The following is a 72089-nucleotide window of genomic DNA, read 5'->3' as shown; positions in this document are numbered from 1 at the left end:
CTTTCATTGCATCTGCTTTTACAGATGCTGTCTCTTTTGTAACCCCTGATATGTCATTATCAATTTGGCCAGTGCCTCTTTCTCTATCCCAATAAACAATGATGCAGTTTGCTTTCACATGGCGGGGACTGTAGAATGCTCTCAACATCTTGCCTCATTCTCAGTATCAACTCCATGGCTTCATTCTTCAGTCATGTACTTAGAAACCTCGATCATCTCACCAACCCCATAGGACACAGTCCTGGTCTCTACAAGGATGTCATTGTGCTAAGATGGCCTGATAAGCAGGAAAGAGCAAGCACCCTGACTGACTTGGTAAGACACTTGTGTGCTGAAGATGGAAGATAAACCCAAGAAAAATCAGGGAATGACCACATCAGTATAGTTTTTGGTGTCTCCGGTCATCTGAGTTATGTTGGATATTTGCTCCAGAATGAAGGAGAAGTCTCTTTATCTTGTGCCCCCCATAATCCTGACAGACAAAAGGTACTTTATAGGACATCTTTGGAGAAGCAAAAGCTTGCCAGGTTTGAGTGAGGCCCAGAGAAGCAGAACACTTCTCAAGCTCTGCTAGGCTGCAGTGCAGGTAATCTGCCCCTAGCCTTTCTAACCCAGAACATTCAGTGGTGTTCAAAGTGTGTGTGACAAATCAGGCTGTGTGGAGCTTAAGGCAAGCCTCAACATTAAAAGTAGTATGAAGGCTACTATATACATGGCCTAATATACATGTTTCCATTACTGTAATTTCCTTTTGATAGTACTGCATGATTTTTGTTGTTGTTAATATATATATATATTTAATTTTAATTGTGTAGGAGGTGCCTGTTGGCTCAGTTGGTAGAACATGGGACTATGGATCTTGGGGTCATGAGTTCAAGCCCCCTAATGACGGTAGAGTTTACTAAAAAAAAAAAAGATTTTTTTAATTGTGTAAAATATAGATAACATAAAATTTACCATTTTAAGTATACAGTTCAGTTCCATTTAGTACATTCATATTGTGCAATCATCACAACCATCTCAGAACTTTTTTCATCTTGCAAAACTGAAACTCTATATCCATTAAAGGATAATTCAGCATTTCTTCCTCCACCCAGCCCATGAAAACCAGCATTCTATTTTCTGACTGCTCTTAAAGTACCCTGTGATTTTAATTTTGTTATTTTTATAGTATCTCTGCTCTCTAGGAAGCCAAATCTCTCCTCAGTGCTTTTTAAAAAGATTTCCTGGACACTTTTGTACGTTTGATATTCCTGTTGCATTTTTTAAAAAGATTTTTTATTTATTTATTCATGAAAGACACAGAGAGAGAAAGGCAGAGACGTAGGCAGAGGGAGAAGCAGGCTCCAGGCAGGGAGCCCGATGTGGGACTCGATCCTCAGACCGCAGATCACGCCCTGAGCCAGGGGCAAGTACTCAACTGCTGAGCCACCCAGGCATCCCTCCTGTTGCATTTTTGAGTCAGCTTACCAACTTTCATAAATAAACTCAGATAAGATTTTTGATATTGCACAGAATCACCATTGTTAAGGTGTGACAATTTAAGCTTCAAAAAATATAATTTATTAAAACAAGTTAAGTCTATTATAAAAAAGTCATGAGACTTTAATGACTTCAAATGGAGAATTTTTAAATTTTCAATAAATAGTACCATACTCAAGTTAATTTTATTCAGGTAAGAACAAATTTTAATTGTTTAAAAACTCAGGATGTTTTCATTATACCCACGCAGAAGGTTAATACTCCTTGTGTGAAATATTTTTTAAAGATTTCATTTATTTATCTTAAGAGAGGGAGAGAGGCAAAGGGAGAAGATCTCAAGCAGACTCCCTGCTGAGCATGGAGCTCGACTAGGGCTGGATCTCACAATCCTGAAATCAGGACCTGAGTGGAAATCAAGTCAGATGCTCAACCCACTGAACCACCCAGGCATCCCTCCTGTGTGAAATATTAATGAATATGCTCATGGGACTTTCTGCTCCTTCAATATATGGCATTAGTAGGGGAAGGGGAAGGAGTGGACTTTAAAGGCTGAAGTTACAACATCAACAGTTCAAAATAGGTTTGTATCAGACAACCAAGCATGTCTAGCAATGTTTTAGCCATCTTATGCCCTAGAATTATTTAACTATCCCCAAATTCCATCCATTGTTTGTCGCCTAGCCACAGGGTGAGATTTGTTGACCCTCACAAATGCCATAATTTAATATGGTGTGTGGAATCTGTGGAACACAGTAACCCTAGAGGTATTGTCTCATACTTGTACTCTCTTTGATGGTAAATACACATCTTCAAGTACACTTTAAAAATTACATCTAAGACCATGCAGCTTATATGATGTGGGTCCCAGAAGAGGATGCATTAAAATCCCACCAACTTTTGTATAGGTATCTCTCATTCAGCATTCCTAACCATAGGCAAACAGCTCATTTCATGTAGCACAAAGACTGGAGAGGGTGACCTAGGAGCCAAAAAATTTACTTCCATTACTGACAGTAAATGAGAATAAACCGAACACATGGATGGAGTTCCTCCTTAGACTGAGTGGCAGAGTTTGGTGTTGGAAGATTCCTGGACTAATAATCAGACCAAAGTCCAATGTATTACAGTTCTGTTTTTAGAAGCATCTTGAGTTCACTCATTTTAATGATGGTTCTTGCATGTGGCATAGAAAGTTGAAAGAAGGCTTTTCTGGATGGCACTCTAATAGTACCAAATCTGAATCAACTACATTGCAAGTTGCAGTATTCAAAAAGTATATATAACTAACTACATGCCTAGCAGTGAAAACATTTTTTTTTACAACAGACCTCAGAAAAAACCATTCCCCTCCCGTCCTTACTTTATTAACGGATCTTATACTTAAAGCTTCGTTCTAAAAAAAAAAAAAAAAAAGTTTCTTTATAAGACAATTTTTATCTGAGTTTGATAATTATACATTCATAACAAAGAAATAGACTTACATCCTGGATATAAAGCCCGAGTTGCTTACTCTGTGTTACTTATCATTACTAAAGATGGGTCAAGCAGTTATGATATGCTCTCTGGGTGAATGCAGAGTGAACCATATATGCAGTGCCCTTGTCTAGTAAAGAAAGACAACTGATCCTGAATCTAATCAACCACTGGATCCAACAATATGTTAAACACCATCAAGAATGCAATTAGCCTAAAGTTATCTTTATGCCAAAGAATATTATCCCTTTTTAGATTTATATACATGATTGAACTAGTTCCAGAAAGCTAAGTATTTGTACACTCACCATAGTGAGCAAGAATTTGCCTTACTGCACTTCGACCAGAATTGCTTATAATAATCCATTTTAAATCATGTGCACTATTTGAATTAGGCAGAATAGTATTTGTTATTGCATTAATTTGAATACGATTGAGGTTAAGAGTATTTTTTGCTTATTTTTGTTTCTTCTTTTAGAATTGTGTATTCATACTTTTTGCCCATTGTTCTGTTTGATCCTTGATGGTTGTCTTGCTTCTACACCTGGGGTAGAATCTTTATTTGGTAAAGATATTACCCTTTATCATATTTGTTGCAATTTTTTTCCAGCTTCTAGTTAGTTTTCTAATTATGTTTATAGTCTCGTGTAATTTTAATGTTTCCCAACCTGCTGCCACTTTCCTTTGAGTTTCTAACACTGCTCTTAAACTTAGAAAATTATTCCCCATTTAGAGAGATATTCTCCTGACAAATGGAAGCTGATAGACATGCAATTCTCTTTTCTATTTATGGCTTGATGTTTATATATTCAACTCTTCATTCTACCTAGACATTTTTTGGCATAAGGTATAAAAATAAGATCTAAATTATTTTTCCCCAAATAACAACTCTGTGGCTTGAACACTATATTGAATAATTCTTATATTACACAATTATTAGTATGTAAAGTTATAATGTTATCAAGACCTGAAGTTCCTTCTTTATTGCCGATCTAGAAAGAGCAATTTTGCCAAAACTTGAATTACTTTGGTCTTGATATATGTTTGCTCAATTTTGCTGTTTTCTTTGAGGTAAAAATAGATGTTAGTTTTTCTTCCCTTATGTTCCTGATTAACAAATAAGAGATGGACTCATTTGCGTTTTATTTAGTGAATATGTTGCCTATCTCATATTTTGCAAGCTAATATCACTTAATTTTCACTAATAGTATATTTTGATTTCTGTTACATGCACTATTCTAAAACTAGGAAAGCCAATTTCTTAAATTACTATAAGTGAAGTCTGGACTGATTTTACTTTTACTTTTATTTTTTTTTATTTTATTTATTTTACTTTTAAAATGTACTCCTAAAGTTCAAAAATATTTTAAAAAATCAATTCACAAACAGAAAAAGTAAAGAACACTCACATGTCTGTAGAACTAATGAACGATGGAGATATAAAGACAAGGTAAATTTTGTCATGGGTGGAAGGGGAGAAGAGGACAACTCACTGGAGGGAGAGCATCAGAGTTGGGTTCATCAGACATTTCACAGAGAAGCCATGGCATCTAATGAGAGCCCAGCAAGGCTGGATTCTCATATGCTGCTGGAATATGTCTTTTAATATATTTAAAACCCAAACAAAAGCATTGTCTGCTCCTAGATACATCACTGGGTTTAAATATATTAACTGATGCCAAAGAAGGAATACAGGTTGCCCCCATTTATCCAAACATAGAGTATTCCTGATACCTTTCATAAATGCAAATGGCTAAAGAGAAGCAATTGCCATTCATTTATACTGAAAATTTTTTGAGTTTTCCGTGCCCCCCAAAATAACCTCTCTTAGGCTTCTCTGATGCCTTAGGACACATCTTGTTAACAGAAGCACAAAATAAATTGAGATAAAGCACAAATACTAAAAAGATATAGTTCCAAGCTGTGATGGCTTGATGCTGATACCAAGTGTAGTTCCCAGGGAAAGAGCTTGGGAGAGCCACTCTCCCCGCTGGGTTCCTACTGCCTCTCGCTACAAAAACCTTGAATGCACTGTATTCACTTTTTGCTTTATTCACTAAAGCAAAAATCCTCTCAGGATTTTGCATTCAGTTAAGGAAAACAGGTACTAATGTAGGTCTCTCACAAAAGCAAAGTGCCATAACACAAACTTGCAAACAGTGGGGCCACCTGAGTCCAAAGCAGACATTCCTGCACATTAGGATTGAGCAATGAGCAGGTAGCCAGGAGGCAACAGGTGCTAGGATTGAGTAGGAAACGAATCTATGAAGGTGTCAGAGTTTGTGCTATCAATTGAATTATTAGTACATTATTAAAATATTTCACTTTTTGTACATCTGCCATTTTGAATTCATTCTTCTGTGAGTTAGTAAACAAGTAAGCCAAGTTGTTTTCTCTCCATGGGGAAGAAAAAGAACCATAAATGCATGATACATATATGTATGTATATTAATAATATATGTATAATAAATTTGTTTATTTAGTGGGCTCCACACCCAATGTGGGGCTTGAATTCACAACCTTCCCAAGATCAAGAGTCACATGCTCCACTGACTGAGCCAGTCAGACACCCCAAACGTGTGCCCTTGAAAGCAGAGAGTATAACATGTGCTTCATGATATTCGTATGATTCATCACTTAAGGGTAGAGCTAGTCTGTGAAGAAAATAGAAAGATCTGGAACAACCTATGCTTTCCCTGGACATGTAAAACATCTCCACAGGTTTTTGTTATTAGCAGCATGATGGATCATTCTGTGACAATGCCTAGGGTCTGTCTAAATATTGGACAAAGATGGGATTAGCCATGCAGATGTACAATATCAGTACAAAATCTTCAAACGTCTACTGTGGGTCTCTCCCCAGCCACTGCACTTAACTCTCGGGATTATTGCCTGTGTGGGTCGCTCATTGCATGTGAGCTTGCAGGGATGGAACACTAGCCCCTGAATATTCCTGCTTCTGGTCCAGCCTCCCACAAGCTCTCCTATGTACTCACCGAAGAGCATTTCAGAGGGGCCCACAGTTTATGGAGGAGCTGTCTGGAAGGTCTCATACACGTTTATTTATACTTGGGGGAAAAAGAAAACAGGTAGGAGAACCACAGCTACTTTTGTGCAAAATGAATTTTCTGCATATGAAGGACAAAAATGTCCTTTTTATTTTTTTAAAGATTTTCTTTTTATTTCTTCATGAGAGACACACAGAGAGAGGCAGGTACATAGGCAGAGGGAGAAGCAGGCTCCATGCAGGGAGCCCGATGTGGGACTCGATCCCAGATCCCAGGATCACGCCCTGAGCCAAAGGCAGATGCTCAACCACTGAGCCACCTGGGTGCCCCCAAAATGTCCTTTTTAAACAATAGATTCTTCTAGACTCAAATACTTAAGGTTTTGAATTACATTTTAAAAATGAGCAAGAACAGATGGTGAAAGATAATCGTGCAGCTGTGGAAAGGACTGAAAACAGAGTTTCCCAGCTTCTGTGAGTTAGTTTCTAACTGTGTGTTCTTGGGCAAGTCACTTGACTTATAAACAGAAGATAAAAAGAAAGTTAATGTTAAAGCAGACACATGCAAAAAAAAGCAGCATGTACATACTAACATATTCGATAACACCTTATCCTCTATATGATGAAATAATTTTCTTAATAATCAGTAATAATTTTCTCCATTTGTTTTTTGTTTTACAGCTACTTAAAAAAGAACTGATACAAATTTTAATATTTCAGGTATGAACTAAAATTTGCACTTACTGACAAAAAAAATTCTATCTCAGGACTGGCACACTATTTCACCATTTTCAATTTTAGATACAAGTAAAAATTCTAATTCACAAAGAATGACAGACCTGAGGTAACTCAGGCTCTGCTTTCTCATCTTGATACCTGTGTGCCATCACCACTTATGTCAAATCTGCTATCTAAATGCAGGGATATGTCATATCACCAGTGCTAGAGGCTGACACTATGCCAAAGAGAGCTTGAACAATTCTGAACAATCTGAATTTAATCTCAAAATGAAAGTCATAGCTGAGTGTGTTGGGGGTCAATGGTAAAATTGAGAGTTCTCCAAATTAGCCTCCACATAGAGCATGATGCTTACCAAAGTATAAATGCTAAACAAAAGTGCTAATTCAAAGTTTACATGTGTATTCTTAAAATTCAACAGTATTCACTACTACTCTAGAATGTAGATCAACAAAATATATTTTTCAGGGAGGAGAGGTTTTTTAAAAATTATTTTTAAGATCAGAATTGTCAGAGTAGTGATAATAAAAAGCAGATCAACTTTCAGCCAGTTTATTTTTTAAAAGATTTTATTTATTTATTTATTTATTTATTTATTTATTTATTTATTTATTCATTCATTCATTCATTCATTCATTCATTCATTCATTCGATAGAGAGAGAGAGCACAAGCAGGTGGAGCAGCAGGCAGAGGGAGAGGGAGAAGCAGGCTCTTTGCTCTATCCCAGGACCTCTGGGATCATGACCTGAGCTGAAGGCAGACACTTAGCCAACTGAGCCACCCAGGTGCCCCATATTATTTTTAAACTCTTTAATTATCCTCTATTGCTTGTACCAGGGACAGTCTTTCCTTGCCCTTGATAATCCACCCTCCCCACTCTCTTGCATTTTATCACTTTAATAGTGAGATAAGCACTTACTATCTCACCCTCACCTCCCCAGAACCTGACATGACCCAGGCCTGGCATCCACAGAGGGCCTCTTATATTTAGAATTTAGATGTATCATCAAAATGAGGTATTCTTATAGTCACAAAGATAAACCAACAAGAATGAAGGAAGAATGAAGAAATGATTTTTTTTGTATGCCCTTCTGGTCCCAAGATTATGGCTATGGATAGCAAGGTCACCAAGAACAATTAGAGATTGCCAAGCACTTGTTTTAATGTGTTTTCAAGTCTGAGAAGTTTGACATTTAGAAATAAATAGTAAGGGATCCCTGGGTGGCTCAGCGGTTTAGTGCCTGCCTTTGGCCTAGGGCATGATCCTGGAGTCCTGGATTGAATCCCTTGTCGGGCTCCCTGTGGGGAGCCTGCTTCTCCCTCTGCCTGTGTCTCTGCCTCTCTCTCTCTCTCTCTCTGTGTGTGTGTCTCTCATGAATAAATAGATAAAATCTTAAATAAATAAATAAAATAAAAAAGGAAGAAGATATTCATCTTACAAATTTTAACTTGCGCCGTTAACTGGACTTCTATATGTAAATTATATTATTAAAAATTCTGAAGTTATTTTGTAAAAAGAACAAGTATAATGAATTGTATATTTGGGGTGTTTTAAGTTCGTTATTTTTTTACACATAAACGTTAACATGTGCCATAATTTTTACAACTGTTTTGCCATTTCTACAAATGAGCCTGTTTGCATTGCTGGAGTTTCCCATAGGAAACCAATCCTATGGGTGTTCCAGTATGGGACTTACAGTGCTCAAAGTGGGACAGTCCCTGCCAGGCAAACCAGAACTGCTGGCTACCCTACCTAAGCCCTTCAGAGGAGAGCACACTCTGATCTTCTAGGATGGCTGGTTTCTCACTGGCTGAGTCTGGAAATCTTTTCTGAAGAGGAACAGAAGCTACCCCTTCCCCCTTTCTGCTGAAACAGGCACTCATACTAGGAGCATTCAGCCTCAAGCATGACGCCTCCATACACCACTGCTCATTCCTCCTCAAACTGACTTGTCTCTATTTCAAACTGAGCATTTATCTGATGACAACAACAAATGCGATTACATAATATCTCTTATATAAATCATAGTAGAGTGTTTTACAAACTAAGAACAAGATGAACGTAGAAATTTTACATTTTTTAAGGACCCAGCAAAGATTTAGCATTCTCAAAATCACCTGGAGGCCACTTCCATACCTCTGTGATAGAAATTTAGAAAACCCTAGATTTGGGGTTCCGAGGCTGAAATTTGAAGTATCTAAGACAGTTGAAGGATATAGACTTTTGAATATGTAATAAATAAAAGGTTTGGAGAGCATATGGTCCTGAGAAAACTGTGCCTGGTGTAAGTTAAATAACTAAAAAATCAATACGCTGTTACTGACAACCAAGATGTTGTATTGTGGAGGTTTTGTGCTGAAACAGATAGTAGTAAAAGAGAATGATGGTGTTTTTTCATGCATCATGTGTTGTCTTCCAACCAATGGCATGATTTGGGGAATCCATAACTAATGATTTATGCCACAACTCAAGCCTTGAAGTAAAGTCATTGATCACGTTTGATCAACATCTTTGCCTGTTGTTATTTAAAAGACAGTAAAAGACTTCTAGACCTGAAAGATAATCACCCAAGTTAAGAGAATAAATGGGTTATAGAAACTTCATCAACCAACCACTTAAAACTTGGCCTTTTGCAGCACCACTAAGATTTAAACTGCAAGGTCAGTCAAAACAAAGCCAATTGTAGTTTATGAATGACTGGAAATAGATCAGCTTTGCCAAGCGGAGAGCCAAAAAACTACCACAAGCAAGGGTGTGGTTTGCACATGCTCATCTGTGATTGCAGAAAGGCAAAGTGGTACAAAGCTTTAGAGGGCAATTTAGCCCTAAATATAAAATTTTACATTACTTTTTTTAAAAAGATTTATTTGAGAGAGAAAGCAGGAACAAGAGAGAGAGAGCAAAAGAGAGAGAGTGGGGGGAAGGATAGGGGAAGAGGGAGAAAGAATCCCAAGCAGACTCTGCAATAAGCATGGAGCCCTGCCTGGGGTTTGACCTCATGACCTTGAGATCAGGACCCCTGCCAAAACTAAGAGTCATATGCTTAAATGCGCCACCCACGTGCCCACCTAAATACAAAATTTTAAATACAACGTGTCTGACTGAGCAAGGCCATGTCTAAGAATTTTGTTCACAGAAATACTGATCTGATTTACAAAAATATACATAAGGAAAGCTTATGGCATTTGTGATTGTGAAATAGTTGACCTCCTAGACGTTTAACAATAGTGTGAAAAAAACTTTATTGTAGATCCAGGGCTGCCCAAGTGGTTCAGTTGGTTAAACATCTCACTCTTGAAGTCAGCTCAAGTCATGATCTCAGGATCATGAGATCCAGCTCCACATTGGGCTCTGTGGTCTGCTTGAGAATCTTTCCCCCTTTCCTCCCCTCCCCCTTTGCTCCTCCACTCCCCACTTGCATGTGTGCTCACTCTCTCAAATCAATCAATCAATCAATCAATCAATCTTTATTGTAGATCTATACTGAAGAATACTATGTAGCCATCCAAAAAAAGAATATGGATCTATACGCATTGACTTGGAAACAACTCAGGGATATACTGGGGAGAAGATAGCAAGTTGCAGAGCACCATTTTTATTTTGTAAAAGAAATAAAAAAAAAACCAATATGAATACACATTCATATGTATGCTCATAAAATGATTCAAGAAACACTATACTCATAGCAAACTTAAGACTGATTAGTGGTTGAGAGTGGGAATGTTTCATTTAAATTTTTTAGGATGTACTTATATTACTTTTGTATTTTTAAGGCAGAATTTCCTTTTTCTTTTTTTTAAAACCTGGAAACATGCTGTCAATTAGGTCCTGACTCTGAAAGTCATTGTACCTCTCCCTTGCAATAACCACATCAGAGACAAAAGATAGAGGTGATTGTATATAAAAAAAAAAAAACACCAAGGATCCTGCAAGTAAAATCAGGCCCCTTCACATCATCCCAGGTACAGGGATGGAAAAATAAAAGCTGTTCTATCCTGTATTTTTGACAAGTTTTCAATTAGGTAACATATTAAGCCATTTAACAAATGAAGATAACAAGATTTAAGCAAAGTTATATATATTATACCTAATTCATATTGCTCTATTTTAAATTTGATGGATAAAGAATCCCTTTCTTTCTTCCTTATTTCTCATCTCCCTGGTCTTCCCAAGCCTACATCTGTCTCTCTCTACAAACCATTCATTTAAAGTAAAAAATTTTTATGCACTTTAAAAAAAAGTAATTCCAGGGATCCCTGGGTGGCGCAGCGGTTTGGCGCCTGCCTTTCGCCCAGGGCACGATCCTGGAGACCCCGGGTCGAATCCCACATCCGGCTCCCGGTGCATGGAGCCTGCTTCTCCCTCTGCCTGTGTCTCTGCCTCTCTCTCTCTGTGTGGCTATCATAAATAAATAAAAATTAAAAAAAAAAAGTTTAAAAAAAAAAGTAATTCCAGTGTTATGTTAGTTTCAGGTGTATGATATGCGATTTGACACTCCTATATATTACCTAGTGCTCATCATGATAATTGTACTCTTAATCCCCATCACCTGTATCACCCGTCCCCCCACATACCTCCCCTCTGGTAACCATTAGTTTGTTCTCAAGAGTTAAGAGTCTGTTTTTTTGGTTTCTCTTTTATTCCTTTTGTCTACTGTTTTGTTTCTTAAATTCCACATATGAGCAAAATCGTGTGGTATCTGTTCCTTCTCTGACCAGCTCACCTTGCTCCACATTATACTCTGCAGCTCCATCTATGTTGTTGAAAATGGCAAGATTTCATTCTTTTTATGGCTGAATACTACTCCATTCTATATGTATACTGTATCTTCTTTATCCATTCATCTATTGATGGACACTTTGGGCTGTTTCCAGGTTGGTTATTGTAAATAATGCTGCGATAAATATAGGGGTGCATATATCCCTCTGAATTAGTGTTTTTGTATTCTTTGTGTAAATACCCAGTAGTGTGATTGCTAGATCATAGGGTAGTGCTATTTTTAGTTTTTTGAGGAAACTCCATACTGTTTTCCTCAGTGGGTACACTCATTTGGGCTCCTACCAACAGTGCACAAGAATTCCTTTTTCTCCACCTCCTCACCAACACTTGTTTCTTGAGTTTTTTATTTTGGTCATTCTCTCAAGTGTGAGGCGATATCTCATTGTGGTTTTGATTTGCATTTCCCTGATAATCAGAGATGTTGAGCATCTTTTTGTGTGTCTGTTGGCTATCTGGATGTTTACTTTGGAGAAATGTCTGTTCCTGTCTTCTGCCTATTTTTAAATTGAATTATTTGGTTTTGTTGGTGTTGAGTTGTGTAAGTTTTTTATGTATTTTGGATACTAATCCTTTATGGGAGATGTCATTTGCAAATGTCTTCTCCCATTCCGTAAGTTGTTTTTAGTTCGATTAGTTGTTGTTGTTGTTGTTGTTGTTTTGCTGTGCAGAAGCTTTTTATTTTGATGTAGCCCAAAGAGTTTAGTTTTGCTTTTGTTTTCCTTGCCTCAGGAGACATATCTAGAAAGTATAACCAATGTCAGAGAAATTACTGTAAGTCCTCTTATCTAGGATTTTTGTGGTTTCAGGTCTTGCATTTAGGTCTTTAACCCATTTCGAATTTGTTTTTGTGTTTGATGTAAGAAAGAGGTCCAGTTTTCCCAACACCATTTGTTGAAGAATGGTCTTTTTCCCATTGCATATTCTTGCCTCCTTTATTGATAATTAATTGACCATACAATTGTGGGCTCACTTTTGGGTTTTCAATTCTGTTTTATTGATCTGTGTATCTATTTTTGAGCCAGTACCATACTGTTTTGATTACTATAGCTTTGTAATATAACTTGGAGTCCAGAATTGTGATGCCTCCAGTTTTGTTTTGTTTTGTTTTTTTTTCAAGATTGTTTTGACTATTCAGGATCTTCTGTGGTCCTATGCAAATTTTAGGATTGTTTGTTCTAACTCTGTGAAAAATGCTGTTGGTATTTTCATAGGGAGTGCATTAAATGTGTAGATTGCTTTGGGTAGTATAGTCATTTTGATAATATTTGTTCTTCTAATCCGTGATTATGAGATGATTTTCCATTTCTTTGTGTCATCTTCCATTTCTTTCCTCAATATTTTATAGTTTTCAGAGTATAGGTCTTTCACCTCTGTGGTTAGGTTTATTCCTAGATATTTTATTTTTTTGGTGCAATTGTAAATGAGATTGTTTCTTAATTTCTCTTTCTGCTGTTTCATTGTTAGTGTATAGAAATACTATGGATTTCTGTACATTGATTTTGTATCTGTCACTTTACTGAAATCATTTACCAGTTCTAGTCATTTTTCTTTGGCAGAGTCTTTAAGGTTTTCTATATATAATATCATATCATTTGCAAAGAGTGAAAGCTTTACTTATTCCTTACCAATCTAGATGCCTTTATTTCTTTTTGTTGCCTGATTGCTGTGGCTTAGGCTTCCAGTACTATTTTGAATAGAAGTGGTGAGAGTGGACATCCTTGTCCTGTTCCTGATCTTGGAGGAAAGCCTTTATCTTTCCCATTGAGTATGATGTTAGCTGTGGATTTTTCATATTAAATCTTATGTTGAGTTATGTTCCTTCTAAACCTACTTTGTTGAGAGTTTTTTTTTAATCATAAATGGATATTGTACTTTGTCAAATGGTTTTTTTGAGTCTATTAAAATGACCATATGGTTTTTATCCTTTCTTTTATCGATGTGATGTACCACACTGATTGATTTGCAAATATTGAACCACCTTGCATCCCAGGAATAAATCCTACTTGATTGTAGTGCATGACTTTTTTTTTAACATATTGTTGGATTCAGCTTGACAATATTTTGTTGAGGATTTTTGCAATATTTCATCAGAGATATTGGCCTATAGTTCTCTCTCTCTCTTTTTAAGTAATCTCTACACGCAATGTGGGGCTTGAACTTACAACCCTAAGATGGAGTCACATGTTCTACTGACTGAACCAGCCAGTCACCCCTGTAGTTCTCTGTTTCTGTGGTGTCTTTATCTGGTTTTGATATTAAGGTAATACTGGTCTCACACAATGAATTTGGAAGTTTTATTTCCTCTTCTATTTTTTGGAATAGCTTGAGAAAAATTAGTATTAACTCTTCTTTAAATTTTTGGTAGAATTCACCTGTTAAGCCATCTAGTCCTGAACTTTTGTTGTTGGGATTTTAAAAATGATTATTATTGATTAAATTCTATTTCTGATAATGGGCCTGTTCAAATTTTCTATTTCTTCATGCTTCAGTTTCAGTAGGTTATGTTTCTAAGAATTTATCTATTTCTTATAGGTTGTTCAATTTTTTGGCATATAATTTTTATAATATTCTCTAACAATCCTTTGTATTTCTGTGGTGTCAGTTGTTATTTCTCCTCTTTCATTTGTGCTTTTTAAAAAATTCTCCCCCTCTGTCTTATTTTTTTGATGAATCTGGCTAGAAGTTTATCATTTTTATTAATCTTTAAAACAACCAGCTCCTGGTTTCATTGTTCTGTTCTATTGTTCGTTTATTTTTTTTGTTATGTTATTTTTTTGTTTTTAGTTTCTGTATCACTTCTGTTCTAATCTTTATTATTTCCTTCCTTCTACTGGTTTTAGGTTCTATTCTTCTTTTTCTAGCTCTTTTAGGTGTAAGATTATGTTGTTTACTTGAGATTTTTATTACTTCTTGAGGCTGGCCTGTTTTGCTACAAACTTCCCTCTTTGAACTACTTTTGCTGCATCCCAGAGATTTTGAACTATTGTGTTTTCATTTTCATTTTCCTCCATGTAATTTTTTATTTCTTTTTTAATTCTTAGTTGACCTATTCATTATTTAGTAGCATGTTATTTTACCTCCATGTATTTGTGGTCCTTCCAGATTTTTTCTTGTGGTTGATTTCTAGTTTCATACATTGTGGTCAGAAAAGATGTATGATCTATTGTGGAGAGTGTTCCATATGCACTTGCAAAGAATGTGTATTATGCTATTTTAGGATGGAATGTTCTGAATATATCTGTTAAATCCACCTGGTCTAGTGTGTCATTCAGATCCATTGTTTACTTGTTGGTTTTCTGTTTGGCTGATCTGTTTATTGATGTAAGTGGGGGTGTTAAAGTCCTCTACTACTATTGTATTACTGTCAGTTAGTTCCTTTATGTTTGCTATTAACTGTTTCAAGAATTTGGGTTCTGGGGATCCCTGGGTGGCTCAGCGGTTCAGCGCCTGCCTTTGGCCCAGGGCGTGATCCTGGAGTCCCGGGATCGAGTCGCGCCTCAGGCTCCCTGAATAGAGCCTGCTTCTCCCTCTGCCCCTCTCTCTCTCTCTCTCTCTCTCTCTCTCTCGAATAAAGAAATAAAATCTTAAAAAAATAAAGAATTTGGGTGCTCCCATGTTGGGTGCATAAATATTTACAATTGTTACATACTCTTGTTGGATTGTCCCCTTTATGATTATATGGTGTCCTTTTTTTATCTCTTGTTATAGTCTTTGTTTTAAAGTCTATTTTGTCCAATATAAGTATTGCTGCCCTGCTTTCTTTTGACATCCATTTTCATGGTGAATGTTTCTTCATCCTCTCACTTTTAGTCTGCATGTGTCTAAGTCTGAAATGTGTCTAATAGGCAGCATATAGATGGGTCTTGTTTTTTTATCCATTTGGCCACCCTATGTCTTTTTATTGGAATGTTTAGTCCATTTACAGTCAAAGTATTATTGATAAGTATGTATTGCCATTTTGATACTTGTTTTGTGGTTGTTTCTGTAGTTCTCTGATTCTTTCTTCTCTTGCCCCTTTACACTTTGTTGCCTTTGTTGCCTTTCTTTAGTGCTAAACTTGGATTCCTTTATTTTTTGCACATCTATTACTGGGTTTTGTTATATACATAATATACATAATATACATTATAAACCATATTATATACATTATAAACCATTAGGTCTGTATATAACATCTTTTGCATATAGCTGTCTACATTAAGCTTGAGCCCATTCTTTATTCCTCCTCTCCAACATTTGGTATATAGTGCCATACTTTACATCTTTTTGAGTACCTTCACTGATTCGCACAGATATGCTTATTTTTAATGCTTTTATGCTTCCTACCTTTTCAACTCTTACTTATGGTCTTTCCTTTCCACTCAAAGAGTCCCCTTTAACATTTCTTGTAGGGCTGGTTTATTGGACATGAACCCTTTCAGCTTTTGTTTGTGTGGGAAACTCTTTATCTCTTCTTCCGTATGAATGATAGCTTTCCTGGATAGAGTATTCTTGGCTGCAGATTTTTTTTTTCACTTTAGCACTTTGAATATATCATGCCACCCCCTTCTGGCTCACAAAGGTACTCCTGAAAAATCCACTGATAGCCTTACAGGGTTTCATTTTTATGTAACTATCTCTCTCTCTTTTTTCTTCTTTTGCTGCTTTTTAGATTCTCTTTTTATCATTACTTTTGGTTATTTTAATTACTATGTGTCTCGATGTGGACATCCTTGGGTTGATTTTGTTGTAGGATCTCTGTGCCCCCTAGATCTGGATTTCTGTTTTCTTCCCCAGAGAAGTTTTCAGCTATTATTTCTTCAAGTAAATTTTCTGCCCCCTTTTCTCTCTCTTATTCCTCTAGAATCCCTATAATGCAAATGTTACTATGCTTGATGGAGTCACTGAGTTCCCTAAGTCTATTTTCACTTTGCATATTTTTTTCTCTCACTGTGCAGCTTGATAACTTTCCATTACTCTCTCCTCCAGGTCACCAATTTGTTCCTCTGCTTCTTCTAGCCTGCTATTCATTCCATCTATTATTTTTAATTTCATTTATTGTGTTCTTCATTTCTGGTTGGTTCTTTAGGCTTTCTATCTTTGTTAAGGGTCTCATTGATACCCTTCACTCTTTTCACAAGTCTAGTGAGTATCTGTTTGATCATTACTTTAAATTCTCTATCAGGTATATTACTTATATCGGTTTTGCTTCGGTCTCTTATTGCAGTTTTGTCTTGTTCTTTTATTTGGGACATATTCCTCTGTCTCTTCATTTTGTCTAACTCTCTGTCTTTTTTCTGTGTGGTAGGAAAGTCAGCTATGTCTTCCGTTCTTGAAAGTAATTGCCTTATGAAGAAGAGGTCCTTTAATGCCCTGCAGTGCAGTATCCTCTGATTATCAGAAGCAGTGCTTTGAGGATATCTCCTATGTGTGTTGCTCTTGTGTCCTGGCCACTTTTTCTTTCAGTCCAGTTGTCTGCAGATGCTCTCTTTGCCTGTTGTGGACAGTGTTTTGTCCCTGACCAAGGTGGGGCATATAGATTTAACAAGGTACACACCAGTAGGCTCACAAAATGAGACCTGCTGCCACTGCTGGAATTGGGGCTGCCTGGGCAAGGTGCTCATTATTAACAGGTGTGCCTTGGGCTTGTACGGAGCATGCAGCTGCCACCACTGCCACCACTGTGACTAAGGCCCCACAAAAAGTGCTGGTGGGAAGACACGTTGTTGGGAAGATTTGCATCAGTCTTCTGGGAAAGGGAAGTTACAGCGCCTGGACTAAGGTAAAGTAATTGGGAAGAGTGGATCCACTGAAGCATGGAGGGTGGGGCTTGACACAAGCAACTTAGGTAGTGAATGCCAGCTCTGAGCTGGTTCCTGTAGTCCTGCAGGTGGGCAAGTATTCATGCTGGGGGGTGGGGGAGGGAGATGGCACCTACCACCTCCTTTGTTCCTGGAGAGGTACTTCCTCCAATCCTGCCCCTCTGGGACAGGCTCTGAGATGCATATATAACTCTCTCCCTTCTGTATGCTTCAGATATTTTTCAAACTGCTGTTTCTGTGCTTTAACTCACAGGCCATTTGTCATGCTATCTCTTTAAGGGTGGGGATTCAGCTTCCTATTGCCCTATGGGCTCTCCCAGACCTGAGCCCCTCTGATTTTTAAAATTCCAGGCTTTAAGTCTCACTAGTTGTAAGAAGTCACAAAATTTGGGCCCTCTAGTTGTCAAAGCCAAATGTTTTCAGGATTCATCTTTCCTGTACAGGATCCCTGGTGTGATAATCTGTTTCTCTTCTCTATGCCTGCAGCTCCCTCCCCCATGGACAGCCACAGTTTATTTAGCTCCTCACCATGCCTCTGCCCTTCCTGCCCTCTTTGATATGGCCTCTGGCCTCTTCTCTACCTTTAGTTGTCGAGTTTGTTTTGTCAGTCCTCAGGTCATTTTCTGGGTTATTTACACTGATATGAGTGTTATCTAGTTGTATCCATGGGACAAGGTGAACTCAGGGTCCTCTTACTCTGCCATCTTGGCACCCCTCACAATTAGAGTAAATTTTAAGATATTTTAAAACAGGAAACAGAAGCTATCTGTGAATGGCTCTAAAAGAAGGGTTATTTCTGGAAGGTTCCAAATGGACTAGAGGAATGGAGTAGGTCAGGATACTTGTGAGACCTAATAATTATGAAAAGACTGAAGAGCAACTGCCCAGAGACCACAGAGAATTCTCTCCTCACCCATTAATAATGCCCGTCAATCAACTTAGTACTCTGTAAAAGCAACCAAAGAACTAATAGAAAGTATTAGAAAAGCAGGAAATTAAGGAGAATTGCTTTGAACAACAGTAGTTTAAAATTGGAAAACATCATTTGAACTCTTATAAGGGGACTGAAAATAAACTTTTAATATTGAAGTGTAATATACAAACACAAAAGTGATCATGTAATAAATATGCAGCTTATTAAATTTTCACAAACCCCACACACTCTTGTAGCCAGCATCCAGATTAAGAAAGAGTACATTAATAGTACCCCAGGATCCCCCATTGTAGGTTTTTTTTAATGTCAAGGACATTAAAAAGCCCTGTTTCTGGGCTCTCTTGAGAGGGACTGACATCATCATAATACTGAATTCTCCAACTTTGAACGTCTATCTCTTACAAAGGGAAGCTTTATGATTCAACAGCCTCTCTGGGAAAGGCAGGAAAATCAGGGAGAGATCGGCTGAGTTCATTAATTTCTCTGGAGTTTCTAAGAGTCCCTCAATGAAACAGATGTCCCACCTCTCCTTATGATTTAGAAAGAATGTGAATATGCTTTTTGGCTTCATGGAGTAAGTAAAGTTGCCACCTGGAGCCTTCGATTCTAGACATCATCCCAAATCTTCATCCAAATCACTATAGGTGCTTGAGGTCTTCCCCTCTCCAGATACCCTCTGTCATTTTGTGCTGCTTTCTCCAGGTCCCTTGCCAATATTTTTAGTATGACGCAGCACTTTTGGTGGCCTTCCACCAAAAGTGGAAGGCCACCAACTCTTAGGTGCAGAGTTGTTTGTCTAAACTCTATCCCTGCTGGTCACTTTGGAGGGGTGCTGCTAGCTGTTCCTTGTTGACTTGACCTTCTATCCTGGGACTGTCCTTGAAATTTGCTCTTCATGCTGGTATGTCTTAAGGAAAACAGGGATACTTCTTAACATGGAATGCTTCCGACCAATTTCCACTATAAAGTTCTCAACATAAAGAAAACTAGGACAAATGAAATAGTTTATATCTACATACCAATCAACTAGACTTAACAGCTGTTAATAGTTGCCATGTTTGCCATACAGATTTCCTTCTTTTGACAAGCTTTTATAAGGTTTTGGAAGTTTCCTTACTTTCTGACATAACCAGATCACCCACACTCATGAGCTCATCAGTTTACAACAGTTAAGAACTGTTAATATTTGCCATGTTTGGTCTTATTGTTGAGATGTTATAAAGTGAATATAGACATCATTATTTTTTACCCTAAGTATTTCAGTAGGCATCTCTAAAAAGTAAGGTCATTTCTCTACATGACCCCAATAACCTTATTATCTATAATAACATTCTTTCATATAATATAATATCCAGAAGTTAGTCAAGATTTTCCAACTGTCCCCCAAATATCTTTGTAGCTGGTTTATTAATTTATTATGTTATTGTATGTCTCTTCAGTCTTGAAATATCTTACTGTTCACTTGTTGAAGCCACACTTTCTGGATTTGTCTGCTTACTTCTTCATTCAGCTGTATGAGTTGTTTTTTCTATCCCTCCTCCTTTCTTTCAACCAGAAGTTAGATATTTTTTGGCAAAAATATTTCATAGGTGGTGCTATATATTTCATATATTATCACATTAGAAGGCACATGAATCTAGTTCTCCTGTTATTTGCAATGCTAAGAGTGATCCTTGGGTTTAGATGATGATAGATTGGTACCAGAATTACAAAATTACATTTTTCTGTTGGTACTTAGCAAGTAACCTATGAGGTGAAATTTTGTGAATATGTAAAACATCGGTTCCCCATCAGTCTTTCACCTAATGCTTTTAACATCTTTTGTTGATCCTTCCATGAATCAACTATTTCATTAGGGGTTGTAAATTGATTTTCTAATTCTATTATTCCTTCGACATTTATTATCCAGAATGCCTCTATAAATCAGACTCTCCCTCATCAACAAGGTTAATCTGATTATCCTGATAACAGATCCTAATGAAAAGGTGGGATAAATGCTTAATTACTTTCCTTAAATAACCTTTTTCAAAGTAAGAAAGTAATTACTAATTTTCAAAGTTACTGCTATAGCCACCAGCACTGGTAGCAAATGAGTTTGTTGTTTTACTCTTATTAAAATAGCACGTGAATTTATAAAACAATATCCTTATGAATTCTAAGTACTTCAATTACATTAAATATATTTTTAAAATATTTTATGTATTTATTCATGAGAGACACAGACAGAGGCAGAGATATAGGCAGAGAGAGAAGCAGGCCCCCTGTGGGGAGCCTGATATGGTACTCAATTCTAGGCCCTGGGATCACGACTTGAGCCAAAGGCAGATGCTCAACCACTGAGCCACCCGGGTGCTCCTACATTAAATATTTTTTTATACTCACATTGTTTCACATTTGGCCAGTAGAACCCCTTCAAGGTGGTTTACTTCTCTTAATAAGCTTTTATAAGGATTTGAAAGTTTCTTTATTTTCTGACATAACCAGATCATCCATACTCACCAGCTCATCAATTTACATTTATAATTTACATCAATCTTGAAGAATTTACTTAAACTTTTCAAGCTTCAGCATCCTCATTTATAAGATGTAAATAATGGTATTTACCTCATAGTGTTAATATGAAGAATAAATGAGATAGTGTTATTTCCTATAGTAACAGGCATTCAGTAGGTAGGTAATAAATCAGTTATTATTATTATTACTATTGTCCCAAGCTCTGCCTTCAACAACCCTAGTGAACTTGGAAAAGACATGTAGTCTCAGCTTCTCTATTTGTCAATGGGAGATTTGGACTATGAAATTTGAGGTCCTTTCCACTTCCAACATTCAGCGATTCTCATTTGTAACCATATCAGTGGTTCTGTGCAGACTTGACAAAAACAAAACAAGAGAAAAAAAGTTTTTAAATTGTCATTTATTAAAAACCCACAAATAACACTATATTCAATAGTGAAAGACTAAAATCTTTCCCCTTAGGATTAGAAACTACAACAGAAAAAAACCAGGAAGAGTATTTATGAAAAACCCACAAATAACACCATATTCAATAGTTAAATATTTCCCCTTAAGATTAGAATCAAGATGAGAAGCCCTCATACTGCTATTCAACATGATACTGGAGGTTCCAGCCAGAGCAATTAGGAGTTGAAATGAGTTGAAGAAGCATGAAAGGAGTGTCCTAGAACTAAGCCAATGTGCAAAGGGTGGGAGAGGTCTTTCTCTCTCTGTCTTCCTCCCATTCCATTCCTGGAATTCAAGGAAATCTATTAAAATACTACCTGTATATAAGGGAAAGAAAAAGAGACTTCAGAGATCACTTATAACAAAGATTGAAGACTTTACAAAATAGTTTTAAAAAGTAATTAGGCAAATAGCTGAAGCTTATAACAAGCAACAATAACAAACACTAAAGGAGCAAACAATCTGATTTCTGGAGTTGCTACATTATAATATTCAAAATGTTCCATTTTCAAAAAAATTACGAAGTATAAAAAGAACCAAGAAAGTATGGCCCTTTCACAGAAGATATGAATGTCCCTAGGGAAGTCATTGATCTTACTAAAAAAGACCTTTAAATCAATTCTCTTTAATATTTTCAAAGAACGAAAGGAAACCAATAACAAATAGGTCAATGAAAACCAGAGAACAATATGAAGAAATATTTCTAATATTAAATTAGAAACAAAAATGATAGAAAAAGAGCCAAACTGAAATTCTGAGGCTGAGAATACTATTACTGAATGAAAAACTCCCTGGAAGGTTTCAATAGGAGATCTGAACAGAAGAAGAAAAAAGTGGCAAACTTGCAGAAAGATCAGGTGAAAATACCCAGTTTGCAAAATGAAAAGAAAAAAGAAATGAAGAAAACCCAACAGAGCCTGAGAGATGTGTAGGACATTATCAAACTAACATATGGACAACGGGGAGGTCCAGAAGGAAAGGACAGAGAGAAAGGTGCACAAAAGAATATTTGAAGAAATAATGGCCCCACACTCCCCAAATTTAATAAAACACATGAATCTATACTCAAGAAGCTCAATGAATTCCAAGAAGGATAAACACAAACAGAGCCACACTGAGACACATAATCAAATTGTAAACATCCAAAGACAAAGAGAACCTTGAAAGTAGCAACAGATAAGTTGACTAAGTATATAAAAAGGATCCTCCATAAGATTAACAGCAGATTTCTCATCAGACACATGGAGGCCAGAAGGGAGTGAGATGACATTTTTTAATGTTCTGAAAGAAAAAAAAAATGGCAGCTGAGAATTGTGTATATTGCAAAATTAATGAAGGAGAAATTAGGACATTTCTGAATAGGCAAAAAGTAAAGGAATTTGTTGCCAGTAAAACTATCATACAAGAAATGCTTAAAGGTGATCTTTGGGTTGAAATGAACAGACATTAAGCAGTTACTCAAAGCCATATGAAAAATATAGCTCTCCAGTGGAAATAAGTACACAGGTAGATATAAAAGCCCACATTGCTGTATTTTTGGTTTCTAACTCTACTTTTTATATCCTACATGATGAAAAGACAAATGGACAAAACAATCACCAAGTCTATGTCATGGACACACAACATATAAAGATGTAATTTGTGAGAGGAAAAAGCCTAAGAAGGAAATGGAGCTGTATGGGAGCAGAATTTTGCATACTATTAAAGTTAAGTTGGAATCAATTCAAACTAGATTGCCATTTAGGATGTTAATTGTAATCTCCATGGTAACTACTAGGAAAATATCTAAAAATTCTACACAAAAGGAAATGAGACACAAATCAAAATGGTACTCTACAAAAAAAATTAATGAGCACCAAAATAGGCAGTAATGAAGAAAACAAAGGAACAAAAAAGGTGTAAGATATACAGAAAACAAATAGCAAATGAAAAACTAAGTCTTTTATTAATAGTCACTTTAAAGGTAAATGAATTAAACTCTCCAACAAAAGGCAGAGATTGGCAGGATGAATTTCAAAAACAATGATCCAAATATATGTTGATTATGAGACTCACTTTATTTTTTAAAATTTTTATTATTATTATTTTTAGTTTCAGGTATAGAATTTAGTGATTCATCACAACACCCAGTGCTCATCACAACACATGCCTTCCTTAATACCCATCACCCATTTTACCCATCCTCCCAGCCATCTCCCCTCCAATAACCCTCAGTTTGTTCTCTATAGTCTGTTTTCTGGTTTGCCCCTCTTTTTTCTTTTTTCTCCCTATGTTCATCTGTTTTGTCTTAAATTCCACATGTAATGAAATCATACAGTATTCGTCTTTCTCTGACTTATTTCACTTAGCATATACTCTCTACTTCATTCAGGCTGTTGTAAATGGCAAGATTTCATTCCTTTTTGAGTAATCATTTTATATATATATATATGTATAAATATCTATAATCTCTATACATCCATAACAGAAGATATATACACACACACACACACACACACACACACATATACATAATTTTTCTTCTTTATTCGTCAATTGATGGACACTAACTCTTTCCATAATTTGGCTATTGTTGATAATGCTGCCATAAACATCAGGGTGCATGTACACTTTCATATCTATATTTTTTTATCCTTTGGGTAAATATCTACTAGTGCAATTGCTGGATTGTAGGTTAGTTCTATTTTTAACTTTTTGAGGAACCTTCATACTCTTTCCAGAGTGGTTTTATCAGTTTGCATTCCCACCAACAGTGCATGAGGGCTCCCCTCTCTCCACATCCTCACCAACACCTGTTGTTTCCTGTGTTGTTAATTTTAGCCATTCTGAAGGTGTGAGGTGGTATCTCAACGTGGTTTTGATTTCTATTTGCCTGTTGATGAGTGATGCTGAACATCTTTTCATGTGTCTGTTAACCACCTGGATGTCTTTTTCGGAAAAATGTCTGTCTTCTGCTCATTTCTTAACTGGATTACTTGTTTTTTGGGTGTTGAGTTGGATGAGTTCTTTATCAATTTGGGATACTAACCCTTTATCAGATATGTCATTTGCAATTATCTTCTCCCTTCCATAGGCTGCCTTTTAGTTTTGTTGTTTCCTTCACTTTGCAGAAGATGAAGTCCCAATAATTCTTTTTTGCTTTTGTTTCCCTTGTCTCTGGTGACATGTCTAGTAAGAAGTTGCTATGGCCCAGGTCAAAGATGCTGTGCCTCTGTTCTACTCTAGGATCTTGTTGGTTTCCTGTCTCACACTGAGGGCTTTAATCCATTTTGAATTTATTTTTGTGTATGGTGTAAGAAAGTGGTCCCGTTTCATACTTCTGCATATAGGTATCCAGTTTTCCCAACACTGTTTGTTGAAGAGACTGTCTTTTTCCCACTGGATATTCTTTCCTGTTTTGTTGAAGGTTAGTAGACCATACAGTTGTGGGTCCATTTCTGGGTTTTCTGTTCTGTTCCATGGATCTGTGTGCCTCTTTCTGTGCCAGTACTATACTGTCTTGATCACTACAGCTTTGTAATATAACTTGAAGTCCAGAATTGTGATGCCTCCAGCTTTACTTTTCTTTTCCAAGATTGCTTTGGCTATTTGGAGTCTTTTGTGGTTCCATACAAATTTTAGGATTGTTTATTCTGGGCATGCCTAGGTGGCTCAGTAGGTTAAGCAGCTGCCTCCAGCTCAGGTCATGGTCCTAGAGTCCTGAGACTGAGCCCCACATTGGGCTTCCTGCTCAGCTGGGATCTGTCCCTCTTCCTCTGCTCCCTTTGTGCGCTCTCTCTCTCTCTCTCTCCTTCCCTCCCTCTCTCTCTCTCAGTCTTTCTCTCTCTCAAATAAATAAAATCTTAAAAAAGAAAAGGAAAAAAAGAATTATTTGCTCTAGCTCTGTGAAAAATACTATTGATATTTTGATAAGGATTGCATTAAATCTGGAGGTTCTTTGGGTAGTATAGACCTTTTAACAATATTTGTTCTTCCAATCCCTGGATAGGGAATGTTTTTCCATTTCTTTGTATCATTACTTTCTTTCATAAGTGTTTTACAGTTATCAGAGCACAGATCCTTTACTTTTTTGGTTAGGTTTATTCCTAGGTATCTTATGGGTTTTGATGAAATTGTAAACGGGACCAATTCCTTGATTTCTCTTTCTGCCACTTCATTATTGGAGATATAGAAATGCAACAGATTTCTGTGTGTTGATTTTATATCCTGCAACTTCACTGAATTCATGTATCCGTTATAGCAATTTTTGGTGGAGTATTTTGGGTTTTCTATATAGTATCATGTCAACTGCAAATAGTGAAAGTTTGACTTTATTCTTGCCGATGTGGATGTCTTTTATTTCTTTTTTTTTTTAAAGATTTTATTTATTTATTCATGAGAGACATAGAAAGGTAGAGACATAGGCAGAGGGAGAGCCAGGCTCCCTGCAGGGAGCCCGATGCAGAACTCGATCCCAGAACCCTGGGATTATGACCTGAGCCAAAGGCAGACGCTCAACCACTGAGCCACTCAGGTGCCCCCAGATATCTTTTGTTTAATTTTGTCATTTGATTTCTGAGGCTAGGACTTCCAGTACTATGTTAAATAATAGTAGTGAGAGTGGAAGTGTCTGTTCCTTACCATAGAGAAAAAGTTCTCAGTTTTTCCTCATTGAGGAAGATGTTAGTATTAGCTGTGGATTTTTCATACATGGCCTTTATTATGTTGAGATATGTTCCCTCTACCCTACTTTGTTGAGGGTTTTAATCAGGCATGGATATTGTACTTTGTCAAATGCTTTTCCTGCATTTATTGAGAAGATCATATGGTTCTTACCCTTTCTTTTATTAATGTGGTGTACCATGTTGTTGGTTTACAAATATTGAAACACCTTGTAGCCCAGGAATAAATCCACTTGATCATGGTGAATGGTTCTTTTAATGTACTGTTGGATTTGCTTTGCTAGTATTTTGTCAAGAATTTTTGCATTCATGTTCATCAGGAATATGGGCCCGTAATCCTCCTTTTTAGTGGAGCCTTTGTCTGGTTTTGGAATCAGGGTAATGTTGGCCTCATAGAATGAGTTTGGGAGTTCTCCTTCCATTTCTACTTTTTGGAATAGTTTGAGAAGAATAGGTATTAACTCTTCTTTAGTGTATGTGCTGCTGAAGCAAGCACAGGTGATAACTCTTCTTTAAACATTGGGTAGACTTTCCCTGTGAAGCCATCTGGCCCTGCACTTTTGTTTGCTGGGAGATTTTTTATTACTGATTCAATATCTTTGCTGGTTATCAGTCTGTTCAAGTTTTCTATTTCTTCCTGTTTCAGCTTTGGTAGTTTATATGTTTCTAGGAATTTGTCCATTTCTTCAAGGTTGTCCTATTTGGTGCCATATAATTTTTCATAATATTCTCTTATAATTATTTTTAATTTGTGTTGTTGGTTGTTATTTCTCCTCCCTCATTTGTGATTTTATTTATTTGAGTCCTTTTTTTAAAAATAAATCTAGCTAGGAGTTTATCAAGTTAATGAATATTTTCAAAGAACCAGCTCCAATCTCTTGGTTTCCTTGATCTCTTCTGTGTTTTTGTTTGTTTGTTTGTTTCTATATCATTTATTTCTGTTCCACTTTGTATTATTTTCCTTCTTCTGCTGGCTTTAAGTTTCTTTTGTTATTCTTTTTTCTAGCTCCTTTATGTGTAAGGTTAGGTTGTTTATTTGAGATTTTTCTTGCTTCTTGAGGTAGGCATGTATTGCTATATGCTTCCTTCTTATGACTACTTTTGCTACATTGCAAAGGTTTTGGATCATCGTGTTGTCATTTTCATTTGTTTCCATGTACTTATTTATTTCTTCTTTAATTTCCTGGTTGACTCATTCACTCTTTAGTTGCATATCTTTAACTTTGATTTATTTGTGGTCTTTTCAAGTTTTTTCTCGTGGTTGATTTCGAGTCTCATAATGTTGTGGTCAGAAAATATGCATGATATGATCTCAATCTTTTTGTACTTGTTGAGGGCTGATTTGTGATCTAGTATGTGATCTTTTCTGGAGAATGTTCCATGTGCCCCTCAAAAGAATGTGTATTCTGCTGCTTTAGGATGGAATGTTCTGAATATATCTGTTAAGTCTACCTGGTCCAGAGTGTCATTCAAAGCCATTGTTTCCCTGTTGATTTTCTGTTTAGATGATCTGTCCATGGATGTAAGTGGGGATGTGGGGTGCTAAAGTCCCTTGCTATTATTGTATTGTTAGCAAATAGTTCCTTTATATTTCTTATTAATTGTTTTATACAAACGGGTGCCCCCAAGTTAAGGTCATAAATATACAGAATTGTTAAATCTTCTTGTTGGATAGTTCCTTTTATTACGATATGGTGCCTTTCTTCATCTTTTATTACAATCTTTGGTTTAAAATCTACTTTGTCTGATAGAAGTATTGCTACCATGGCTTTCTTTTGATGTCCATTTGCATGATTAATGTTTCTCCATTCCCTCACTTTCAACCTGCAGGTATCTGTAGGTCTAAAATTAGTCTCTTTCAATAGTATATAGATGGGTCTTGTTTTTTTTTTTTTTTAATCCTTTCCAACACCTGCATCTTTTGGAGTGTTTAGTTCATTTACATTCAGAGTAATTATTGATATATATTTAGTTCCTTGTTTTGTCATTGTGTCCGCAGATTTTCTCAATTCCTTTCTAGCCTTTCTCACTTTTGGTCTTTTCTTCCCTTCAAAAAATCTCCATTAATATTTCTTACAGGGCTGGGTTATTGCTCACAGACTCCTTTAGTTTTTACTTATCTGGGAAACTACAAGAGAGTCACTTTAGATGTAAAGACATGTGTAGGTTGAAAGGGAAAGTTTGTAAAAAGATATTCCCATGCAAATGGTAAGCCAAACAATACTATATGACAATATTAAAATTAGAAAAAAAACCTTAATTCCAAAACTATTATGAGACAAACAAGGACATAATATATTGGTAGAGGGGTCAATTCATTAAAAAGTTATAATAATTATATACACAAGGCAATAACCCCCTAAATATATAAAGCAAACAGTGATAGAAGTGGAAAATAGTTCTATAATGATAGTTGGAGACTGCAATAGCTCACTTTCAATAATGAATAGAACATCTAAACAAAAGACCAAAAAGGAAATAGAACAACACTGTAAACCAACCATACCCTAACAGATATATATAGGACATTACACCCAATAATAGCAGAATATACAATCTACTAAAGTGCACATGGAACATTCTCCTAGAGAGACCACACATGAGGCAATAGAAAAATCTTACCAGTTTGTTTAATCATTTACTTACTGAATAACAACTAAGTTGTTTCCAACTTCTTTGGTTATTATGAATAAAGCTGCTATGAAGATTCATGTCCACATTTTTGTATAAACACAAGTTTTCAATTCTCTTGGATAAGCCCCAGGATTGCAACTGCTGAGTCATATAGTTGTTTCATTGGGTTTTATTTAAGATTTTTTTTTTTTTGAGAGAGAGATCACGAACAGTGGGGAAGGGGCAGAGGGAGAAGGAGAAGCAGGTTCCCCGTTGAGCAGGAAGCCTGATGTGGGGCTTCATCCCAACCCCAGGATCATGACCTGAGCTGAAGTCAAACACTTAACTGACTAAGCCACCCAGGCAGTCCTTATTGAGTTTTATAAGAAAATGCCAAACTATCATTCATAATAGGCCATTTTACATCCATCAGCAATTTATGAGTAACCCTGTTTCCCTGCATTCTTTTCCTTAAAAGTTTACTTAAGTAGTCTCTATATCCAAGAAGGGGTTTGAATTCACAATCCCCAGATCAAGAGTCACAGGCTTTTCTGACTGAGCCAGCCAGGTGCCCCTTTCCCTACATTCTTGGCAGCATTTGGTGTTGTCACTATTTTTATTTTAGTCATTCTAATATGTGTGTTTTAGTATCTCCTGGCAATTTTAATTTGCAATTCTCTAATGGCTAATGATATTAAACATATATTCATGTACATTATTTGCCACCTATAGATTCTCTTCAGTGAAGTATGTCTTGCCCATCTCTAAATCAATTTTTTCTTTTCTGCTGAGTTTTAAGTACTCTTACTAGTCCTTTGTCAGATTTGTGGTTCACAGACACTTTCTCTAAGCCTGTTGTGTGTCTTTTCATCCTCTTAACAGGGTCTTTTTTGGGAAAAATGTTATTAATTTGATGAAGTCCAATTTACCAATTTTTTCTTATATAATCACGCCTTTGGTGTCAGGTGTAAGAATATTTTGCCCAGGCCTAGGTCCTAAAGATTTTCTTTTCTGTTTTTTCCCCTAAAGTTTTACAGTGATTCATTTTGAATTCATTTTTGTGAAAGGTGTGAGGTTTAGGTTAATATTTTTTTAACCTCTGGATGTCCAATTGCTCTAGCTCCATTTCTTAAAAAAAGTTACCCTTTTCCTGCTGAACTGCTTTTGCATTTTGTAAAAAAAAAAAAAATCAGTTGGGTATGTATGTCTGAGTCTTTTTCATGACTTCCTATTATTTTGCATTGATCTACATGTCTATCCCTCTGCTGCCAGTACTACAGTCTTGATTGCTGGTTATTTTTTCAAAGCTCTGTACTAACTCTAATGTGCTATGAGAACTGAGAACCACTGCTGGAGCCAGAAAAATGGTTTGAAGAGCCTGACTACTATGATTATCTCTTATAATCCAGAGAAATACAGTAAAAAGCATGCTTAGAAGCCAAAGACCTGTGTTTTGTATTCTTAGTGCATGAGGATGTGGCTAGGTGATCTAACCAAATCTTTTAGCCTGAGTCTCAATTTTCTCATCTATGAAACTGGGATGCTAATGCATATTTAGTCTACCCTTCTGGTATGCCTGTGAATACAAAAGGAAATATAGAGTCTGTCAGGTTTAGACTAAAGCCAGCTATCAAACACAAAGGGCTATTATTTGGGGGGTAGGGGGAGAAAAAGGAGATCCAGAGAGACTAAAGTCTTTCTTACCCAAGGTCACCTTCTATTTGATTTGGTGGCATTAGCTAGGAAAATTCAAGTTATTCAACAAATACCTACAGAGCTCATTCTGCCAAGCACTGTGAAAAGTCCCTGGGACACAAACAAAAAGACACAGTCCTCGTCCTTACGAATCTTCCTATATGTCCTATTTAGGGGACACATATCAGTTTTCAAAAGTTAAGTGAATTAAAATTAAATTTGTATTGAGAACTCCTTTAGAATTTCAGGACTCTTCTACGTAGATGAATCCATAAATCAATAAATCATTGTCATGACATCTCAGTAAGTCACCAGTCATAGCCTCAGACTTTCTTTTTTTTTTTTTTTTAAGATTTTATTTATTTATTCATGAGAGACACAGAGAGAGGCAGAGACACAGGCAGAAGCAGGCTCCATGCAGGAAGGCCCATGTGGGACTTGATTCCTGAACTCTAGGATCATACCCTGAGCCAAAAGCAGAGCCCAACTGCTGAGCCATCCAGGCGTCCCTATTCTTAGACTTGCATGGGATTTTGCATGCTGGCTTTGTAGAGCCAAAAGGAAAGAGGGAGGGATTCCCTGGAAAGAACTAAAAACATTCCTAGGTTCACGTGCTTGCACCCCCTTCCACGCTCTTCTCATCCCCATTCCAATTTTTTTCTGCCATTCATTTACTAAAACAAAACAAAAACATTCCAATTCAGAGTCCTATATTGTGGATAAAAAAATGCAGTTGCCTACCTCAAGTGGTGCAGAACCTGTAGAAAGAGGGCAATCCTAAGGGTCAGCCTATTTCTTCTGTGTGCTTCCAGGTCTCATTTTAGAAATTGATTTCAGCCCAGGTCTATCTGTAATGCAAATGCGTATGAAGTGGCTTTAACAGTTAGAGGAAGTCTGGATGTACACATTCCTCTAGACAGCCTGCACTGAAGAAAATCTCTTGGAGAATAATGGCTATTATTATGGAATCATTTTTAGTATTATTAAATGCTACTTGGTGTGTTTAGAGTGCAACGCATAAGAATAAAACAAAATATACAATAGCAAAACATGCTACAGCACAACAAAATCAGAACCCAGTTCCCAGACTCCCAGCTGGAGTGATGCTCAGAATTTTGCGTACCATCTCAGTCATTGGCGGGACTCTGCTGCCCTCAGGTGGCTGAAGTTATTCTTGGACAAAGCCACTGGTGCTCTTGTGTTAGGAAGTGCTATGATGATTTTTAGAATGGTGGAATGGCTGGATAGGTAGAGAGAAGGGTAGATTCATTCACTTAGAAAATATTGAATTTCAACTATTTTCCCAGGCACTGTGCCAAAAGCTGTTAGGAAGTGACATTTGAGATCTGAGATCTGAAAACTGCACTGGCATTAAGTAAAGCAAGGACTATGGTCAGAGCTGCCCTGTGCATTGGTTCCAGGAGAACAGTGACAAGGATTGAGGAAATGATCTGTGGTGATGGGGACAGAACCTCACAAATATGCTTCATTCTTCAGGGAGAAATAGGCTAGCTAACCTTAGCCTATTAATTCAAATCCATTGGGTTAACAAGAGAAAGAATACAGAACAGGTAAATGTGGGCTTTAGATACACACAAGGGGTATAGGGAAAGTTCTAGGTGGGGACAGAGAGGGAGAGTAATAAGAGCTCTTTGCCTCACTGAAAAACATGGTTAAACAGGTAAGAGGACAAGATACCATATTTAACATGGTTGGTCCTCAAAGATGATGACACCCAGTATTAATAAGTCTTTATAATTATGTAACTTTTTATTTTAGAGAGAGAGAGAGGGAAAGCATGCACGAGCAGGTGGGGCTGAGAGGGGCAGAGGGAGAGGATCTTAAGCAGGCTCCACATCCAGCAAGGAGCCTGATACAAGGCTTGATCTCATGACCCTGAGATCATGGCTTGAACCAAAATGGAATTGCGTGCTCAACCCACTGAGCCATGCAGGCGCCCCTTAAGTCATTATATTATTGATGAGTATGGAAATTGATGCATTCCATTTGACAGCAATCTACAATTAGAAATTTATTGTCCAAGATTACTTGTAATGGTATATAGAGAAAAGAGTAGATGAGACCAGTGCCATTCCTTCATCTGGGCTTAAATAATGGTATCAGAGACACTTAAGAGCTGAGTTTCTTGAAATTGAAATTAGTGCTGGGAGTTGTCTCTGCAGTTGAGTGACTTAGCTCCTTTTAGGATTCTGTAAAAGCCTACATAAAAAATCCCAACCTTTTAATTTCCTTTGAACTCAAACATGCATTTATTGAACAACTTGTGAATGCAAGACTTTGGCTGGGCTGGGGAGGGTGCCCAGAGATAACTTAGGTCTGCTTTTCTGACCTCAAAGATTTTGGTCTAGAGAGGACTGACTTGTAAAAATAAAACACAGTAATTAAATGGGGGGAAAAGGCTATACTATAGCTTTGTGGAAATATGGGATAGGGAAAATAAAATATATTCTAATTGGAGGGATGAGGAAGGGGTAGGTTTCTAGCAGATGTGGCATTTGGGCCTTGAAACACAAGTGGATTTTAATAGGTCTGGGAGGTTCAGCGGAAGGACGGGTTGGTGTCTCTTCCTTTAGGTTGAAGAGCATGAACTGTTATGTTAGGCTTTAGTGAGCACCAACAAGGTGCTGTGTGAAATGGAGAAGCATAAGAACCACCATTAAGGGATGATACAATATATCCCTGAGGAAAAAATCATATAATATTAAATGATACTGTGTGATCAAGTATCAGAACAGTTACAGAGTCCAGAAGTGAAGCACAGATAAGGGCCAAATACAATTTTTTGGATAGAAATTACTCGCTTTAAAAATATTTCAGTGAAGGGCTCCTGGTGGCTTAGTTGGTTAAATATCTGACTCTTGGACTTCAGCTCAGGTCATGATCTCAGAGTTGTGAGATTGAGCCTAGCATTGAGCTCCACACTGGGCATGGAACCTGCTCAAGATTCTCTCTCTCTCTCTTTCCATCTCTCCCTCCTTCACCCTCTCTAAAAAAAATTATTTTTCAATGAAATCAGCAGGAGAAAGCATGAGGCATAAGATGCATATTACTTTTACCATTACTTCTCCAAGCTTCTAGATTTTGTAAAGTTTTTATTTTTCATTACATGAAAAATGCATAATACATAATACAATTTTGTTTGAAAAAATTCAAGGGATAAGAAAAAAATTAAGAGTAAAAAAGAAAAATTCTTCCTTCAAAATCTGCCCTTTTCCACCCAATCTCATTTCTTTCCTTAAGGTGACCACTGATACCTCAGTGATGGAATGAAAGGTAGTGGGACAAGGAAGCCCAGGGAGGGTAAGACCTCAGGTAATACCTCAAATATAACCCACTATGGTGAAGACCTCCACACAAACTGAATATACCTCATGAACACAATTTTAATACTTGCCCAGTATTCTTTTTCTTTTTTAATTTTTTTTTAATTTTACTTTTTTATTTGAGAGAGAGCACAAGCAGGGGGAGGAGCAGAGGGAGAAGCAAACTCCCTGCTGAGCAGGAAGCCTGATCTGGGGCTTGATCCCAGGACTCCAGGATAATGACCTGAGCTGAAGGCAGATGCTTAACCAAGCCACCCAGGTGCCTCTAGTTGCCCAATATTCTGACAATATTTTGGAACATTTATTTAGAAAAAACTTTATACCATTCTCTTATTTTTTTTTTTTTAATTGTAGACGATGATCCATTATGGCTATTTTCGGACATATACGCCACTACATTTATGTTATATCATTTACATCATAGTATAGTTAAGGCTTTTGGCATATATTCCAAATTGCTTTTCAAATAGTTGTAAGTATTTATTCTAGACGGCTGCTAGTGCACCGGGAGGGCACACCCAAGACTCCTGCATCAACCTTGAAAAAACTGTCTGTACTAGCTGACACCATATCCTCAGCTCTTAATCATTCCTTGATTCATGTGGTCTGGCCTCTGCCCAAACCAGTCCACTGAAACTGCTTCTGTCAAGGATCCTGTTGCTAATGGAAGTTCTCTTGTTTGACTTCTCAGAGGCATGGGACAGCCTTAGACTCCTCTCCCACAAAGCTTCCATTCTCTCCTGCTTTTCCTCTCCCCACTTTACATGTCCTTTGCATCCTCCTCCTTCTGGCCTGCCATGTTTTCCAGGCATCTGACTAGGCCCAAGGGCCTTCACCTCTTAAAGCTCTGCCCGGGCAATCCCACACATCCCCCCTTCTAGATGCTGATGCCTCCTACATCTTCCTCTTCATCTCAGCTGTCTCTAGAGCCCCACATCTATGGGCTCACTGGATAGGATCCCTCAGTAGGAGGCCCCAAGCCCGTCTCAACAGAACTATGTTAAAAATAAACTTCTCGGGCAGCCCGGGTGGCTCAGCGGTTTAGCACCTGCCTTCAGCCCAGGGCCTGATCCTGGAGACCCGGGACCGAGTCCCACATCAGGCTCCCTCTCTCTCTGTGTCTCTCATGAATAAATAAATCAAATCTAAAAAAAAAACAAAAACAAAAACAAAAAAACCTAAACTCTTCCTCCATCACCCACAACTCCTGTATTCCCCGTCTCACACCACATGCAAGGCGCTCAAGCCAGAAAAATGAGCATGATCTCCTTCTCCCTCAGGGCTCACATTCAGACAATTTCCCAGTCTCTCAATCTCTTTTCCGCTGGCCCCATGTGCCCAGTCTCCGTCGTCAATTCCTGCCTGGAATCCTGGAACAATCTTCTCCCCTGGCTCCCCGCCTCTTCCTCCGGCTTCCTTCCCTCCGACCCATCCTCGACCCAGCAAGGAGACCCTTTTGAAATGCAAATCTCATCACACCTTTCCCCCAGCTTTAGACCTTGCAGGATCTCCTCCTTGCCGCAGCATAGAACCTATATGCCCTTTTGCCTCCTGAAGCAGAGATACGGGTGCGCATCAACTTTCGGATATTCTCCTCTCGTGAAATTTATTCTCGGTGGTGTCGTTCTGTGCATTTTAACACCTGCGAAGAGTCTGAGGCCACAACTCTCTGCCGCTCCAAACCACACCCTCATCCTATCCTTTTATAGCCACGTTCTCCCCCATCCCTAAGCCCAGACAACCGCAGGCCTATTCACCATAGTCTCCAAACTTTGTCTTTTAAAAAAGGAGGGGTGAGGAGGGAGTGGTGAGAACTTTGGAAAAAGCAAAACAAACCCAAGCCCCTGAACGCGGCTTTAATGCCTACGCAGCTCTCCTCCCTCCCCTCCAACACCTGCACCACCACCACCACCACCACCACCACCACCACCACCACCACCACCACCTCCCCCCTCCTTTGGCTGCAATTAGGCCGGACTATTTCCGGTTGTTGCGGGGAGCGTCCAGCTCTCCCCCGTGCGGGGACCCTGCTCCCCGCCGTCTTTGGGGCGGGGGTGCCTCCTCGGTGCTCCCCAGCGCATCCCAGACCCCGCAGCTGCAGGACTCGCCCCCGCAGCTGGACGTTCGCAGCCGCGCGCGCCGCCGAGGCCGTGGCCCCGCCCCCTGCGCGCCGCTCGCGCTCCCCTCCCCCACCCTGGCTGCGCCTGCGCGCTGGGGGCAACGGTTGCAGGGCGCCGACGGCCCCGAGGCGGCGACGGTCGCCGCAGACGCCCCCTCGTTTCGGCGCTGAGGTACCCGGCCCGGCGGCCCAGGACGTTCCCGTCGCATGGCGGAGTGCTGCGGACGATGCCCATGAAGTCCTTGGTCCTCGTAGCTGCGCTGTTGCTCTGGCCTTCGTCCGTGCCGGCCTATCCGAGTGAGTGAGCGCCCGGCGGCGGCGGCGGCGGCGGCGGCGGCGGCACAGGGGACGCCTCTGAGGGAAGCCCCGCCGCCCCCCCGCCCCCCCGGGGCCCTACAAGGGGCGGGGCCCGGGCCTGACCCGCGGGGTACCTGGAGCCTGTGACCCCCCGTGACCCCTGCGGTTGACCTCTCGCCCCTTTGGCCAGAGTCTCTGCACGTGGGACAAAAGGGGGGCGCGGGGGGTTCTGCACGCTGCGAGCCGGTGGGCCACTGCGGCCTGTTCTGTAGGGCTGGCTGACCCAGAGTGGTGGTTTTTTTTGTTTTTTGTTTTGTTTTGTTTTACATTTTTAAAGGTGCACACAAAAATGTAATGCCTCCAGACACGTGGGAAACTATGACATTTCCAGTTGGCAGATAAAGTTTTATTGGGACACAGCCACGCTCGTTCCCTTCAGGACTTGCCCACGGCTGCTTTCCCGCGTGAACAGCCGCAGAATTAGGTCGCTGGCCCAGAGACAGACAGGGTGGCCTGCAAAGCCTCAAGAACTTGACCCTGTCTGACCTTTTACAGAGAAAAAAAAAAAACAAAAAAAAACGGTCTGTCCTTACCCGCTGTGGTAAAACGTGGAGGGCGTGTGGATCGTGGTGCCTGTCGAGGGCACCCGCCGACTCCGTTACCCCATTAGGCGCTCCTGCGGCTCCTCCCCCAGTGCACGCGGCGTTCACAGCCTCCTTCATTTAAGCGGAAGTGAAACTTTAATAAGAGGACTTGTTCCTGAAAACCAGTAAAGGTCAGAAATCAAAGCCGGCCGCGGCTACTCTGTTAACGTGCGGACGTGAGGCGGTGTTTTACGTGGAGTGTCCGGAACCTGTTGTTTCACGTAGGACTGACCCTGAGCCCAGAGGCTCGTCCGTCTAGTCCATGGTGACAATTTAGTAACGTTGGGGTTGGTTTAACCGGAAAAAAGGTTTGACAGGTAGGTGTGAAAAAAGTACCAAGGAGCATGCCGGTTAGGAAGCGCTGCGTTTCAGAGTTGTGAAAAGGTCTTGGTTAAAGCTTAGATTTAAAAAATGAAAATATGGGGGACCCGGGATCGAGTCCCACGTCGGGCTCCTTGCATGGAGCCTGCTTCTCCCTCTGCCTGTGCCTGTGCCTCTGCCTCTCTCTCTCTCTCTCTCTCATGAATAAATAAAATCTTTTATAAAAAATGAAAATACAACACAACCTGCATCATTCCTGGTAATTAGAAAAATTCTGGATAAAGTGTCCTAGAGAACCAAAGTTAGCCCTTTAAACGCCAGCACTTAACGACTGTTAGATTGTTTTAGAGATGGCTTTGTAAAATGTTTCTTCTTTACCGTAAAGAAACAGACACCCCGAAGATGACACCTTTCTTGATGTCTGATGGTGGTTATTACTAACCTCAGTTATTGCATTTTTGGTAGCTGTAGATCAGTGAGTCACAACTGGCTGACATGTATGGAGACTTTAGTTGAAGTGACATTGATACGGTCACAAAGGGCACCTGGGTGGCTTGGCCGTTGAGCTCCTGCCTTTGGCTCAGGTGGTGATCCTGGGGTCCTGGGACCCAGTCCCGCATGGTCCCGCATCGGGCTCCCTGCATGGAGCCTGCTTTTCTGTCTGCCTGTTCTCTCTGCCTTTCTCTCTGCATCTCTCATGAATAAATAAATCTTTTTTTAAAAAATTACTGTCACATAGTAGTACACTCTGGGATTGCTGGATCCTCACTTAAGTCCGTGCAGTCTCCTGCCTAAGTGCATCATTTCATGGCCAGTTCTTTTCTTTGTGCCCTCTTCCTTAAGCTTTCTTAAGGCTTGCAGGAAATGAAAAGATACTTCTCAGAAAAAAGGGCAGTTTTGTGTTAAATATGTAAATGGCCCAAGTGAGAAGGAAAATATATACAGATCATAGAAGACATCTTGAAAATGTAATTTACTTCTTTTCCACAGAAGTGGATTAAGAGATATGTAGGGCAATGTTAGTATGGCTACTTTCTCTAATTCTTTTTCTCTAAGTAATTTTATTTATTTATTGGAATAAGTACACCAAGAGAAACCAGGCTTATCCTTGTGTTTGATTTAAATGAGATTTTTCTTGGGACGCCTGGGTGGCTCAGCAGTTGAGCGTCTGCCTTTAGCCCAGGGTGTGATCCCGGAGACCTAAGGTCGAGTCCCACGTAGGGCTCCCTGCATGGAGCCTGCTTCTGCCTCTGCCTATGTCTCTGACTGTCTCTCTTTGTGTCTCTCATGAATAAATAAATAGAATCCTTTTTAAAAAAAGATTTTCCCTATGTTACATGGCCACTATTGCAACATTTGTTGGCAAAAGAATCATATAAAAAATGCTCCACATAGCTTTTTATAATGAAAACTGCAGCTTTGACTTTTTTTTCTAGCATGCTAAGCTTTAAGGTTATCTTATACAGAGATCATGGGTATTAAGTAATTATATTTGTTGAAAACCTCAGTACTTCTTTTAACTGTCCATACCTTTATAATAAGCTCAACCCAAGTTTAGCTAGTACTGGCTTAATCTAAATTCAGTTTGATATGAATAAGGCTTGGGTATACAGCAGTCTACATTCCTGTACATGCATACCCAGCCTGATGGTGCTGGATAAACACTTTTTTACTATATACTTAAATTTATATACATTCAGTTAATTTTCTTATATCTGATTTTTCCATAGTTTTGGTTTTAAATATTTTCCAAATTTAAAAATGATAGCTCTTTAATGTATATGCAGTGTATGACTTGCTTTACTTCTTTTTTTTTTTTAAAGATTTTATTTATTTATTTGAGAGAGAGAGCAAATACAAGTGGGGATAGGGGCAGAGGAAGAGGGAGAAGCAGACTCCCCACTGAGCAGGGAGCCCAATTCAGGCTGGATCCCAGGACCCTGAGATCATGACCCGAGCTGAAGGCAGATGCCACCCAGGTGCCTCTGCTTTACTTCTTAATGAGAATTCTTGTTGTTTTAAAAATAAATAAATAAATAACTCCTAAAGTATCATTTACATAATAGTTATATATTTGGATACTATTATGTAATTTGCCTTTTATAATTTTAATTCACCAAATATTCATGAGCCTGAAGCTACAAACACAAGAATGTGAAATACTAGCTTTTGGGCTCTTTTTGTTTGTTTGTTTGTTTTTGTTTTTGTTTTTTTTTGGGGGGGGGGCTCTTTTTTAAGATTTCATGAATAAATTGTTTTTTTCCTGATTATCTCTTTGAATCAGTCAGCAAAAGTAGAGTTAATGATACAGGATTGTTTTAAGCTCATATAAGAAAACCTCTTAACTTGCTTCTCCAGATTAGTGTTTAAAGAAGACTCAATTATGTGTGTTTATTGGCATATATTTGTCCTTAGGAAGGCCTTTGTCCTAATAGACCACAAAAGGCAAGGGAGTAGCAACACATCAAACAGCAATAATTGTTGAAATGTGTTGGTAAATACATTCAAAAGAAAAGCAGATACTTTTTGTCTCCAGTTCAAAAATAAAATTCACTACTAAGGTTGCAATTTCCCTTTACACTGTTTCAAGGCCCAAGGCTATAGCACTGGGAGGGTCTCTCAGATCTGTAGATGGAAGGCCATAACACACTTCATTAATGTTTTAGATAATGAGGAGCATGTTACCTAATAGGTGAATGTCCAGGGGGTTGCTTTTGGGGGGCATAGTAGTAGTTGCACTAGTCTGTCCTTCAAATGTTTTATTGGAAAAAAGTACTGTCTTTCTGTTCCTTTGATAGGCTTTCATGTGTTTTTTTTTAAAGACTTCTTTTTTTCTGATATTCGCTGGTTATCCCAACACCACTTTGTATCTTCCCTATTCTGAATGGGTTTGACCATCCTTCCAAGGAGACAGTAGTTAGAACGTAGTATTAGAGACCAAAATATCTGGGATACATACCAGATATTGTTATTTAGGTCATTTTATTGAACAGAACTAAAAGAGATCTATTTCAAAGTCATGAGTTTGATTCTAATTAAATTTTAACATTACTCCTGGAATAATTTTTTTAACTTTTTACTGGAACAAAATTTATATCCCTTTTTGTAAAGAAAATTTGGAGTGTGTGGCTGGCTCGGTTGGTGGAGCATGTGACTTGATCTGGGGGTTGTGAATTCAAGCCCCATATTGGGAGTATAGAGATTACTTAAAAATAAAATCTCAGGGACGCCTGGGTGGCTCAGCGGTGGAGTGTCTGCCTTTGGCCCAGGGCATGATCCTGGAGTCCCAGGATTGAGTCCCACATTGGGCTCCCTGCTTCTCTCTACCTGTGTCTCTGCCTCTCTGTGTGTGTGTGTGTGTGTGAGTGTGTGTGTGTCTCATAAATAAATAAATAAAAATCTTTAAAATAAAATCAAATAAAATCTTAAAATAAATAAATAAAAATACAGTTTAATGAAGCTGTTTTGGTTATGTGTTGCAGGGTACAGATCACCTCCCAGATTTATTATTTCACATGATTCTATGGGATGATTGACTCAGTAAGGCAGTTCTGCCTCAAATGGTGGATTTGAGGTCACTTATTCAGTTGTATTCAGCTGGAAGCTCAACTAGGATGAGAATATCCAAAATGGCCTCTTATCTTCCAAGGTCTTTCTCTACATGACTTATCTTTTAGTAGTCTCACCCAAATGTCATTCTACCGTGGCAGCTTGCTTCTAAGAGGGAGCTGTATAAACCGCCAGTATGCAAGCTCTTATCAGGCCTATGCTGTGTCAGACTTGGTGATGTCTCCATAGGCCAAGACAGTCACATTGGGCAGGACCATATACACTATGGGAATACACTAACCAAGAACATAAATACCAAGAAGTGCAAAGCCATAAAGTTAAATTCCTTCCTCCCACCAAGCTTTATTGAGGTATGATTGACAAAATTCAACTATATTGAAAGTATACAATGTGATAATTTGATATATGTCTACATTGTGAAAGGATTCCCACCACTGAGTTAATTAGTATGTCACCTTACTTAATTATAATTACCTTTGTGTGTATCAATCATATTCACAATGTTGTACATTAGATCCTCAGGCCTTACTCATCTTATAAATGAAAGTTTGTACCCTTTTACTAGACTATTTCTTCTACCCCCAAACCTAAAGTTGTATTTCTTTAACTGGAACACTTAATATGAACAAAATTACTTGTTTTGTCTGTCAGCAAAAATTTAAATCAACAAATTATAGGAAAACTCCTAGATGAATAATGTAATGTTTCCCTGTGTGACCATTCTTTGATCTCCGTGGTTTCTCCTGAGAATTCAAACTGCCATTCAGATTTTTTTCCCACTACAGAGAAGGTGTTATTTCTTTCTTCATTCAAGATTTTTTTCTTTGTCTTTAGTATTCAGAAGTTTGACCATATGTCTTGGCATGGATTTCTTTTGGTTTGTTCTGTTTGAGGTTCACTTAGCTTTTTGAATCTGTAAGCTCGTGTGGTTTTGTTTTGCCAAACATGGGATTATTTTCAGCCATTTTATGTCTTTGAGTACTTTTTCAGACTCACCATCTTTCTTCTTTACTTCCAAGATATGGATGACATACATGTTAGGTCCTTTTGTTATACCCTCACACGTCTCTGAGGCTCTGTCCATTTCTTTTTCAGTCCATTTTCTGTTTTTCATGTCAAGTATTTGCCATTGTTCTGTCTTCCAGTTCATAGATTCTTTCCTCTGTCCCCTACATTCTGTTGTTGAGCCTGTCAAGTTTTTTTCATTTCAATCTTTGTGTTTTTCAGTTTATAATTTCAGTTTGGTTCTTCTTTATACTATTTCTTTTGCTGAGATTTTCTAGTTATTTGCTGAGAGTTTCTATTTTTCTTTCTTTTTTAAAAATGTATTTATTTTAGAGAGAGAGAGGGTGCAAGCAAGGGGTGAGGGGGTAGAGGGAGAGGGAGAGAAGCATACTCCTCACTTAGCATAGACCCTGATGCAAGGCTTGATCCCAGGACCCTGAGATCATGATCTGGGCTGAAATCAAGAGTCGGATGTCCAATCTACTGAGCCACCCAGGTGCCCCAAGACTTTCTATTTTTCAGTTGTGTCAATCATGTCTATAATTACTTGTTCAAGCATTTTTATGATGACTGCTTTTAAATGCCTGTCAGATGATTCTAACATTTGTGTCATCTTTGTGTTGGTATCTGTTGACTGCTTTTTCTCATTCAAATAGAGATTTTATTAGTTCTTATTGTGACCATTGGCTTTTGATTAAAACCTGAACAATTTGGGTTTTATATTGTAAGACTCTGGATCTTATTTAAATCTTCTGTTACAGGGCAGCCCCGGGTGGCTCAGCGGTTTAGCGCTGCCTTCAGTCCAGGGCATGATCCTGGAGACCCAGGATCAAGTCCCATGTCAGGCTCCCTGTGTGGAGCCTGCTTCTCCCTCTGCCTGTGTCTCTGTGTCTCTTTTTATTTATGAATAAATAAATAAAATCTTTTTAAAAAATAAATCTTTTGTTACAGATTTAAATAGGCCTCTGACACCACAAGGTGGAGATGAAGGTCCCAGCTCCTCACACAGCCTTCTCTACTGGAAGAGAAGGTATCAGTTCATACTTGGTAGCAACACTTCTAGGGGTTACGGGTAGAGGGGTTGGATCACATGGCTGAAGCCTGATGAGGGTAAAAGTCTGAGTTTCCCCTCAGCGTTTGCTAGTGGCTGTAGGGGTACAAAGTTTTCTGTGGTGTTTGACTGGAATAGAGTGGTTATTGCCTAAAAGTTTTGTCTTGCTAGGCTACTCTTTTACTTGTCCTTTGGCTAGAGAGCACAGTCTTGGAGACTTTTTTGTCTGTGTCCATTGATGTTTCTGGGTTGCTGGCTTCTCCAGTCTCTCGTCTAGAGTATGTATGGCAAAAAGAAAACCCAGGGAACTCATTGGTGTATTATTCCTCAGATCTTAAAGTTCCAAGTTGGTCTGTCTTCTACCTTTCAGAATGTGCATTTATATTGTGTCCAGGGTTTTTAACTGTGCTTAGTAGGAAGACTAGGGGGAAGTACATGTTCTCTATCTTTTTGGAAGTGAAAATCAGATACATGGTTTTAAAACATTTTATTTGGGACCCATGGAAGAGACAATATACTTTGCAAGTAAACAAGAATACCTAAGTAGAGGATACATCGGAATTATGTGATGACCTGTTTTTATTTTTAATTTTGGTCCAAATATAATGGAATTAGGCTTGCAGTGCTTTTGTTTGTATTACTTTCCAGTTTGTATATAACACAGTAGATATTAGTGAAAGGAGAAGTCTTAAGTGAACATCAGACATCTAAATTGTTAAGTAGAATTTTATCTGACTAGTGATTCATAGTACTCCACCTAAATAATGTACAGATAATGTAAATAAATTCAATATTTTGAGAGTCTATCTAAAAATCTAAGTTTTCAGTTTTATAGCCAATCAACCAGTGTACATTACTAGCAGCATTCATTTTAATTTACAAGGAGTTTGATGCCAAATCTTAATGCTTTCTCTCAGGTCTTTAGCCAAGTACATGTTATTAGTTTAAATATTAGCTTATAGGTCCATAATTTAAAATGGTTCAAAATATAACCAAGTTAATATCAAAATAAAATACAATTCATATTAAATATTATCAGAGAATTACAACACTTTATACCTAAAACATTTTAATGGAAAAATGCTAATGGTCATTATGATCTTAAAATATTGTGTAGGTTTCATAATAACTAATTTTTAAGACACTAGATACTTGGTTTATAGCACATTTCAAGTGAAATTGCATATTCACATTATAATTATATGTTTTTCAATATACTTCTCAAAAAGCTTAGATTGTTTTTTTTTTTTTAAGATTTTATTTATTTATTCATGAGAGAGGCAGAGACACGGGCAGAGGGAGAAGCAGGCTCCATGCAGGGAGCCCGACGTGGGACTCGATCCCGGGTCTCCAGGATCAGGCCCCGGGCTGAAGGCAGCTCTAAACCGCTGAGCCACCCGGGCTGCCCAAAGCTTAGATATTTTAGCTTCAGTGCAAAAATCCAAATTCTGTCTAGATTTGAATATACCCTAATTACTTTCCATTTTTGTATTCTGTGATAACAACATTATCACCACACAAATGAAACATAAAAAATGCTTTTTTAAAAAGTAAAATTTTTCAAAAAAAAAAAAAGTAAAATTTTTTTTATAAGACTTACCTAAATTTTACCAATATTCTTCTGGAATTTTAAATTGTAGCATTAAGTAAGAAACTCCCCAAAGAAATATTGAAATAACCTAGTTTTATTGTAGACCTGTATCTTATTATCCTTTAAAGTAAAAATCTTTCCTATAGAAGTTCCCAAATTTAAATTACATATATATTTTTTAAAAACTAGGGCAGCCCGGGTGGCTCAGCAGTTCAGAGCTGCTTTCAGCCCAGGGTGTGATCCTGGAAACCTGGGATTGAGTTCCATGTCAGGCTCCCTGCATGGAAACTGCTTCTCCCTCTGCCTCTGTTGTTGCCTCTTTCTCTCTCTCACTATCTCTGTGTCTCAAATGAATGAATGAATGAATGAATGAATGATCTTTTTTTAAAAATTAAAATAAAATAAAAATTATATTCCCCCTCCTTTTTTTTTTTTTTAACCAAAGAAGAGGTGGGAGTGGTTTAGTTGTCCTTTTTAATTCAGCTTAGAAACTATTGAATCTTTACCCAAGATTTAAGGTGACATGTTTTTCCTTTCTTAAAAACTTTAGTCTCAGAGAAACTAGGTATATTATTGTATAAGATTTATAATATTAGCATTTTATTACTATCATATTTTGTAATTTTTGGCATGCTGTCACTTTTTAGGAGCATAGAGTCTTTTATTTTTTTTCATTTTTGAGTAAAGTTTTTCTGGGAAAAAATTGTTAAAACAGATAATGCATAATACATTTTAGTTTTACCAATTAGGAAATCCCTCCAGAAACAAATAAGGGTGTAGCCTTTTGGATTTTTACAAAAAAACACATCTATATATATCCATTCTTTTAAATAGACATTGTAGAAGAAAATATTAGCTTTTTTACACCCATTACCAATTGAAGTTTTAAGTATGCAATTGGATATTTTAATTTATGCTTGATAATATATTTTTAAGAACATGAGACTTCCAAACATCATTTTTAAAGCTCAATTGGTTTGTAATATATTTGCATAGATAGAGCATTAGGTTTTCTTGGGGTGGTTTATTATGTAGTTTCACTAAAAAAGAAAAGCCACATAATTTACATGTGTTAAAAACCAATATTTATTGTTTAAAATGACTGACTAGAGCTAAAAATCATACTTTTTATTTTAAAAATTTGTAATATCTCTAGCCACAGAAATCATAATTCCTCAGCTGAGATGGGGAAATCAAACCACTCCTAACTCTTTGGTAGAAGAAAAAAATCTTATGAGCTCTACTGTCATATCCGTAATCTTAAATTTAAGATATTTTATATTAATTTTGTCATAGTTCAAAATAATAAAATTTATGGCATAATGAAACTGGGAAATATAGCTCAGTTTATAGAATATCTTCAATTAGTTCTACTAACTGAAATGAAAATAACATCTATTGATAAAATCAATTTTTTGATAAAATCAAATTTTTATAAACTAGTTCTTTAAAAATGATTTTTTTGTTTTATCTTTCTGTTAATATCCAATAACTCTAATTCAAAACAGAGTGATAAACATGACATATTTTAAATTTTATTTATTTATTCATGAGAGACAGGCAGAGGGAGAAGCAGGCTCCATGCAGGGAGCCTGATGTGGGACTCGATCCCAGGTCTCCAGGATCACACCCTGGGCTGAAGGCAGGCGCTAAACCGCTGAGCCACCCGGGCTGCCCATAAGCATGACATTTTAAGTATATATGTACAATAATGTACACAAGTCACAGGCTTAATGAATTTTTATGGTTAATGTCCCTGTATAACCAATGCCTGAACCAAGTGACAAAATATTACTAGCCTAGACTAGTTTACAAGTATTGTATTTTAATGCATGCAGCTATTTAAAATCTTGCATAGAGGGGTGTTTGGGTGGCTCAGTTGGTTAAGCTATAGACTCTTGATTTTGGCTCAGGTCATGATCTTGGGGTTGTGAGATCGAGCCCCTTGTCCGGCTGAGCCCAGAGTCTGCTTAAGATTCTCTCTCTTTCTCACTTGCATGCTTGCTCTCTCTAATAAATAAATTCTTTAAAAAAATAAGTAAGTAAATAAATAAAAATAAAATCTTTCATACAAATTTAAGTAACTGAAATTTCCTAAATTTCTTACATTTCCAAAACTAGGTTTCTCCAGAAAGAACTTATATAGAAAGAAAGACTATTCATATAACCACATGAATGATTAGGTTAACCAAATAAGATTCTTGAATATGACAGATCAAATGACTTGTATTTTTTCATCTATCTCGAAGTGTACTAAAAAAAGAACAGGTTTCTTTTAAACTCTAGTACTGTAATGCTGCTACCAAGAAAGAATTGTCAATTAAAACATTAACAATCTCAAATGAAAATTAAGCAATTAGAATAGAGAATATATCAGACTGTAGTGTGTTTAACAACAAAACAGTTTTAAAAATACACACAACCCCAAACAAAATAATTTGACCGTTCACTAGTTGGAGTGGAATGTAGTCAAATTATCCAAAAGCAGTTTCAATGTTCAAACTTGTTATTCAGTCAGTATTTTTGTAGTAAGTTTTAATATTAATAAATTGTTATTGACAGAACCAATAATTATGTCAGTTTTAATCAAGATTTCCAGCTAAAGTAATAGTTGTATGGCTTATTATAAAAGGGAATGCAATTATAATTTAGAGGAGGGTTTAAAATTCAGGTAGAGGGGATCCCTGGGTGGCGCAGCGGTTTGGCGCCTGCCTTTGGCCCAGGGCGCAATCCTGGAGACCCGGGATCGAATCCCACATCGGGCTCCCGGTGCATGGAGCCTGCTTCTCCGTCTGCCTGTGTCTCTGCCTCTCTCTCTCTCATTCTGTGTGACTATCATGAATAAATAAAAATTTAAAAAAAATAAAATTCAGGTAGATGTGCTTTAAATTAATGTTAAAAGTCAATTGGAAAAGATTAGTTAAAATTAATGTCTGTACATATATATTTTTTACTTCTGTTAACCGAGATGGCCTAATAACAATGTCACTCTGTAATGCTGTTTTTGATATGTGCTTCCAGCCCTCAGATTTTTGTCTTTAATATTTTCCATAAAAAGAAACTAAGACTCCTTGAATAGATAGCTGATTTCCGTCTTATGGGAAATAAAGTACAGATTGAAGGGGTAAGGATGAGAGTGGAGCAGGATGGCAGGGAGTCAAGCAGCAGTAACTACCGGAGAACAAGCAAGGATCCTTTAAAAATTCAGAGGTTCTCTCAAAAGGATACAGGAGACAGCTTTCAGTGGCTCCAGCTGGCTAAGTTGTGACCATTTGAACATAAAAAAAGAAATTTATAATAACTGTTAAAAAGTATATGAGTCATAATGAAACTCAAAAGTGTAATAACTACTTTTCAAATACTTAATACTTGGGTAAATTTTACTTATATGTTTAAAAATACTTTACATTTAATTTTATTTATGTGACCCAAATAGGCATGGTATTTCTTTACACAAAAACTAATACAAATCAGTGCTTACAAGAAGATCTTACTTTCTCCCTGTAAAATATTTATGGACATGCCCATGATTCTTTTGTCAACCTCCCCTAACCCAGAGGCTACCCCACACAAAGGATTCACATATTAGAAGATATGCTGCATATTATTTCAGACGTTAATGAAATGTGTCAAGATGGTCTGTTTACACTAAGGTGCTCTCCCAACTGGTCCTGATAGCTATACCACAACAGGATGAAGAGAACTTGATGCCAAAGCCAAGTGACCTCTTAAATGTGCTTGAAACATACAAAATTATGCTTTTTATTTGCATTTGTTTGCTTGTCGATGTGTTTGTTAGTTGTTGCTGGTGGCTATTTTAACTTTTCTTCTTGCCTTTTGTGGTTCTTAAAAAGAATGGAGTAGATGAATACATCCCCACAATGTTAGAAGCCAGGAACTTACACGCTAGGCCTTCTGCTTTCCTGGTCCAAAATAATCTTGCCCTGAGAATTTCATTTGTACCATTTGGTCCTAGGTGATAAAATGAGAAATAATTTTTGTTGCTTACTCTTTTTTTTTTTAATTTTTATTTATTTTATGATAGTCACACACACACACACACACACACACACACAGAGAGAGAGAGAGAGAGAGAGAGAGGCAGAGACACAGGCAGAGGGAGAAGCAGGCTCCATGCACCGGGAGCCTGATGTGGGATTCGATCCGGAGTCTCCAGATCGCGCCCTGGGCCAAAGGCAGGCGCCAAACCGCTGCGCCACCCAGGGATCCCTGTTGCTTACTCTTAAATGAAAAATACATAATTTTTTAGATTCTTGACTTTGTGGTTTCAAGGCCAAGAACACTTAATGACTTAAAAATGCCTAAGAGGCATATTTCAATAAAAAATTTATTTAATTTTTTTAAAGATTTCATTTATTCATGAGAGACACAGAGAGAGAGGCAGAGTCATAGGCAGAGGCAGAAGCAGGCTCCCTGTGGGGAACCCAATGCAGAACTTGATCCCAGGACCCTGGGATTACAACCTGAGCCAAAGGCTCAATCGCTGAGCCACCCAGGTGTCCCTTATTAAAAAATTTAAATGTTTATCAAATGTAATAGCTGTTAGAGAAATACAAGTCAAAAACTCAATGTGTTACGACTTAACCCCCCCAAGGGTGGCTAGTCAAAAGGACAGATAATAAGTATTGAGATGATAGGGAGAAATTGGAACCCTCATGCATTGTTACAGGTGGGAATGCAGCTGCTTTGGCAGTTCCTCAAGGGTTAAACATAGTATTACCATGTAATTTAGTAACTCCACTCCCAGACATGTGTTCAAGGGAAGTAAAAACACACATCCACATAAAAACTTGTACATGAACATGACAGCATTACCCATCATTATCACTAAAAAGTAGAAACAAGCCAAATGTGTAGCAACTGATGAATTCATCAACAAAATGTGGTATGTCCATACAATGGAATATTATTTGACCATAAAAAGGAATGAAATACTGACATCTACTACAATATGGATGAGTTATAAAAATATTATACTAAGTAAAAGAAGCCAGTTACTAAAGAACTCATTGTTTGATTTAATTTCTGTGAAACATCAAGAATAGGCAAATCCATAGACCGAAAGTAGATTAGTGTTTGTCTAAGGCTGAGGGAAATAGGGAATGGGTTTATTTGGGGGATGATGAAACTTTTAAACTTAGATTGTGGTGATGGTTGCACAACTGTGAATATACTAGACACCACTGAACTGTATACTTTACAATATATAAAAGATAAGTTATGAAGATATTTTAATCATAGTAACCCTTAGAGATTTTTAATCCCCATGGTTGTAATTTACTTAGTTATGTTAATGAAGTGTTACCTTAGAGATTAAAAAAAAATCTAATAAAAGAAAATTAACAGAACTTAAATTTAGTTAAATTTATGTAATCTAAATTTGTATTAGGCCATTTAGTAAAGGCCAGTTAGAAGAAGTGTAGGGGGGCAGCCCCGGTGGCTCAGTGGTTTAGCGCTGCCTGCAGCCAAGGGTGTGATCCTGGAGACCCCTGATGGAGTCCCATGTCAGGCTCCCTGCATGGAACCTGCTTCTCCCTCTGCCTGTGTCTCTGCCTCTCTCTTTCTCTCTGTGTCTCTGATAAATAAATAAAATTTTAAAAAAAAGTGTAGGGACTTTCTGAAAATTGGGGCTATTTAACTACAATATTTATAATGTTGTTGATAAACCTCAGACTTAGAAATTTAGAAAAATATAAAAACTGCTACCTTTGCCTAAAATAAGAGAACTTTTTTTTTTAAGTCCAGATTTTCTCTCTAATAATTATTGGACAATTAGCTAAGAAACGAAACCAAACAAAACTCCAAACCAAAACAAAAGACGATCTTTATTATTTTTTTAATTTTTATTTATTTATGATAGTCACACACAGAGAGAGGGAGAGAGGCAGAGACATAGGCAGAGGGAGAAGCAGGCTCCATGCACCGGGAGCCCGACGTGGGATTCGATCCCGGGTCTCCAGGATCGCGCCCTGGGCCAAAGGCAGGCGCCAAACTGCTGTGCCACCCAGGGATCCCAAAAGACTATCTTTAGACCAGCAGATTTATTTTAAACATAACGTGGCATTTAGTTTCCTTCTACAGCATTCTTATAGAATTTTATGAAATTTTTCTTTTACCTGTGATTATTTCCTTAAGATAAATTAGTGGAGGTACAATTAATTTACATACTTGCCAGCATTTGGTTCATCCATTCAGTCATTCATTTAACCAGTACTTTTTGACTGTCTGCTATGAGTGTAGGCACTGGGTAGATCAGGGGATATAGAGAACAAAGCAGACATGGCCACAGCTTGCAAAGAGCTCACAATATGTAGTAGTTAAAAAACATTAAGCACATATAGTTAAGATTATCTTAAATTCTGTAAAGAAAAGATCAGTTTGCTAGTGAGAAACTACTGAAGGATCTGGGGATCATAAAAGTAAAGTTACTTTTTTTTTTTTAAAGTAGGCTCTACACCCAACCCAGAGCTCAGTGTGGGGCTTGAACTCATGACCCTGAGATTGAGACCTGGGCTTGATCAAGAATCAGATGCTTAATTGACTTCCAGGTGACCCAGGAAGTTACTTCTTTTACTAAGAAAATAACTATACATATGCTAATCCCAGGTTTTATTGTTTTTAAAGAATTTTACCTACTTGACTGACAGTTTGTTTTTAACTTGCATTTCTTTTATGAACAATGAACTTTAGCAACTTTTCATGCTAACTGGCTTTTATTTCTTAGACTCTCTTCTGTCTTTAATTGGCCATTCTATGAGAAGGAAATACTTATTTTGTGGGTTTTTTTTTTTTTTTTTTTTTGCACATCTAATGCCTGATTTATTTATTTATTTTTTAAAATAAATTTATTTTTTATTGGTGTTCAATTTACCAACATACAGAATAACACCCAGTGCTCATCCCGTCAAGTGCCCCCCTCAGTGCCTGTCACCCATTCACCCCCACCCCCCACCCTCGTCCCCTTCCACCACCCCTAGTTCATTTCCCAGAGTTAGGAGTCTTTATGTTCTGTCTCCCTTTCTGATATTTCCCACACATTTCTTCTCCCTTCCCTTCTATTCCCTTTCACTATTATTTATATTCCCCAAATGAATGAGAACATATAATGTTTGTCCTTCTCCAATTGACTTACTTCACTCAGCATAATACCCTCCAGTTCCATCCACGTTGAAGCAAATGGGTATTTGTCGTTTCTAATGGCTGAGTAATATTCCATTGTATACATAAACCACATCTTCTTTATCCATTCATCTTTCGATGGACACTGAGGCTCCTTCCACAGTTTAGCTATTGTGGACATGGCTGCTATAAACATCGGGGTGCAGGTGTCCCGGCGTTTCATTGCATCTGTATCTTTGGGGTAAATCCCCAGCAGTGCAATTGCTGGGTCGTAGGGAAGGTCTATTTTTAACTCTTTGAGGAACCTCCACACAGTTTTCCAGAGTGGCTGCACCAGTTCACATTCCCACCAACAGTGTAAGAGTGTTCCCTTTTCTCCGCATCCTCTCCAACATTTGTGGTTTCCTGCCTTGTTAATTTTCCCCATTCTCACTGGTGTGAGGTGGTATCTCATTGTGGTTTTGATTTGTATTTCCCTGATGGCAAGTGATGCAGAGCATTTTCTCATGTGCATGTTGGCCATGTCTATGTCTTCCTCTGTGAGATTTCTGTTCAGGTCTTTTGCCCATTTCATGATTGGATTGTTTGTTTCTTTGGTGTTGAGTTTAATAAGTTCTTTATAGATCTTGGAAACTAGCCCTTTATCTGATACGTCATTTGCAAATATCTTCTCCCATTCTGTAGGTTGTCTTTTAGTTTTGTTGATTGTATCCTTTGCTGTGCAAAAGCTTCTTATCTTGATGAAGTCCCAATAGTTCATTTTTGCTTTTGTTTCTTTTGCCTTCCTGGATGTATCTTGCAAGAAGTTACTGTGGCTGAGTTCAAAAAGGGTGTTGCCTGTGTTCTCCTCTAGGATTTTGATGGAATCTTGTCTCACATTTAGATCTTTCATCCATTTTGAGTTTATCTTTGTGTATGGTGAAAGAGAGTGGTCTAGTTTCATTCTTCTGCATGTGGATGTCCAATTTTCCCAGCACCATTTATTGAAGAGACTGTCTTTCTTCCAGTGGATCGTCTTTCCTCCTTTATCGAATATTAGTTGACCATAAAGTTGAGGGTCCACTTCTGGGTTCTCTATTCTGTTCCATTGATCTATGTGTCTGTTTTTGTGCCAGTACCACACTGTCTTGATGTCCACAGCTTTGTAGTACAACCTGAAATCTGGCATTGTGATGCCCCCAGCTATGGTTTTCTTTTTTAAAATTCCCCTGGCTATTTGGGGTCTTTTCTGATTCCACACAAATCTTAAAATATTTTGTTCTAACTCTCTGAAGAAAGTCCATGGTATTTTGATAGGGATTGCATTAAACATGTAAATTGCCCTGGGTAACATTGACATTTTCACAGTATTAATTCTGCCAATCCATGAGCATGGAATATTTTTCCATCTCTTTGTGTCTTCCTCAATTTCTTTCAGAAGTGTTCTATAGTTTTGAGGGTATAGATCCTTCACCTCTTTGGTTAGGTTCATTCCTAGGTATCTTATGCTTTTGAGTACAATTGTAAATGGGATTGACTCCTTAATTTCTCTTTCTTCAGTCTCATTGTTAGTGTATAGAAATGCCACTGATTTCTGGGCATTGATTTTGTATGCTGCCACACTGCCAAATTGCTGTATGAGTTCTAGCAATCTTGGGGTGGAGGCTTTTGGGTTTTCTATGTAGAGTATCATGTCATCGGCGAAGAGGGAGAGTTTGACTTCTTCTTTGCCAATTTGAATGCTTTTAATGTCTTTTTGTTGTCTGATTGCTGAGGCTAGGACTTCCAGTACTATGTTGAATAGCAGTGGTGAGAGTGGACATCCCTGTCTTGTTCCTGATCTTAGGGGAAAGGCTCCCAGTGCTTCCCCATTGAGAATGGTATTTGCTGTGGGCTTTTTGTAGATGGCTTTTAAGATGTTGAGGAATGTTCCATCTATTCCTACACTCTGAAGAGTTTTGATCAGGAATGGAAGCTGTATTTTGTCAAATGCTTTCTCTGCCTCTAATGAGAGGATCATATGGTTCTTGCTGATATGATGAATCAATCACATTGATTGTTTTACTAGTGTTGAACCAGCCTTGTGTCCCGGGGATAAATCCTACTTGGTCATGGTGAATAATTTTCTTAATGTACTATTGGATCCTATTGGCTAGTATCTTGTTGAGAATTTTTGCATCCATGTTCATCAGGGATATTGGTCTGTAATTCTCCTTTTTGGTGGGGTCTTTGTCTGGTTTTGGAATTAAGCTGATGCTGGCCTCATAGAATGAATTTGGAAGTACTCCGTCTCGGGGATCCCTGGGTGGCACAGCGGTTTGGTGCCTGCATTTGGCCTAGGGCGCGATCCTGGAGACCCGGGATCGATCCTACATCGGGCTCCCGGTACATGGAGCCTGCTTCTCCCTCTGCCTGTGTCTCTGCCTCTCTCTCTCTCTCTCTGTGACTATCATAAGTAAATAAAAATTAAAAAAAAAAAAGAAGTACTCCGTCTCTTTCTATCTTTCCAAACAGTTTTAGTAGAATAGGTATGGTTTCTTCTTTAAACGTTTGATAGAATTCCCCTGGGAAGCCATCTGGCCCTGGACTTTTGTGTCTTGGGAGGTTTTTGATGACTGCTTCAATTTCCTCCCTGGTTATTGGCCTGTTAAGGTTTTCTATTTCTTCCTGTTCCAGTTTTGGTAGTTTGTGGCTTTCCAGGAATGCATCCATTTCTTCCGGATTGCCTAATTTATTGGTGTATGGTTGTTCATAATATGTTTTTAAAATCGTTTGTATTTCCTTGGTGTTGGTAGTGATCTCTCCTTTCTCATTCATAATTTTATTAATTTGAGTCTTCTCTCTCTTCTTTTTAATAAGGCTGGCTAATGGTTTATCTATCTTATTAATTCTTTCAAAGAACCAACTCCTGGTTCCACAGTTCTTCTGGTCTCAATTTCATTGAGCTCTGCTCGAATCTTTATTAACTCTCTTCTTCTGCTGGGTGTAGGATCTATTTGCTGTTATTTCTCTAGCTCCTTTATGTGTAAGGTTAGCTTCTGTATTTGAGTTCTTTCCAGTTTTTGAATGGATGCTTGTATTGCGATGTATTTCCCCCTTAGGACTGCTTTTGCTGCATCCCAAAGATTGTGAATGGTTGTATCTTCATTCTCATTAGTTTCCATGAATCTTTTTAATTCTTCCTTAATTTCCTGGTTGACCCTTTCATCTTTTAGCAGGATGGTCCTTAACCTCCACGTGTTTGAGGTCCTTCCAAACTTCTTGTTGTGATTTAGTTCTAATTTCAAGGCATTATGGTCTGAGAATATGCAGGGGATGATCCCAATCTTTTGGTATCGGTTCAGACCCGATTTGTGACCCAGTATGTGGTCTATTCTGGAGAAAGTTCCATGTGCACTTGAGAAGAATGTGTATTCAGTTGAGTTTGGATGTAAAGTTCTGTAGATGTCTGTGAAATCCATCTGGTCCAGTGTATCATTTAAAGCTCTCGTTTCTTTAGAGATGTTGTGCTTAGAAGACCTATCGAGTATAGAAAGAGCTAGATTGAAGTCACCAAGTATAAGTGTATTATTATCTAAGTATTTCTTCACTTTGGTTATTAATTGATTTAAATATTTGGCAGTTCCCACATTTGGGGCATATATATTGAGGATTGTTAAGTCCTCTTGTTGGATAGATTCTTTAAATATGATACAGTGTCCCTCTTCATCTTCTTACTACAGTCTTCAGGGTAAATTTTAGTTTATCTGATATAAGGATGGCTACCCCTGTTTTCTTTTGAGGACCATTTGAATGGTAAATGGTTCTCCAACCTTTTATTTTCAGGCTGTAGGTGTCCTTCTGTCTAAAATGAGTCTCTTGTAGACAGCAAATAGATGGGTCCTGTTTTTTTATCCAGTCTGAAACCCTGCACCTTTTGATGGGGTCATTAAGCCCGTTCACATTCAGAGTTACTATTGACAGATATGAGTTTAGTGTCATCATGATTTCTATTCAGTCCTTGTTTTTGTGGATTGTTCCACTGAACTTCTTCTTAAAGGGGAATTTTAAGAGTCCCCCTTAAAATTTCTTGCAGAGCTGGTTTGGAGGTCACATATTCTTTCAGTTCCTGCCTGTCTTGGAAGCTCTTTATCTCTCCTTCCATTTTGAATGAGAGCCTTGCTGGATAAAGTATTCTTGGTTGCATGTTCTTCTCATTTAGGACCCTGAATATATCCTGCCAGCCCTTTCTGGCCTGCCAGGTCTCTGTGGAGAGGTCTGCTGTTACCCTAATATTCCTCCCCATAAAAGTCAGGGACTTCTTGTCTCTTGCTGCTTTAAGGATCTTCTCTTTATCTTTGGAATTTGCAAGATTCACTATTAAATGTCGAGGTGTTGAACGGTTTTTATTGATTTTAGGCGGGGATCTCTCTATTTCCTGGATCTGAATGCCTGTTTCCCTTCCCAGATTAGGAAAGTTTTCAGCTATGATTTGTTCAAATACATATTCTGGCCCTCTGGCCCTTTCAGCGCCCTCGGGAACCCCAATTAAACATAGGTTTTTATTCCTCAGGCTGTCGTTTATTTCCCTTAATCTATCTTCGTGGTCTTTTAATTGTTTGTCTCCTTTTTCCTCAGTTTCCCTCTTTGCCATCAACTTTTCTTCTGTGTCACTCACTCGTTCTTCCACCTTGTTAACCCTCTTCGTTAGGACTTCTAGTTTGGGTTGCATCTCATTCAATTGATTTGTAATTTCTGCCTGATTGGATCTAAATTCTGCAGTCATGAAGTCTCTTGAGCCCTTTATGCTTTTTTCTAGAGCCACCAGTAGCTGTATAATAGAGCTTCTGAATTGGCTTTCTGACATTGAATTATAATCCAGATTTTGTAACTCTGTGGGAGAGAAGACTGTTTCTGATTCTTTCTTTTTTTTTTAATTTTTTTTTATTTATTTATGATAGTCACACAGAGAGAGAGAGAGAGGCAGAGACACAGGCAGAGGGAGAAGCAGGCTCCATGCACCGGGAGCCCGATGTGAGATTCGATCCCGGGTCTCCAGGATCGCGCCCTGGGCCAAAGGCAGGCGCCAAACCGCTGCGCCACCCAGGGATCCCTGATTCTTTCTTTTGAAGTGAGGTTTTCCTTCTAGTCATTTTGCTCAGTGCAGAGTGGCCAAAAACAAGTTGTATTGGGAAAAGGAGAAAAAGGGAGAGAAAAAAAAAGGAAAGAAAAGAGAAAAAGAAAAAAGAAAAAAGGAAAAACAGGAAAAAAGAGAAGAAAAAGAAAGAAAGGAAAAAAAGGGGTGGGGGAAGCAAACAAATCAAAAAGCAATAAAAAAAAACAAACAAACAAACAAACAAAAAAAACCACGGGGGAGTATCTTCTGATTCTGTAGACTTTAAGTCCCTTGACTTCCCCTGGAGCTTGTTGTCCTTCTAGCTGGTCTTCTGGGGGAGGGGCCTGTTGTGCTGATTCTCAGGTGTTAGCACATGGGGGAGCTGCTCCGCCCCTGCTTGGTGCAGGGCTCAGTGGGGGTTGTTTACCCCGTGAGGCCCCAGGAGGAACAACCGCGGTGGCGGGGCCAGCTCTGGAGCCCTGGATTCAGCTCCCGCAGTAACTCCGGAGCTCTCCGTCTGCAGGGCCTGGATGCTCCGGGGCGGGGCCGCTTATCTGCTCAGCTCGGGGCAGGAGTGTCCTCGCTGTCCTGGGCCCTCCGGAGGACCTGGGCCCTCCCGGCCTCTGCCTCTCCCGGGGGGAGGCCGGATCCTGGGCTGTGTCCCGGCGCCCTGTGCTCCCGGGGCCTGCGCTGTTGGATTCGCGCTCCCGCCCCGCAGCCCCCTCCGAGCTGCTCCGGGCCGCACAGCCTCCTCTGTGGAGCCGCCGCCCGAGGCCCCCCAAGCTGCTCCCGGGCCGCACAGCCCCCTCCGCGGAGCCTCTTCCTCTGCCCGAGCCCCTCCGAGCTGCTCCCGGGCCGCGCAGCCCCCTCTCCGCGGAGCCGCCGCCCGAGCCCCTCCGAGCTGCTCCCGGGTCCCGCCGTGGGCGCTGCAGCCCTTAGGGAGCTCGGCGCACTCCCCCGGGGCGCAGTTCCTCTGTTACTGTCCCAGGGAGCCCGAGGGCATCCCCGCCCTCCTGGGTCCTGCTCCAACTCCCTGCGAGGCCTTTCAGCCCAGGAAGGTTGGTGCAGCTCCTGCTCCTCCGGGACGGGGCTCTCCTGTCCTGGGGACACTCGCCCCGGCCTTAGCCCGGCTCCTCGCGGGGCCCCTCCCCCTTGGAGGCCTTTTGTTTCTTTTTTTATTTTTTCCCCCGTCTTCCTACCTTGATAGAAGCGCGAACTCTTCTCACTGTAGCATTCCAGCTGGTCTCTCTTTAAATCTTAGGCCGAATTCGTAGATTTTCAGGATAATTTGAAGGTTATCTAGGTAATTTGGTGGGGACAGGTGATTTGGGGACCCTACTCTTCCACCATCTTGCCCCTCCTCCGGAAATACTTATTTTAAACAGAAGTTTTGTATTGCATTGTTGATTGAAGTTTTATATTGCATCACTCATTTTAAATCAGATTTTATTATTTTCCTCAAAATAAACTCAAAACTAAGTTACTTTTTGCTTCTGTGTGAAGTGAATATATTATATATCATTGACTGTCAGTTTCTGCCCACACTTTGTAGTAACAAAAATATCAAATTTGGATCAGTTTTAGATATTTTTCCAAAGAAGACATAAGATGGCCAACAGACACATGAAAAGATGCTCATCAACACTGATCATCAAGAAAATGCAATTCAAAACTACAGTGAGATACCACTTCACAACTGTCAGAATGACTAAAATCAGCAAAGAAACAACAGGTGTTTGCAAGAATGTGGGGAAGGCAATCCTCTTGCACTGTTGGTGGGGTTGCAAACTGGTGTAGCCACTGTGGGAAATAGTATGGAGTTTCCTCAAAAAGTTAAAAATAGAACTACCCTACAATCCAGCAATTGCACTATATACCCAAGGGATACAAAAATACAAATTTGAAGAGGTACATGCACCCCGATGTTTATAGCAGCATTATCTACAATAGCCAAATTATGTAAACAGCCTAAGTGTCCCATCAACAGATGAATGGGTAAAGGTGGTATTTATATATACAATGGAATATAACTCAGCTATAAAAAAAAATGAAATCTTGCCATTTGCAATGACATGGATGGAGCTATAGAGCATTATGCTGAATGAAGTAAATTGTCAGAAAGACAAATACCATATGATTTCATTCGTATGTGGAATTTAAGGAATAAACAAGCAAAGGGAGGAGAGAGAGATGCAAACCAAGAAACAGACCATAGAGAACAAACTGATGGTTACCAGAGGGGAGGTGGGTGGGGGATTGGTGATATAGGTGTTGGGGATTAAGGAGTGCACTTGTCATGATGAGCACCAGGTACTGTATGGAAGTGTTGAATCACTATATTGTATACCTGAAACTAATATTACACTGGAATTTAAATAAAAATTTTTAAAAAGTGGAAAAAGTTTTTGGATCAGTTTTTATTTTTTTTTTATTTTTTTTTATTTTTTTTATTTTTTTTATTTTTTTTTTTGGATCAGTTTTTAAAAAATTCTAAATACATCTTAATATATTAAAGAGATTTTCATCCAGTTGACAGCAGAGCAAAATTTCACATTTTATTTACATGTTGATTGATTGTATTTTAATATTTACATGTATTTTAAGAGGGTTGTATTCCTTCAGGACATTTTTTTTTGTGGCGGTTCTATTTTGCCACAATCCTTGTGTCATCTTTTTATGACAATATTGTGTAATTGTTATGTGTACCTGCTTTGAAATAAGCCTCTGTTTGAATGCCATTATTACCACCTACAAATCAAATATAATCTTAGGCAAATTACTTATCCTTTCTAAGTGTCCTCATTTTCCTCTTTATAAAAACCCTCCACATTCAAAGCCCGTAGTACAATGGCTGGCACATAGTAATTGCTCAGAGCTATTATGGTCTTTTCAATCACTGTCTTCCAATTTTCCCCTTCAGATTTCATGCCACTTTTTTTCCTACATTTGTTTTACAAATTTGTTAACTTTCTTATTAGTCCTGTCATGTGACTAATTCTCCCTGTATTGTTTCAAGAAGAGAAGTGCAGACAGTCTCAAACACATCTATGACATCCATATCTGTGATTCTTGTTAAACCTTAAGCCTACTTATGAGGGAGCCATCCTGCTTACTAGAGGCACTGAAAAGCAACATTACAGTTTCTTAAGGCGGAAGGGGTTCTTGTCTTACCCACATTCTGAGACATTGGCTGTTTGGTTGGATCAATAGCTGGTAAAGATAGGGATATTATAAAGCACACCAATGTAAACTACACATATCCAAAGTATAGAAACTCAACTTCTAGCAGAGTAGTCTGGTCTTTGTAAGAATTTGAATTTTGTTCATCTTTCTAGTAACTTCTAAAGAATGGGAAAAAGCAGGTTTTCATACTGGCCAAGGCTATTTGTCAGGACATTTGAGGCTTGACTATCTTTTACTACCTTACCTGCAAACATTTGTATAAAGATCAAATTGATTGGCAAGAACAGTCCTGATTAGTGGAACTGAGAAGTCAGTATGAAGTATGTAGAGGTATATAAGTAGGAGGTGGGAAGTGTGTGAGGAGAAAATAAATTCAACACTAGAACAATATGGACAGGATCTCTGGGTGGCTCAGCGGTTTAGCACCTGCCTTCAGCATCAGGCGTGATCCTAGAGACCGAGGATCGAGTGCTGCATTGGGCTCCCTGCATGGAGCCTGCTTCTCTCTCTCTCTCTCTCTCTCTCTCTCTCTCTCTCTCTGTGTGTGTGTGTGTGTGTGTGTGTGTGATGAATAAATAAATTAAAAAAAAAACAATATGGAGACAAAGAGTCCATGAAGAAGAGAAGAAAAACAAGGTAGAAGATAGGGTGCTGTATTGTTGCACAGCCATGAACAGGCTTTTTAATGTTGCCTAAGTAACGTATAAAGGGATAATGAGTACTTCAATTTTTTTTAGGAATCAGCCAGCAGAAAGGATCTCCTTTTTCTGTCCTTTGACAATCTAATTTACCTAATAGTAAACTGGGTGTCCTCTTTACTGCTCTGAGAGGGATGAAGCTAAATGATTAAAAATGGAATGTTTAGCAGCCTGTAATCTAATGGCAATGCCTTTTTGAAAGCATTTAAGACTTTGTTGACTACAGATTTTAGATGTGCATGTGAAAAGTGACCCAGAATTAAAATTTTTCCAAAACAGACATAAAAAAATTTTATTACGGAAAAACTTAAAATATATACACAAGTAGGAAGAGTGGTATAATCTGCATGTATCTATAACCAGCTTCAGCTACTAACCCATAATTAATTTTGTTTCATTGATATGTCCACTCATGGTCCTTTCCCCTTCACATTCCTGGTCCCCCTTCCCAACTTCTCAGACTTGAATTCCTTTAGAAACAAATTCTATACATTGCATAATTTCATCAGTAAATATTTTAAAATGAAGCACTGAAATATAAGTAAACACAATAACACCGAGAATTTCTCCTAAAAAGATAATAATTCCTTAGTATTAGCAAATATCTGGCCAGTGTTCAAACTGCCCTGATTCTCCCTCTTCTAGTTTGTTTGCTTGAAGTGGGACTCAAATAAGATTCATACATGTAATTCATTGATGTATCTTTTAATTCCATTTTAATTATTTTCCTCCTTAATCTCTATTTTTGTCCTTGCAGTATAATTGTTGAAATTGGGTCAGATGTCTTATAGTTTCCCACAGTCTAGATTTTGCTGATTATATCCCTGTGGTCTAGTATATATCTTCCTTTGCTGTCCCAGGCATTTTCAGCATATTGTTAGTTAGATCTAGAGAGACCTGTTAGAATCAGGTTTTGACCATTTTTGCAAGACTGCTTCATAGGTGGTATTGTGTTATTTTATCAGGAAATACATAATGTCTGATATATATCTTTTTGTGATATAAATAATCATTGATATTGATAATCATTGCAAATGTCACATTTATAATTATAGGTGGCTTCTTCATTTCTTAGAATAAGTTTATAAATTGAAACTTCCCTCAGAGCTATTTTTCCATATGCAGTTGCGTCTGTTTCTGTATTTCCTATTTTGTTCTATTCTTCTGTATATTCATGTGCAATGCTATACTATTTTTATAACAGAGGCACCTATAATAGATATTTTAATATCTATTGGGGCTAGTCCCTATTTTTTTTGGCTATTCTTACTCATTTTTCCTTCCAGATGAACTTTTCTCTAATTCCAGAAAACAATTAATGATATTTTGTTAGAAGCATATTAACTGTACACATTAACAGGGAAAATATGACATCTAAGCATCTTTATGATATTGAATCTTCTTGTCTAAGAACAAGGTATATCTTTCCATTTACTAAAGCTTACATTCCTTTATCAGTTTTCTGTGGCTGCTATAACAAATTACCATAGACCTGGTGACTCAAAATAACAGAAATTTATTTTCTCATAGTTTTAGAGGCTGTAAGTCTAAAATCAGTTTCACTGTAGCCAAAATCAAGGTAAAACAGAGCTGTGTTCCTTCTGCAAACTCTAAAAGACAATATTTTGATTGACTCGTCTAGCTTCTGGTAGTTGCCAGCATTCCATGTTTTATGACCCCTTCACTCTGATCTTTGCCTCCTCATCCATATTACCCCCACCTCTTCTGTGTGTCCAACCTCTGTCTCTCTCTTATAAAAATGTTCATGATTGGATTTACAGTCTAATGAGATAGTCTAGGATAATCTGTCAAGATCCTTAATTTAATCACATCTGCAAAAGCCCTTTTTTCTTATAAGACAACATTTACAGGTTCCAGGGATTAGAACCTGATCTCTGGATGCCTATATTTAGCCTAATGTAATTACTCCTATAGATTTTGGACATGTCTTTTTAAACTTATGATTAGATACTTTCATTATTTGTTATCAAAATATCATCTTTTAACTGGTTTATATTTGTATATTGATTTTTGTATGTTGATTTTATAACTTGCTACTTTACTAAATTAAATTCTCTTACTCCTTATAGTAGCTTTTCAAAGGATTCTTTTGTGTTGTCTAGATATCTATTTGTATCATCTATACATAAACATAGTTTAACCTTTTTCTTCCCAATTCTCATGCTTCCAGTTATTTTCCATTGTCTAATTACATTGACTAATACCTTCAACACGATGTTAAATAGTAATGGAGATATTAGTATCCTGATCTTATTCTATATTTATATATATATATATATATATATATATATATATATATATATATATATATAAAGATTTTATCTATTTACCCATGAATGACAGAGGTGGGAGGGCAGAGACACAGGCAGAGGGAGAAGCAGGCTCCATGCAGGAACCCAACGTGGAACTCGATCTCGGGTCTCCAGGATCACACCCTGGACTGAAGGCAGCGCTAAACCACTGAGCCACCTGGGCTGCCCTTATTCTGTCTTTATCAGGAAAGCTTCTAGTGTTTTTTATAGATAGGATCCAAGGCATATTTTTAATATGTATATTTTTTAATTTGAGGGATTTAACTTTATATTTTAAGATGAGAAATTTCAGCAGTTATCTTTAAAGAGCTTTTACTTATTTTTCTTTCAAGGGCTTTTAAGGAGTTTTTCAAGATCTAATTTATTTGGTTCTAAAGGGCAGATGTAGTATCTTAATTTCATAGTTAAGTAAATGTTGAGAGAAATTAAGTAATTCCCAAGGTTATGATGCTAGAAAGTGATACAGGCAGGACCAGGATCAAAAAAAATTTTTCACTGCTACATATTTATTTTACTTAATATTTTCCTCCAGGAAAACCTGGAGGAAGAACAATGCATTATATAGATTCAAGACACTGTGTTACAGACCTATGAGATAGATTCAGGACAATGCGTTACATACCTATGAAAATACATACATAAGCTATTTTCCTTTTTAAAATGTGAGTTTTAAAGGTTTACTATAGTAAGCGATTGGGAGTGTGTGCTTGTGTATTTTTAGAGAGTAAAATATATATAAGTAAGTGTCAAGTTCCCTTTAATGATCAACTTTAATCTCATTTCCTCTCCTCAGAGGCAATGTAGTATAAACTCTGAGGGTTGTGGGGTTTTTGTTTTTTGTTTTGTTTGTTTGTTTGTTTTGTAATGCTAGTGCCAAACTTAAGCTTTGATTGTAGAGGCATTCATTTCAAAGAGCTGTCCATGTCAAAGCTTAAACACGTTGCCAGCCACTTGCCTAGATAAAGAGCCGGGCCACCTCTCCCTACTGAGGCTCCTTTGTTTTGGAGATCTTATTAATTGATTTTGATAACTGACTTTTTGGCCAGGTGTTTTTTTCCTCTTCCTGAGCTTCAAATTCATGCTCTTATGTTTTAAATTCATCAATAAAGAGTGAACCCTAGGGCCCCCACATTTGACCCTAATAAAAGGAGAACTCTTGGCCCATATGCACTCTCTATCTCCCACCACCCTCTCTCTGTCACTGTCTCTGGCTCCTCTGCTTTCCGGGCGCCTGCGTGGGCTGGCTCTCTCTGTCTCTCTCTCTCTCTCTCTCTCTCTCTGTCTCCCTCTCTCTCCTCTCTGTTTTTCTTCCTCCATCTCCCTCCACCTCCCACTGTGTGGCCACAGGTGTGCTATGTAATTTCCAGGTCTTATAAATAATAAACCTTTATTTTTCAAAGTTTCCTGAGAGTTGTTGCTGAAGGGGGTCTTGCAATCATAATAAGAACCACATGGGGTCAGCCCAGTTGTAACATTGATTTGAAAAGGGGGAATATCTGTGGGTAGCTCACTCCAGGGCCCAGGTGAGTGCCACCAGGCATTTCTAGCCTTCGGCCTTACTAAGGGATAGGCAGAGACTGGCACAAAATAAGCAATAACCTACAAGGGTTAGGTATGTTAGCCTTCTAGTCCATTTTTACAATTCCACAATTCATAGACAAAATGCATGATAATGTGAAGGTGATTTTAAGAAAATTATTACAATAGTAATAATATATCAAAATCTACCTCCTTTTTTCGCCTATCATCATTGTATGGATCTTGATGTATGCAAGGCTTTTCTAAGCATAACAACATAAAATGCAGAATCTATTTTTAGAATCTAGCTCTCCAAACAAGTCTGGCATCTTTCCACTATCACTTTGCCTCATAGTTTAGTTCTCATTAAGAAATTTTTTAAATTAAAAAAATACTTTCAATTTTGCCTGGAGAGGGAGGATTTAGGTAGGAGTTATGCATTAGAGTTTGGTAAAATGGGACTTATTTTCTTGAATTAAGTCAATTTATATCCTTGATAGTGGCAAAATTATTTCAAAATGACATGTAATACAAAAGAACAGCAATTAAAATTAAAAACTATCTTAGGAGAGGGGAGTTGAGCAGAGTTTCAGAATATCTTATTCAAAAATCTTTTTTGCTTTTCCATGTTGGCTTCACCAACCACTCAGAAGCAGCAAAATACCAGTATAAGTAGAACTGCCATTTTGTTTTAAGAGTTAAATGTTGATGGTTTAGACCAGGAATTTGGCAAACTTTTTCTGTAAAGGGCCAGATAGTATTTTCAGCTTTGTACACCCTATGGTCTCTGTTGCAACTACTCAATTCTAATGTTACAACCCAAAGCAGTCATAAATAATACATGAACAAATGGGCAAGACTGGCTGGGTTCCAATAAAACTTTATTTACAAAACAACTAGGTGGGAAATAAAGGCAAAAGAAAAAAATTAAATTTCCTTACAACTTACAGCCCATTCACAAGTCCTTGAGACTGGCAGAGTGACTTCCCTCCAGGAACTCAATTCCCTTGATGTTGATAGTTTGCTAAGGGCAAAAGGCAATCTTAGCTTAACATTATCCCTGCCTCCTCTAAGTCTCCTTTAACATATAATAATAGTTCCTTTGGAAACTTACTCTCCCCCCCCCCCGCCCACCCGCCCTCCGCAAGATATATGTTAGCCATCATCCTTCATGTGTATGGCCCACTCATAATACATCTGAAGGGTCTCATGGCTAAGGTTTTACTAGATAGTAATAAATGATCTTTTCCTAACAATAGCTAGCCCCTTCAAAGTCCTGGAAACCTTCCTTCCAAATTCCTTAAAGACTTATACTATCCCTAACCCCCTTCCAACTTGACACTTTATAATCAGCCACCCCTCAAAATCCCAGTGGAGCAATTTGTGCCCATGGGTGCTGTCCCTGTGCTTTAATTAAACCACCTTTTGCACCAAATAGATCTCAAGAACTCTTTCTTGACTGTTTGCTCTGAACCCTAACATTTCCACATCAGATATGACCCACAGGCCATTGTTAGATCTGTTTTTTTGTTTGTTTGTTTGTTTGTTTTAAGATTTTATTTATTTATTCCTGAGAGACACACAGAGGCAGAGACACAGGCAAAGGGAGAAACAAGCTCCTTGTAGGGAGCCTGATGTGGGACTTGATCCCCAGATCCTGGGATCATATCTTGAGCCAAAGGCAGATGCTCAACCACTGAGCCACCCAGGCGTCCCCCATAGTTAGATCTTTGCTGGGTTGAAGGCAGTAGTATACTGGTAAATGATCAACAACTGGCTTTTTGGAGGGACTGGTAAGCCCAGATTTATAGCATTTGTCTATTCACATGACGTAAATACTCCCACCATAGTTGATTTCAGGGTATGTATTTGGTGTTACTGAACAGGGACATAGAAAGAGATAAAGAGTGGTACACTATTACATAGCATCTCTACCGTACATCTACACTAGATGTAAATAACTTCAAGACCATAGGTAATAGTAAAATGACAAAAGAATAAGAAGTGATGAATTTTGGATATTTGTTACCTTTATTTTGAATACAGTGTATTTTAATTGTAAATTAAAATTATTTTAAATAATGTCTATGTTTAACATTTGGCTCACAAAATTCCTTAAAAATTTAATGACTGGTTTTGGTGAGGCAGTATGAACCAATTCTAGCACACCACTGTGGTGAAGGATATAATAAAGAATTTTGTTTTAATAATCTGCCTACTGAATCATATGGAAGAGTAAAAGCAAAAAAAATACAGAGAATTGTGTTAACATGCAACTTTTGCACTAATCTTGTTCATCTGTTTTGTTAATCTGAAAAAAAAATTTTTTTTTACTTAAGTGGGAATCAACTGAGTCAAAGGCAAGGTACTTTCTTTTTTTAATCTTAACTTTTAAGTGATAGCATATGAAGTCAATTTAGGTCAGTAATTCTGTTAATATGTTATATATAATATTAAGTGTTATTTACTGTTTGATTTTTTTTTCCTTAAGGCATAACCGTGACGCCTGACGAAGAACAAAACTTAAATCATTATGTAGAAGTTTTACAGAACCTAATACTGAGTGTTCCTACGAAGGAGCCAGGTCATGAGAAAAAATCAAAGTCTCCAAATAATGTTTATTCTATAGGACCGAAGGTATCAAAATTAAAGGAGATAATCACACATGGAGACTCTTCAACTGAAAATGATGTTTTAATAAATCCTGCCGGTGAAGAAACCACAGCTTCCCCTACTGGAGGCTTCACACTGGAAGTAAGCAAGAGAAAACCTACCGAAGTTACAGCATTCTGGTCAATTAAACCAAATAATGTTTCTGTTGTTTTACGCACAGAGGAACCTTATATTATAAAAGAGCCAGAGCCAAAGCCAGAGCCAGAAACAAAACCAACTGAGGAACCAAAGCCATGGCCTGCTATTACCAAAGACTACATAAGTCCAGATGCCACCTCAGCCCATCCGTCTGTCACCTCTTTAAATAGGTACACTGACTTGGATACCATCACAGAACCAGAAGACGTTCCTCAGCTCTCAGGTGAATATGAAGTGAACAAGCCTGAGTTACAAACATTTGTAAGACAGCCACAGCTTTTGAGTAATGATGACATTTTGAAAAAAATTTCAGATATTAGGTCACAGGTACAACGGGTACCTCTTGCTGAAAGCCACAAGCCAGAATACAGAGAGGACATTCGAGCCTCTAGAGAGCATCTAAAACGAAGCCTTGCGTTAGCAGAAGCAGCAGAACATAAATTACAAAAAATGTACAGATCCCAGCTATTACCACTAGGACAAAGCAGTAGTGGAATTGAGGACATTGAAAGTTTTATTAACATGCTGTACAATTCCAGATCTAAATTACCTGAATATTTAGATATTAGATATGTTCCACCAGAGATGAGAGGAAAGGCAACTACAATATACAATACATTGAGAAAAATATTATGTGTAAGTCGACTAGAAACTCAAAACCTTATTAGGGAGTTATTAAACAATAATATAAAAATGTTAAACCTACTTGATATTCCATGACAAAGTTGATTTAAGGGAACTGTGCATTTGTTTCACTGGAGAAATAAACATATTAGTGATTTACAAGTTGGATGAAAATATTTTCTATCGTTCAATGTGCTAACATCTTTACATGTCATATATTATAAAAAATTTTCATATGCCCTAAAGCTGAATAATTTAAAATAAAATTTTGGTTCAGGAGTTTGTAGTTTTTTTTCTCATTAACTTTAATTAAAAGTTGTGAAGATCTAATCTTTAAAATGTTTAAGCTTTGATTTTACTTGGTTAGTTAAATTCACCCATTTTATAAGAGTTAAGAGACTGTGTGCAATCTGTATATAGACTGTTTTAAATAATTTAATATAAATATAAAATTTTAGTACATATGGTCTTTATTACTCTTCCAGAGAATCTGAGTTTTCTGCTTGAATAGCAAAGTTGGAACTTGAATCAGCACTTTTATTTGTATATCTGTCTGTCTCCTTTGAAAGGTGGATGATATATGAAGGTACATCCCTGTTTCTTTATTAAGTACTTTGGAGTATCAGTGAGTGACTGTAAATTGGATTTGAAATGTAGCCATTCTCACTCATTTCCTGTTGTTTGTTTCGATACCTATACAGTGAAGCACTGCAAATCTTTTGTAGGAGTATGACTAACATGATTAAGGTTAACTGGGTAATATTGTGATTATGGCGCACATAATTTCTCTTTCGTGATTTGACCAGCATTATATTTAAATTCATTTATTTATTCCTTCATCAAACCAGTCATTTATAGTTCAGTGGAGATTTATTGACTTTATACTATGTGCAGAACAAAATGCTAGGCTTTGGGGATATAGTAAGACCTATTTCCTTCTCTCTTGGAGATTGTATTATAGGAGGAAAGACAAGACATTAAATAAATAACTTCGATAATTTTAAATTCTCAGTTGTGACAAGTTGTTACGAATCCGTGAGAAATTTGACCTCACCTAGACCAAAAGAGAAAGTAGCATTTAAGGTGTGATCTGAAAGGTAAGAGTGTGTACACAGGGAAGCAGCATTCCAGGCAGAGGGAGCAGCAAGTGTGATGCTCTGAGCTGGGAATGAGTATGGCAAGTTCAAGAAGTAGCTGGAGTGTAGAGAGGTAAGGCCCTTCTACAGAACATCTCAAGGTGAGATGGGATTGGAACAGACTCTGCAGGACTTAAACTGTATACGTATTGACAATGCTGGCTGTTCTCCTACGATCAGTGAGAAGCATTTGTGGATTTTAAGCAAAGGATGAGTATGATTAAATTTGTCTTTTTAAAACACTCTGGCACTGGTTTTGGAGGTAGATTAAAGTAGAAGTGCACTAGGTAAAGGGCAAATTTAGTTTGGACTTGTTTGAAAGAAGTGTTCATTTAGGGACGCCTGGGTGGCTCAGCGGTTTGGCACCTGCCCTACCGCCCTGGAGTCTCGGGATTGCGTCCCACATCGGACTCCCTGCATGGAGCCTGCTTCTCCCTCTGCCTGTGTCTCTGCCTCTCTCTCTTTCATGAATAAAAAAAAAAAAAAGAAGAAGAAGAAGTGTTCATTTAGAAGTAGAATCAGCAGTGTTTGGTGATTGCATGGACATGGAGACAGAGTAGCAGGGTTCAAAAATAATTCCTCTACAGTTAGCTATATCATTAAAAAGCCCACATAGGTTTTGTTTCACAGCAATACTCTACTGTTTCCTGTTGCTTGTTTTTTTGTTTTTTTTAACTGTGTGTATTGCTTGTTTATAAAATTAATTTTATCATGGAAGATTTCAAGCATGTGAAAAAGTAAACAGATTAATGTAATAGACCTATGTACCTAATGTCCAGTACAACAGTGATCTACTAATGACCAGTCTTGTTTCACCCAAACCCTCACCCTTCCCCCTTTCTCCTATTTTATGTTGAATTAAATCCCAGATACTTTTTCATTTCGTTTGTAAATATTACAGTGTGAAGCTCTTTAACTCTTTTTAAAAAAATGACCACAATATCACCACACATACAAATATAAAAATTCTTTAGTTTATCTTCAGATATCCAGTCATTGTTCAAATTTCCAACTGTCTAATAATTTTTTTAAATTTAGAGTTTGTATGAATCAAAGATCCAAATAAAGTTCACACATTGAGATTGGTTGATTTGACTCGTAAGTCTTTTAATCTGAAGAGTTTTCTTCCACTTCTCCCCCACCCCTTGAAGCTTATTTATCAAAGAAATTGGTCATTTGACCTATAGTTTTACACCTATGGATTTTGCTGACTGTATCCTCATAATGTCATTTAGTATGTTTTCCTGCCCTCTCTATTTCCTGTATATTGATAGATGAATCTAGAGAGGCTTTATTAGACTCATGTTTGTCTCTTTTTTTGGTCAAGATAGTATAGATCACCTAGTTGTGTTTACTTTTGTATTTATAGAGCAGTCTGTGATGTTCATTACCTAGATAGAATGTTGATCAGGTGTTGCAAAATGAACATAACATGCCTTCCTGATTAGCGGGAATATCTCTATAATGAGACACTTCCTCTATTATTTGATTCCCTAGGGGTTCAGTGTGTATTGGAAAGACATCAAATCTTTCTCTAACAGTTTTCAAAATAATTAGTTCATAAAAATCCTTCAATGGTGACCTGCTTTTTTCAATTAGATCTTTATTCTTTTCGAACAGTTGGAGGCTTACAGAGAAATTGATCAGAAAATACAGAGTTCTCGCATGTCTCTCTCTAGTCTACCATAGTTTCCCCAATTATTTACATCTTATATTAGTGTGGTACATCTCTTAAAATTGATGAACCGACACTGATACAGTACTATTAACTGAAGGTCCATAGTTTACATTAAGGTTCACTCTTCCTGTTGTACATTTTATGGGTTTTGACAAATGTATAATAACACATATACACCATTACAATAGTAATTGTAAACCATACACAATAGTTTCACTGCCCTAAAAATACCCTGTGCTTCACCTATTCATCCCGCACTCTTCCTCCTCCATCCCTCCAATCCCTGGCAAAACTGATACCTATTTTTTTTTTTAAGATTTTATTTATTTGAGACAGAGAGCATGAGCATGAGCAGGGAGAGGAGCAAGCAGGGGGAGAGGGAGAAGCAGGCTCCCCACTGAGCAGGGAGCTTGACCTGAGGCTCCATCCCAGGACCCTGAGATCATGACCTGAGCTGAAGGCAGACACTTAACTGACTGAGCCACCCAGTCACCCCAAACCGATATTTTTACTGTCACCATAGTTTTCCTTTTCTATGACATCATGTAGTTAGAATCATTTAGCCTTTTAAGATTGGCTTCACTTAATATGTTTTTAAGATTCCTCCATGTCTTTTTGTGGCTTGACAGCTCATTTCTTTTAGTGTTAAGTAATATTACAGTGTATGGATGTACCATACTTTATATATTCAGCCTTTGAAGGACATCTTGATTACTCCCAAGTTTTGGCAATTGTCAATAAAACTGCTACAAACATCTATGTGCAGATTTTTGAACACAAATTTCAGTTGTGCCAGTTTGTTTCACACCTTTGAACATATAAAAATTAACAAACCTTTATATTTTGGCCAATCTGATAGATGAAAAGTGTTATCTAGTTATTGTTTTAATGTATATTTCTTTAATTATGCGTGAGGTTGGACATCTTTTTATATTTATATTTTTATTTCTGAAAATGGCTCGTTCGTGTTTCTCTACCAGTTGCTTTTCCGTAGCAATACATACAACCTTTTAATGTAACAAGGAAATTGGAATTTTGTGTTATAATTTTGCAAATATTTTGCCTACCGTATTATTTGTATTTTGATCTTTCCATGCAGAAATTGAAAACATTTATAAATCAAATTTATACCTTTTTCTTTGGGTGCCTTCATGTTTTTTGTCTTACCTTTCCCACTCAGATTTTACAAAATTCTTCTTTTTTATTCTCATGTTTTAATGGTTTTACCTTTTTAAAAATAAACATTTTTAGAGCAGTTTTAGGCAAAATTAAGCAGGAGGTGCAGAGAATTTCCATATATATACACACATGCATGGCCTCCCCCATTATTGCTTTCCCCCACCAAAGTGGCACCAAAGTGGCACACTTGTTAAAATTGATAAACTTACATTGATGCATCATTATCACCTTTAAGTCTGCAGTCACTCTTGGTAGTATACATCCTGTAGGTTTGGACAAGTGTATAGTGACATGTTTTCATTGATACTTTATAGTATCATAAAGAGTAGTTTCACTGCCCTAAAAATCCTCTATGCTTTGCCTACTCATCCCTCTCTCCCCTCAACCTCTAGCAACCACTGATCTTTTTACTGTCTCCATAGTTCTTTCCTAGAATGTCCAATAGTTGGAATTATATAGTATGTAGCTTTTTTAGATTGGCTTCTGTCACTTAATAATGCACATTTAAGTTCCTCCATGTCTCTTCATGGCTTCATAGCTCATTTAGTTTTAGCTCTGAATAATGTTCCATTGTCTGAATGTACCACAGTTTATCCATTTGCCAGAAAAGGACATTTTTGGTTTCTT

The 72089-nt window shown here is 37.8% G+C and overlaps 1 protein-coding gene across 2 annotated transcripts; it reads left to right on the top strand.

Annotated features, from left to right (window-relative positions):
• Positions 1–35714: 35714 nt before the first annotated feature.
• Positions 35715–71340, top strand: SPESP1 (sperm equatorial segment protein 1). 2 transcript variants are annotated; one of them, XM_055320278.1, is made up of 2 exons: positions 35715–35906; positions 66526–71338. In XM_055320278.1, the coding sequence occupies exons 1-2, from the start codon at positions 35837–35839 to the stop codon at positions 67563–67565; spliced, it is 1110 nt and encodes a 369-aa protein (XP_055176253.1). In that variant the 5' UTR covers positions 35715–35836; the 3' UTR covers positions 67566–71338. The 2 variants fall into 2 exon arrangements, with proteins under 2 accessions (XP_055176253.1, XP_055176252.1); XM_055320277.1 differs by lacking the exon at positions 35715–35906 and adding an exon at positions 57891–58034 and having other exon boundaries at positions 66526–71340.
• Positions 71341–72089: the final 749 nt, after the last annotated feature.

The sequence above is a fragment of the Nyctereutes procyonoides genome, unplaced genomic scaffold (genome assembly GCF_905146905.1).
Source record: "Nyctereutes procyonoides isolate TBG_1078 unplaced genomic scaffold, NYPRO_anot_genome, whole genome shotgun sequence".
NCBI lineage: Eukaryota > Metazoa > Chordata > Mammalia > Carnivora > Canidae > Nyctereutes > Nyctereutes procyonoides.
The sequence above is the reverse complement of the archived record's forward strand: the minus strand, read 5'-3'. Positions and strand labels throughout refer to the sequence as shown.

Excerpts from the sequence above, each read along its gene's own strand:
- SPESP1 (XM_055320277.1), top strand. The coding sequence starts at position 57,911 with ATGGCCAACAGACACATGAAAAGATGCTCATCAACACTGATCATCAAG. Across the intron at positions 58,035-66,525 it reads AATCAGCAAAGAAACAACAG|GCATAACCGTGACGCCTGAC; the intron begins GTGTTTGCAAGA and ends TTTTTCCTTAAG.